Consider the following 60,948-nt stretch of genomic DNA (forward strand, 5'->3'; position numbering starts at 1 on the left):
TAGACTACATGCAAATTATCTCTTTAATAGTGATCTTTCCTTATAATCCTATTGATAAAATTAGAATAGGGATTTGTTTGTGTTTTTCTAAATCCAAGTTCTCCTTAGCCTACGCCCGTTGATTACGGTAAACGTAGAATAAACTGTGGACAGCCTTAACTAAAATTATGATTAATGGTTTCCATGAGTACTGGCCACCAGGGGGCGGACGGTAATATTGTACGATCCATTTAAGTAGCTGTGTGTCTCTACGGAGTTAATTTGAGCAATCAATTAAGAAATAAACAACAAATCAATGTGGCATTCATAAGGATGGTGTATGATATTGGTTTTTTCAAATATATTTACCACAGCTCCCCCCCCCCCCCCAAACAAATACACGTACAAGTGAATAAAAAAGACATTTTCAAGGACTCGCCAATGGCTGCGTTTAAACGCCAAAATAACTTAAGGATATATCAGTGAAAGCAATGTTGGATAACCCATTAATGGTGACTTCAAAACTTGTTCAGACGCCAGATCCCTTTTGTGCAAGCTCAGCACTAACACTGACAATCTTATTAGCTCCATTACGAGTATTACCTAAAAATATGGATAAAAAGTCTTGTCTGCGTTTACCTCATCGGTTGTAAGATTTATTCAAAACGATACATGTACGTTGAGGAAACTGGCGACATCTGTAGAATAATAAATCACAGTTCCACCATAAAGACTGAAAAGTTAAATGCGGGGGGCATCGCAGTCTCAGTGGGTACGGCAGTAGTGGCGCGAGAGGGGGGGGGGGGGGCAAGGAAAAGTTCTGGATGCAGAATCTCGCATATTAATAAGAGATTTTCTTGTCGCATCTTACAGTAAAATGAGGGTTACATGCATGTAAAAATGGCGACTGTGGATCTGAAAGTGAATTTTTTTTATGTTCATTGCCCTGAGGTCGGTTACTGTGATTTAAATAAAGTATGGGGCAAATAAAGGGACAACATCAGTAGTAAATTGTCTGAAAAATTTAATGGCGTTAATTGTTTAAATTGAATATTTTCTTCGATCTTTAATTCTTTGCTATCCTACTACTCTAAAAAAGGTTTTATATGTCTGTAAAATCCAGTTCATCATAGAACAGTTTTCAAGTTTAAGGTGAACGAGTTTCAAAGTACAGTAGCTTAATTTTGTAGCCATTTGGTAAAGATGGGGCACCATGAATGACCCAGCACCAATTTTATGATGTCTTTTCTTAGCCGATTGTTTTCGTACATTACCCATGCTATAAAATTTTAGTCACTGGAGATTAGAATGATACCTTATATAAGAGTTTACCTCATCGGGTAAGAGTTTTATGAAGTTTTAAAATACTAGTAGTATCAGAATTTATGGATAACCCTGAATATAAATAGGGTTAATAAGTTTAAATCTAGCGCAATTTTGTGCGCTGTAAATTGGATAAGAATGTAAACATTTCCTGAACTGGCTTGTTTCTGCCCGAAACTGGCCAAAAATGTTGCCAACAGATATAAAAGCAATAAATATGAAGTCCTACATGCCATTTTGTTTGAATAATATGCATACAAGGGCTATGCATTTTTAATCACCCAGAACAGCTGTCGAACTGCGCAGCTACAGACCTATTTTGAAGATTTAAAAATCTGAAAAAAATATGAAGGGGGTTCATTGGTGTCCTCTCTACAACCATTTGTTGAGAAAAGGTTTCAACTTTGCTAATTTAAGTTGTAACTTTGTCTCAAAGCAATCACTAATCACTGCGTATATAAATTTACATGTAATTTGCATAAGTAGTTCCCAAACATTGATTTGTATGTTATCGGTTAAAAATATGTTTCTCGAACGCTCATGAATGCAAGAAATGTACATGTATACTGTGCATGAATTTGAAAGGAAACTTTAGAAAAAGAATGTTCAGATTTAGTCATTGGCATGCGATTAGCAACGCACGTTGCTTGGTTTTTTTTTTAATTATTTGATTGCTATTACATTAGAGCTATAGTAACGTTGGTGAATCGACTCTGCCGTGTTCAATATTGAACATCCAATTATTTCAGACTGGCTATCATATTGAAGGAACCAATAATATACACGACCGTGGAAATACTATTGTTAAAAGTATTAATTTATAACACTTATTTGCTCTCTTTGTGATCCCAATGAAAACGACATGTATAGTCACTGTTTTGGAATCCTTGTGCCATTGTTTGGGGACAGCTCTGCTTTATAAACCCACTGAATATGATAAGGAATTTGATAGTGATAAAAAAATCAATTCTCGCGTTTGAATATCTTTAACAGGAAAAAGAAAATAATATCTATAATTTCGATATTCAATTTTTGAAGGAAAATATACATCATGATAGTGCACATAGTTTTGTCTTCATATTATCTGATATAATGGACATTTGGAAGCCTACAATCTAAATGTATTTATTTCATTTCCTTGCCCTATAATTTGTTATTATTAAAGTGTTATTTTCGCTTCTTTTACAGAAGAGAACCGAGAATTGGTAGTTAACTTGTGTATATTGTCTTCCCACAAATGTTTATTTAAAAATAAAATTTGGTTAACACTTAATTTTATTCTTAAATAAACATTTGTGGGAAGACAATATAAATATATATTATAAGTATTAATTCTGACTGCATTATAAAATTAAAGGTAATAAACATATATGTCACGTGATCTTTATTTGTCCATCGCAGTAGTAAAAATACCCAGACGCATCGATATCAATCTAATTTACGGAGTTTTAGCAACAAATAAAACCTTTAAATATAGCATCAGAAATATTTGTTTTGTATCAAAAGGTGAATTTTAAACAATGATCAGTCCGATTTGATTATCGAATTTTTCCTCCTTGCTATGGATGTCTTAACCGCTTTACTTCAAGCTAATTATTCAGTAGAAAACACCCCTCTTTTACTCATACAACCCCCCAAAATTAACAGAACAAATCATCAATGTTTCAAATAAGTTTAACTTGAAAATTTTTTTTTATTAATTGGCTTAGCTTTGAGTTACCAAAAAAAAAATAATTGTGAAATTGTGTTAAACATGAATGTATCATGGATCAATATGTATAAGAAAGAAGTGTTTAGATTTAATATTGTTCTGAAAAAAGTCTTTTATTGTTACTATGTATATATATTTCAATATTTACATTTTTCAGTGTTTTTGTCTGTGATAACACTAAGAATCGATTTTGCTTCGTACAGTCCAATAAATTCAAATGCCGTGTTGTTGGGACGCAAGGGGGGGGGGGGTGATCATAACTAAAAGAAATAAAAATCATTATGTTCCTTATTTTTTAGAGAAACAAAAGGTCCATGGGCCACATCGCTCACCTGAGCGCATCTATTTTCGCCCGTTAGGTGAGAACAGACTCGACAAACAGGACCAAAACGAGTCATTATCTTATGATAACTTTAAAGCGTCAAAGCTTATTCTTAACTTATATTTTTCATAATATCTACTCATTTCTGGTAAAATATTTATAAAGTAACTTGTTTCCGCCGAGACAGAGATTTAGGATTTTTTTTTTTTTTTGGGGGGGGGGGGGGGGGGGGCTATGGTAGTCTTTTTGCCATGGGTCACGGTTCATCTACCAAGTGTCTTATTGGTTTCCATTGTATTTATTTAACCGTATAACCATAAACAACATGGGTGCCAGATTAAATTTTTCAGATAAAATTGTCTGTAGCTTTCATTTATGAAAAATGAATAAGTGATGAAAAAGGATTTCACATGAACGCAAAATCAATACAATATGCCAACAGGCTTACAAATCGAGTGTCCAAATTGAATTAATTGTTTTAAGTATTTACCCGCTTTTATGTATACCTACACTGTGTATATATTTTCTTTGCATATGTTCCACGAAAGAAAATTGATCAACTGGTATTTGTCTGGAAACAAATGTTCCTTCAAACTCCAACCATTCCACTGCAAAACAGTTGGCACTCTGTGCACGTTAGTGAAGTTGTAAAAAATATTGGATATTTATTAGGGGAATAGGTACGTGTTTAGTTTAATTGAAAGGCTTTGATTGGATTCGATGGACCCTGCAGCAGTAAGTCCCGCGGGTCGCTTTCATTAGCTTGACATGTGAGCAAAAAAAAGAGGGAAAGGAACAGTGAGACAGAACAGTACGTTTGTGATATAGGAAAGAGAAGGACGAGAGGACCAAGATGAGGCTGTTCATCGCGGGATTTCTCACTTTGTTCCTCATGTCGTCTGTATGGATGATAAATTTGTCGCCCATTCTTGAAGGTAATTTTTGCGGAGTGTTTTTTTTTTTCTGGTTCCTTTTCCCTTAATAAATTCAAATCAATAGATATTCACTCATTTATTCTATCCCTGAAAATGTAAAACGATTAAGCTTTTGGAAACTTTTGACGTTTTTGTTCATATTGTAATGTTTTGGAGTTTACTTATCAACTTCATTCGTTAACTTAAATCGGTGAATATTATCCTTAAATTGCATATTGCCTATTAAAAACTCACCTGCCATATACATGTAGTTTTTAATCACTTTTGTAATAAGTATTTAAACATAATCATATTTAGGACATATATTTAAAGGGACGGAATGTATTGTATTGTTTATTAGTCAACACCTGTACAGCTCATAGACATATACAATTAATATACATATGGAGGGGGTGCTATAAGTGATTCCAGTTTGGCAAATTGAAAATCAGCCTGTGTAAGCACATAGCGCAATAGATAAACGAATAGAAATAATTTCTTTCTACTGCTCTGTCCGTTGTGTAATAAAACACCTGCAGAACATCTCATTTAAAATAGAACAAACTAGTTCATGCTGATTTGTTACTGTAAAGGGTAGTTAATTTGTATTCACCTGTCAACACCCAGCGCAATGAATCCAATAAAATAATTGAATTGCAATCGTGTCTTTAAGTAACAATTATTTTTTTAGAATTAAAATGTAGAGTAAGAACGCAATAATTGATCAAAATTAGCTTGAAAAAAATTGATTAAACAAGATAAATTAAACATGACCCATTCCGTGGCAAAATGCTGTTTGGGAAAACGGTCCGTTTGTTCAATGAACTTATCGAATTTTCAATGGGTTATAAATCATTTCCTAGTGGTAATTAAAACACCTAATATACTGATATTCTTGTTAATGAGTTATATGAATGCTAGTGTATATGGATATTTGAAACATTCTATATTTACAGAAAACAAACTCAATCCTCGATAATTGACCAAAGAGGAGCTAGGGGTGAAAGGAAAACTTGTTAAGTAATTAATGATTCGGAATTTAAATTGTATTTTGCAATCTTGCACAATTGCCTGTATCTCTTTATCACAAAAGACTCGAAATATTGATGAATAAGGTGGGATTTCTTTTAACTATATTCATTTTACAAACATAAAGTGTAATGTATCTTCTACAGAGCATTCAAAATATAATTACTAGCCCTAATGACACCCACCTGGCGCTAGTAATTTAATGTGGCTGTTTTGTAAGAAGGCGGTATACGTGTGACGTTTTATGTTTAGATAATGAATTAGAAACTCTGTTTTAATTATATTTATAAAAGAAAGACATGGTATAGGTGAAAAAAATGTAGAAAAAAAGCAACTGGTCAACTTTTTGCCCATCTTCACAAGCCAAGGGTTTATAATCCATTATATTTCTAAGTTTTAAAAAAATCTTACAAAATAGATAGACGTACTTCTCCTTAAAATATTTCTTTACTTTTGGAGAGAATTGATCAGTCTGTAAAATGTAAATTGTGTTTTTAATTTAATCAAATTTGTAACCGATATATATTGTTTTTCTTTTGTACCTTGTTGTTACATTGGTTTTTTTTTAATTTGTTTATTTTTACATGCTAAATACATACGTTGTATCCATGCCCCCGGAACCCACTTTGTAGGTGTGTAACTTCCCATTTAAAAATAAACAATATCTATATAGATTTTTTCACTGTTTATTTTTTCTCTTTTTATTTAGTTTATATTTGACGAGGCTGTATCTTTGCTAACAATTTTGCCAATAGCATTTTTCAATATCTTCCTTACAAATGCATATACTTACTGTATGCAAAGTTAGCATACGATTGGATCAATATGCCAATAAAGTATGGATCTTGGTTGCATAGATACATGTATATAATCCCTCTATCTAAACCAAAAGAAATTAAAAACTGGTCCTCTGATGCAGGTATCGCAGTTTATACGGAAATAGAGAGAACATACATTACAGATGTTTGATCCACTTCTAAATTTATACAGCGCGAGATCACTGTGACGTCATATATTAAAATCTATATTCATATGTTTACGTATATCAGCTCAACACGACCAAAGCTTGTATTGCGCGATACTCAAAACGTGTTCTCAAACCTCAAGGAACCGTAAAATACGAGTAAAATATCAGCCATTTTTGACATAGTACTACGGGAGAAAGCATTAGAGAGAATTAGGGATGCTGCCAAAAAAATTTCGTAATGAATCTGTAGGTTTGATCGTTCTTTTTCGCGCGCACTGGTTCTTAGAGCTTACGTCACTCGCTATATAAAATCTCAGGCTGATCTATGACTAACAAAACATTTGACGACGCTATAACCAGCTGTGCTTAGCCGATAATTATGCTGCTGCTCACATAGTCCGATATATCTGGCGTTTTCCTGGGTTTTAAAGTGTTTGAAATCGTTACAAATTTTCTCCACAAATGGTTGTTAAGTAGACACCAATGACCTTTCTTTATTTTGAAAGAATTGAAGTGTGCAGCGGGGCGGGTTTGGTCAGTTTTTGGCATAAATAAGTCAGACCAAGAAACGTTTACAGTTTCGTCCACATACATGTAATATACTTGTACAAGTTGACCGGGCACTCCTTAAATGACATCCTTCTAAAAGGCCAGTTAAAAGAGAACACATCTAATGGAAACAGCCAGAGAATAACCAATCGATCGTTCGTTAAGATCCATATCCAGCTTTGGTATGCAACTACATTCTTTGTATTAAATTGTCACATGTACAAGTATTATCAAATTATGACTAAACATGTTCATGTGTTAATGTTAGTGACAATTCGGAATAGAGCCAAAGAAAAATCTTCGAGGGTAACAACCCCTCCCTACTCCTAGAAAAGCGCAAAAGATGTTTGCATACTCTAGTATTGTACAATGGTATTTATACATGGCACATAAGCATATCGCACGAAAACCAAATTAGTTAAACTTTTCTCGTCCTTAGACACCGAAGCCCAACCTAATGGGTCTATCGTAATCGGCGCCATTTTTAAACCTCATACTATGGAAGTCTTTGGAATATGCGCTAGGAACATTTCATAAATCGATGAAAATTGTGATTTCAGATTGTTTCACATATTTAATTCAACAACATATCATGTCATGATGATTTGTAGCATTTCATTTCATTAAAACAGTATTTCGGATTTGTAAAAAATTCAAAATTCAAACGCAAGTTTAAATTTACAAGGGTCAATCTAATTAAAAGTTTAAGACTATTACATGACAAAAATGCTTAACTTAAGACTGAAAATTAGTAAAAGACACAAAATTGAATAATCGACGTTCTTTTGGAACAGCGCTGCCCACTGTTACGCATTTACCAAACTCTCTTGATTTTTTTTTTATCTCTTTTTGCGTGGACCCTGAGGTCCACGCAGAAAATATATAAGCGAGGTTAAACCGGATGCTATGGGGAAAATTCAGCCTGCGCATGAGCTAGTCTGGTTCTTGTGCGTAATGGGTAGCTCAGGGAACCAGGCTAGCACACGTTTATCTGAATCGGGATCGGGATTCCGTGTCATATGCACACATAAGTTCAAAGGCGCTGTAATTGTAAAGTTGTCGGTAAACAGGGCAGAAACAAAGTATTCCTTTTAAAGAAATGATTGGCATGTGATATGAATTATCAGTATTATGAAATAAGTTAATGTTATGCCGAAACTACAACATGCATAATTTGCAATGGTTTGTTGTTTTCCGAATACACATGTAACTTAACTTTACTTCTATAGTAGGCGAGGCTAGAGAACTTCCCGATTAAATCTTTAAGCATTTAAGTATGATTGAATAAATATTTCACTGTATAAAAGTTTAAATCTCAAGAAAAATGCACCAAAATATGAAATTTTTAATTTACACAAAGCTGTCACTACATAGTTAACAAAGTAGTGCAAATCGTAATGTGTGCGCAAATAGTAGAATTCACCGAGTGCCTGATACTATACATGCAAACTTCATTCATAGATAGATCATAATTATTTTAGAAGTATGAATCCTTTAAATTCTGAGGTGAAAAGTCAGGGCTATACATACATGTATACGTAATACAACGTACAAATTTAGTGGTTAAAAGCAGAAGGCTAGAGTCGGTGGAATTTCTGATAATCTTAAGGCTGTCACGTTTTCGTTGGAAACACATGCAAATGGTCCACGTATTGTAGTCCTTTTTTAAAGGACAGCAACTTGTTGCAGATATTGTAGCTTAATTTTCGAAAACCTTTGAGGTTTAAAGCTCCCATGGCTACCATGAAACAATTTATTATTAGGCTTTGTTGTGACTAGTATCAACAAAGAGGCTGGATTTTGTATTAACTTAGCTCGCGGGTTTGCTGACGTCACAATAGGAATCGACGTAAAGAGTTGACCGTCAAAGTAAATTCATACATTTTTTTAATGACTATTGGGATGTTTAGAGGCATCAAAGGAAATATTTCAAAAAACTTAAATGCAGTTTATTACTGTTTATACAAACATTTATAATTATCAAGTGCTGAAAATTCAAAGACGTCACAATCATTGTTACATTTTGTTCTATAAAGTATGTGTGTGCGTTGGAACTCTTCCATTTAAAATCATGTTTAAAAAAAGATAACTAGATTAATTGAGCCTTATGCATTAACTTCACTTTTTTTTTTACAATTACAGCTTCGGTAAATTTAACTACCAATCGAATTTTTAAAATTCTGTTCAGCTAATTATTTTATACGAATACAAAGTGATGATGTCAGTAGTTGCCTGGCAAATTTTTTTTGTATTGATTGATAAAAACAAAAATAGCAATTTTCTGTATATTTACAGCCTTACATTAATTGCATTTGTGCATTTGATAACATTCACAATAATGTCTAATTAGTATTTACATGTTCTAAAATGTGTTAATCAGGTAGTCTTGTAAATACATTATGCATTTCAATTTAATTTAGGGTTCTCAGACTAAGGAAATGCTGACGTCGAGCTAACGTTGTAATGAAAATATAAGGTTTTGAGAAATCTTTTCAATATTTAAAGTTGTTTTGCCAAAAACTAGCCGAGAACACATAATGATTATTTTTTATGAATTGATTCATAATTATCTCCTCCGTTATTGTATTGAGTATAATTAATTTCGTCTGAATCGTTTAAAAGTTTGGAGCATAGTTTTGTAGTGCGTTTCTCGGCTAAGATGTGCATTTTACTATATATTTCATTGAAATGGCGTTGCTTGATTTCATCAACGACACTATTTGAAACACGATAACATTATTACCGCGCAGACGAATCTCAAATAAATTTTAGAAATAAAACTCTGAAACCTATAATGGATCACGTGGACAAATTTTCAAGGTAGGTTTTCTCACAAGCAGGTAAACCCGCGAGCTACCTTAATTATAGCAACCTGTCATTAAAAAGCATTTAATTGTATTTTTTTTTATATAAAAAAGCCTACTTTGATTTAGGTTTTGACGCTCTAGGCTAGGACATGTACAATGCAACAGCAAATCTAAAAATCCACGAGATTTGGATGTGCGGCTTGGTGGGGTTGGTATTACAAGGATTTTTTTTTGTTTCATTGAAATTAAAACAAATAGTTTTCATTATTTTCATTAAAATTAAAACAAAAATAAACATAAAAAAATTACTACACAAAAAACAAGAAACTCGTCACACCCATTTTTTTTCTTCGAAAATTCTATTTGCAGTTGCGTAGTCACACCGAGCTCAAGAAAAGTAGTTGAATCATATATATATAAAACATCATTTGTGTCTTGACTGTGACGTAAGCGGTCGACAAAAGGAGAAAATATCCCATATATGCATAGATATATCTATTTTAAAGCATTTGGAAAGAATATCCGGGGATAAAGTGGGATGTGTACACCATCCAACCAAGGGGAAGGGCTCCCTCTTCCATGGTCTTCAACCATAAACTATAATGGAAAAATCTTTCGGGGAGAAAGGGTGGTAGAAAGGACATGCTTGCAGAAAAATCAATTATCTAATTTTTCATAATCTGTTTTTGCGACATGATCAACCCGTACATGCACAGGTAAAATCTAATTGTTATACCTCAATAAATATTTAAAAGTTAATTTGGCAAATCGTTTACTCGTACGTTATCCTTCCATCGCTAAAAATTAAAACAACAATTGTGTTAATAATTGTATTTATGTGTTGAATACTATAATTTTATTTGCTTATACATTGTATTTTTCATGTTTATGTTTGATTAGATATGTTGCATTTCTTTCCCAGGCCTTGTAGAGGTCGTTGGCCATATCATGTAATTTCCCTGCAGTGGTCACTGTCCATGTCTATTTTAAGCCCAAATTCCTAGTCTAAAAACCTCCCAGTGACCTATTATGTACTTGTTAAAAATTCCATGGTGTAATTCTCCCCAAATTAAATTTAATAGCCAATCAAATTAAACGATATGGTCACGTGGTTTGATGCGGTCAGTATCTGACCAGTGAGAGTAGGGTCATTCTGTCCTCATCTCTGAGAGTGTTAGCACGAGTAATGTTTTAATACACCCACCACCATCCCCTACTTTTGAGGTGCCATCTTTTTGCTGGTTTTGTATATATCGTATATAATTTTGAACAAAATATTGTTTTTCTGTAATTTAAGGGGATCAGCATATTGATAAGTTATTTAACATTTTGTGTGAACAGTTTTGGGTCTGATCCCCTACTATGTTGTTTATATTTTTCTTTACTTTCGTCATTTTTAATAAATGACATATTTCATCATGCACAAGTGTTGAGTTCATTTATCAGACAGCAAAAACGGAGCTGCGGTGAGGTTGTGCAGCATGAGAAAACATAAAAGAAAATAGTGTGTTTGTAATTTTTGTTTACATACATTTAAAATGATAACCCCCTTTTTTCTATATAATCCTATATAAAATGTCGGGGATGATTTGAACTAACGACCAAAATTTGAGCGCGATAAACAGATAAACTATCCGGTCAATTTACTTTATATTTTGCACATAGTTTACTCATAAGTTGACCTTTTTAGTGGAAAAAAATTAAAGGAAATCGTATGTTTGAAACATTCTTTTCGGTGACTACTTAATGTGTATAAATTTTTTGAATCATTAAAAGCACACTCTTGGTTGTGTCATGAAAGGTTTTGAAAATCAATTTTTTTCATAGATTAATAAAACAACCAGTTTGAAAACAATTTTATCATAGTAACCCAGAAAAGCTAAACACGAAAATATCAATTGATGTCTATATTTCGTTTTGTTTTTTTTTATATTGTAGACGATATGGATTATCATATGAAAATCATTTACATCAACGAGAAAAGACTTTCTTACAACGAGGCAACACATGCATGTGCCATTTTGAACGCAACACTGTTGACAATGAGGAGCTGGCAGAAATGGTTTATGGTGCAGCAGTTGTTTAACTCCAGCAGCGACTGGAACAAGGAAGCGTGCGTATCCATGAAAGTTTATAATGTAAAACAGTTAATCTGATTGGCTGCTAGCTTATTTACGTCACAGCCAGACTCGCTCAATCTTTGAGAATACCATAGCCGTTTTACATGGATATGGATTTATTCATATTTTACGACAGCATGGAAGGGCTTGATGAAAAAAAAAATCAGTTGATCTTGTTTGTTAAGACAAATTAGCAATTTATTCGGGCGTATTAGGATTTATTTGGAAGAATCAGGATTTGTTTAGACGAATTAGCTAATATATGTTCGGACGGATAAGTTATTTGTTCGGACGAGTAAGGATTTGTTCGGACGAGTAAGGATTTGTTCGGACGAACTAGACGAATTAGCAATTACATGTAGTTAATATTTGTTACGACGAATAAGTTATTTGCAGTTGTTCGGACGAAATGGGATTTTTTCGGACACATTAGTTATTTGTTCGGAAAAATAAGTTCTTCGTTAAACTAATCTGGCAATGAATTGATGTAGATGAAGTGGCGTCTGAATCAACGCACCCCTTTCCTGGAATGGTTTTCCTTCAATTAAAGCTGCTTGGTCCGATTTTATATCAAATTTTATGCCGGCTTTTAAACGATGGTTATGCTTAGTATATGTACAATAATAGACATTGCAGTAGTTTTTTCTAGTCAATGATGCCAAATTTCAATGAAGAAAAATACGTACAAAATTTGCTAACAAACAAACGACATAAAAGGGTACCGCGTTATTTCACCCCTGACGACGAGACGGGTATCATGGTTGTATTACGACTTTGACATCGTATTAAATAAAGGTCGAAATAATCAGACAAATTACAAATAAACATGTGTACGTTTTGTTCGCTAATATTTCTGAAGTTTGCTTTCTTTACAATCGATGCATAGCGCATGCTGGCTGAATACTAGTAACCCCAATTATTTGGGGGACGAAACCAAACGGTTTCCTTTTCTAAAAATTCCCGTGATGCACTTTGGTGTGTTTTTTCGTTTGCCCAAAAAGAAATTATTTTTATTTACTTTGAATATTTCTAACTTTGAAAGGAGACTGATTCTGCTGGTGTAAATAGGAGAAAGTCCATAACTTTCTAAGATAAATGGTTTGTATGGAAAAAAATTTGATACTGTAATAACAACAAAATCGGACCAAGCAGCTTTAATTAATTGCCATATACACGTAAATGAATCTAATATTTTGCTTCTAGAATATAAGCTCAATTCTCAAAATCTATCGCAAATTTGCATGTCGGTAAAGGGTGGGAGATATATTATTTGTTCTGGCGTGGCGCGAAAATTTTCTGTATCCGCGCATGATCTCGTAAACTGCTTATAGTTAGACTTTTCACATCTGCGTATCTATGATTATCTATATATCCCATCTTATGTCTATAATTGCAAATAAATAAACATGTACTGTATTCATTTTAAAAGAAGCATTACAAGGATCTGAATGTTTTGGGATATACAGTTTACTTAGAAAATGTATCTTGCAAAATAATGGTACCGGTGAAAGAGGTATAAACATTCTGCCTAGTTCTTTTTTTTTTAATTGTGTGATGTCTGTTAAGATCAATTTCACAGTGTGGGGTTCGTGAGACACCGTGTAAATCGAATAAAAAAGCTGTAGCTTGTGGTGACAGCAACCAATGGTTCCATGCAAAGTGCATGAGTATATCAGATGATTCATACCAACAATAAGGAAAAAATATCAACCACTTGGTATTGTACTTGCTAAAATAGTTGTAACCATTCAACAACATTGAACACCTATGATGTTTCACCAAGCAACAACACAAATTCTTGGTTATCAGAGTGTAGTAGCAACTCACTGGATAACACCACATCATCCTCGATTTGGAGTAAACTTCTGACATCATCACTTAAAACAAACAGACCGACAGATATAGTCAACAATCAGCGTAAAGGACTTTGCACCCTCATCACAAATTTAATCTAGTCAATTAAGGGGGAAAAGGACACGGATCACGTGACTGTCATTGCAATGATGCTTTGATTTGCTTACTCTATTATGACGTCATAATTAATTTGATTTTATGATGCTTTTTTAAAAAAAAATTAATGCCATTTATGCATTATGACGTCAGATTCGATAGATATGTTCCCATACTTTTCGGCTTTTTAATCTTTTTCACGAGTTGGGAAAATATAACATTTTCAAACATCTAGCCAGGGACAAGTATTCACAGGAAATGATCTGCGAGAACTCGAAGAGATTGTGGTCCTATACAGTAAACACCAAACACGGGACTTAACAGTGGCGTTTCTTCGCTCAAAGTCCCTGACGGACTTCATAGTGACACATTGTCAAAGGCAGAAATCTTGAATAACTAGTTTCACTTGGTTTATAATGTACAAAGAAAGAACTTTTTCAGATATGCCATCCAAAGGAGACAGCCCACATCCAACTTTCATGATGAAAACATCTTTGCTGTGGAAGTCGCATCAATCCTGACAAAACTATTCCAACTTTCGCTTGATACGGTATTGGAAAGGTACTAGACGACTGGAGGGAAGCACCTATTGTCTCAATATTTTAAAAAGGAATGAGACACCTAGCTTCCAACTACCATCCGGTCTCCTCAACTGACGTTTTATGCAAGTTATTGGAACACATAGTGCCCCGCCAAATTATGGATCATTATGACAGCAGCCATATACCGAGTAATGGAAGATCAACAACACAGTTTCAAATAAAGACGATCATGCGAGTCGCAGCTATTGATTACAGATGACGAGGTGGCCAAGTCACTGGTCCTTTGAGATCAGGTAGACATAGTACTGTTAGATTTTTCAAACTTTGACAAAGTGACACATCAACGACTCCTACACAAACTGCATTATTGCATCAGAGGAAAAATATGAAACTGGGTTAATTTTAAGGACTTTCTTGCAAAACGGACACTGCAAGTCACCCTACAGGTTCAATCATCTACCAGGGGTCATATCCAGGATCCACAGGGGACTATGATGGGACCATTACTCTTTCTTTATCCATGACTTGCCAGAGTATACTTCATAAGATGTGAGATTATTCGCTGATGACTGCCTGCTCTATCGCAAAATTATAATCGGAAAGTCAACTCCATATCAGATGCCGAGCAACTCCAGCTAAATTTGAAGCCACTAGAGAAATGGAAATTAGAATGGCAAATGAATTTCACCTCCAGAAATGTACAGTCATCCCTGTCTCCAGGAAACAGAGACCCATAAACAACAAATATCTCCTACAGGAACACACACTAGAGTCAGCTAGCAGCGGAAAGTATCTAGGTGGTACCTTAAACTGGACGGAACACATATGCAATAACCGAGTCAATTCATGCAAGACCCTAGTCCTTCTTCGTGGCAATCTTCAGGTTTGTAGAGCGGACGTCAAATCTACTGCGTACAGTACAATGCTCAGACCAACCTTGGAGTCTGCAGCGAGGGTTTGGGATCCTTATCAACAGACCCATTCCAAATTACGTTAAGGAAGCCAGTACCATCGAGGACTTCAAGAAGAAGCTAATTAACACCACATCAACATTAGGAACTTTGGCGAACATTTATTAGTTTTTAAACGGTTTTAACTTGTAAATAAGAAGCATTTATGTAACACTTACATTCTATGCCTAGGTCAGCACATAATAGGAAGAAGAAATAATTTCATCTTTTATTAATTTGGAACTCTCTCGGAACATCTCGCACTATTTTCAATGCTATCATCTTTTTACTTTCAACCCACTTGTAGTGCAAAATTCACGTAGTAGACTTTTTTTATATTTAGCTCAGTACTGAATTTGACAAGCTAGAGGGGGAGTCTCAAAATCTTATTATATTTCAAAGTATTGAATGAACAACGTTTTTTTTTATGAATATCGAATAATTTTAAAAAATATGCTTGGGACATAGTATAACAATTGTTCATTATTGTCAAATTTGCACAGTGATTAATGTTCGAAAGTTATCATAAATTGGCAGAGAGAATGGTTACATCAATAAATATGTTTAAATTAAGTTGTTGTCTGATGAATGGTTCTATTTGACTGACCATAAGCACAAAATTTGGATTTTTACATTGTAGCTCTTCTGAGCCAATCGGTATTTTACCAATAACAAAGATTTTCTGCTATCTTTAGGACTGTAGAAGCATGGATTGGCCTGACCAACACTATATATGGATATAACTGGATTGACTGTGTTTCTTTGGACTTTGCTAAGTTTTCCTTATTCAGAGGTGCAGGTGATTTGGATTTTAAATCAAGCGAACAATGCTACAGAGTTAAAGAAGGACATAACTTCCGATGGGAACGAAAGAAATGTGGCGAAGAAAATGGTGCCATTTGTGAGCAACGAATACATGGTATTGATCTATTTGCGTTTTTATTAAAGAGATTTCAATTCTCAAAACAAAACCACTGGACTGGTCGTGAGCAATTTTCTGTTAAAATTACATTATAATTAAGAGTTTAAAACTAACGCATGTTTCACTGACATATTGTCTAATTGCAATTTTGATAATCTATCTTAAAACATTCCATTCAATATAAAATTTGCTTTTCCATCTGTAGTTAATAGTACTATAACCGACTGTTAAGAGAGCCAGTCGGTTAGGCTATTTGGTAAAACAAATATGGCCGACGCCTGCATTGCATCAGTTTCAAAGTCGATGCAAGGATTGTGTTCGACAACAAGAAATTGAAAAATCAAACCGCTCTTCAATTATAATTTTTATACATTTTAGGCATATGACAGCGTTGAGCCTTCTAGAGTTGAAATTGGTGTACTTGCAAATATATATTATATCTTATTACAAGATTATAAATATTTATGCTATAAACAGTAAACATCTAGGGCTGCGTGCAAGTACACCAATTTCAACTTTAGAAAGCTCAATATATTATTTTTTCATGTTTAATGTCTAGAATGGTCAATATAGATGTTTTTATTACTTTGGAAAAATTTGGAAGTCATATATCGAGTTACAAGCGAGCTACAGAGGTTGGAATTCTCTGTTTTTTAAACAAAGCGTCGATTTCTGTTATTGTTTACAGATGTGTTGTATATTGGTATTAAATTTAATGTTGCTTTTTGTTGTTGATAACATTATTCATGAACATATTGAATCAGTTTATCTTGTTTGCCACAAGTTATTTTGTCAAAGAAATGGTAATTTCTGTACTTTACATTATTTGTAAACAAATATAAGACTCGAGCTTTGTTTACATAACGACGACTTCTTTTCCCTGTCTCTTTCTTGTAACTTGACTTCTAACATTCACCCATAAAGAAAATCTGCATCGTCGATAAATAAAGTTTTCTTCGGTGTTAATAAAATACATGTACCTCTTTACTGACTTTTCGGACGATAGTTTGTTTATTGTCCCCCTCAACAGCAACTATTTCCCTCGGCTTCGCCTCGTGAAATATAATTGCTTTCTTGGGGGACAATAAACTTGCTATCGTCTTCAATGCCAGTAAAAAGGTATATAAATTGATTCGTAACGCAATAACGCATTCTGGTTTCACGAAACATAACCAGCAATACTCCTAAGTAAGAATGCAATATTTTTTTTTTTTTCATATCGATTTAATTGAGTGCATACGTGTGTGTGTATTCTGCATTTGCACTTATAATAAATCTTTGTTCCACTAGGAGGAACTTGTGCTCCCGAGGAGTTAATGACGGGGGATATTATTGATATTACTGGATATGACGACACTGACTGTAAATCTTACTGTGCGGGCAAGGAGGAATGTTACGCTATGATCCATTATAACAACGGGACTCAGGACAACTGTATCCGTATGAAGAAGACTTCCGCTGGACCCACTGTCAATGTCAAGTTAAAACAGTGTATCACAGGTTAATATCTACATCCATCAAGTAGGAATCCCTCTATTTCTTAAACAAATTGTTGTATATAATTCATAGCTCTATAAAAACTGGCAAGACTGACATCTACACGCCCCCTTTATTGATTGGTCAAAACATTCAGCAACCTATGAAAAATCACGGACTGCCCAAAATAAATATGATGTCTTATTCAAATATCTCATTGATACTCAACGCTGTTGTTTTTTTTTATCTAACGTACTGATGTGATTATTAACAATAATTTAGTAATTTTACTTTCTTTTTACGAACAGTTCATTAATTTGTGAATAGAAAGGTGTTAATATATACATGTACAGTAACTGCTTTCTTTGATGATTCATGTACATGTTACATGTAGTCCCCTCCGCCAAAGATCAGTATCAAAGATAACCATCTTTCCTCCTCGGTAAAATGACTATACAACAGCCCCCCCCCCCCCTCCCCCACCTCTGGAAATGCTTATGTAAAAGAGTCTCCCCCACGGAAAGCTAACAATTAGTGACTTTTCCCCCTTTGAATAGCCAAGTTACCCCCACGGAGGTCCTACTTTAGAGTAACCCCCCCCCCCCTTTCTTCAATTCATGATTATGGCGGACCATTCGTGGCAATACATGTATTTCTGAGATACGCATGATTACTCATGATAAATGTTTAGCTGCTTTCAAAAAATCAATTGGCAAATATTGACAAAAAGTTTGTGTGTACCATTTGAAGGAAAGAGGTGGCGGTAAAAGATCGCAAATCTTATTACTCCCTATATCCCCAACATCCATACAATTAAGGTAAAAACTACGTTAACTTACTGTACTAAATGGTCATGTCATTTTTGGCAAGTTAAACACGAACAGTGATTCTCCAGAGAAGAGATATGGCGCGGACAAGTGTGACCGCGTAGATTTTACGGTGCTAGGGTATTTCTTCTGGATCTGCATCCGCCGTGTGCAGTACGAACGTGGTGAGGGAATGTTGGCGTAAAAGTAACAAGTTATAAGGTTGAGGCGCGCTGCGGGCCGTAAGTTAAAAACAAAGGTTATGTATGCCGTATTCCCAAGGGTCCACCAATATGCAATTCCAGAGAAGTAAAACGAAGTGATGAAGGATTCCGTATTTATTATCAATCGAATTTAAAAGATGAACAATAACAAACAAATAAGCGACACAGACGGAAGTGGCCGGTAATGCGTCAGGCCTCCGAACTGAAGATTGACAAATACGATTCAGTATATATAAGAATCTAAACAATGAGTAAATGTGACAATTTGATGACATCAAATGAATTGAGTGAAAGATTCACAGGTATTATGTAATTAGATTAACTCAATGAGTCTTTGATGGCCAAGACATGAAAGGCATATAATTACGCAATGTTGTTTCAAGAGATTAGCAGTTCTTGGGAGAAACATCTGTCTGATTTGTAATAACAACTAAATAAAGAGTCTGCCGAGTGTCAATGGCTAATTCACTTTGTAAACATTAAATTCTAAGAATATATGACAAAATAAATGTTGTATTTGAAAAGTAAAGTCCGAAATAAAGATAATTATAGAACAGTCAATTTTGCACTGTGATAATATCCCCCCGCTCCGGTAAAACACGTCCTCGTGTTTGAAAGGAACTGTCAGCGGTAGAAGTGTCCGTTCCCATAGTGTCCGTTGTAACCGTTGCTATGGTTGGGGTATAACTGGTTTCGCAAGTCACAGATTTCTTTGCGGTGTTGAGATATGACTTGTTTTAAATCAAAATTTGTTTGATGTAAATCTTCGATATCTTCCATCTGAAGTTGAATAGTTTGATCTTGGTGATAAATATCATCACGAAGGTCATCTATGATGTGTTGTTGCTCGGATAAAGAATATTCTAAATCGGAATTTCGAATGTTCAAGTCAGAGATGTCTTTTTCTTGGTCCTGAGAAATATGAAGTTGGTGATGATTTTTCTGGATTAGCGCTTGAATTTCTTCGGATGCCATTTTGTTTATTTCTTTGGATGCGTCCAGTTTTGTCTGTAGCTGTCTTATTTCTTCTCGGGAATTCTCTTGAATCGCGTGCATTCTGAGTCTTGTCGAATTTAACTCCTTTTTCATTTCATTGAACTGGGTAATCAATCCTAAAAAGTTGTCCTGTGAATCTTTAAGAGATTGTTTTGTTTGGGCAAGTTCGTGTTTAAGAACAGCCGAATAGTCCATCAAATTACGAAGGGCCGAATTTCTGATGTTGTAGAACGGAAGTTCCTTCAGATGTTGTTTTTGTTCGGAATACTCTTGGATCCTGTATTTACCACGTACCTGGTTCGATTTTGATTTCTCTGCTCTGTGAAATGTGCAGGTCCTGGCGAAGTGTCCAGGCATGCGACATCTGAAGCAAGTGTTGTTGAACCAGGGTCTATGTTGTTTGGAATTTGGGGGAAAGGTCCAAGACATCCAAGCTGGCCGAAATCGATAAGTTTCCATCGTCGTAGGGGAACTCGCTTGCTGTATAGGTACGGGATCTAGCTACTGCAAGGTATATGCAGCAGCCCCGGGCGTTGTTATTACCCTTAGGATTCATCCACCAATTGTGACCGCGTAGATTTTACGGTGCTAGGGTATTTCTTCTGGATCTGCATCCGCCGTGTGCAGTACGAACGTGGTGAGGGAATGTTGGCGTAAAAGTAACAAGTTATAAGGTTGAGGCGCGCTGCGGGCCGTAAGTTAAAAACAAAGGTTATGTATGCCGTATTCCCAAGGGTCCACCAATATGCAATTCCAGAGAAGTAAAACGAAGTGATGAAGGATTCCGTATTTATTATCAATCGAATTTAAAAGATGAACAATAACAAACAAATAAGCGACACAGACGGAAGTGGCCGGTAATGCGTCAGGCCTCCGAACTGAAGATTGACAAATACGATTCAGTATATATAAGAATCTAAACAATGAGTAAATGTGACAATTTGATGACATCAAATGAATTGAGTGAAAGATTCACAGGTATTATGTAATTAGATTAACTCAATGAGTCTTTGATGGCCAAGACATGAAAGGCATATAATTACGCAATGTTGTTTCAAGAGATTAGCAGTTCTTGGGAGAAACATCTGTCTGATTTGTAATAACAACTAAATAAAGAGTCTGCCGAGTGTCAATGGCTAATTCACTTTGTAAACATTAAATTCTAAGAATATATGACAAAATAAATGTTGTATTTGAAAAGTAAAGTCCGAAATAAAGATAATTATAGAACAGTCAATTTTGCACTGTGATACAAGCACGGACGGAAAAACAGACGACGTGATTAGTCGATTTTGTAAATTTGTATTTAGAATGTTTTAGACAGTTTTACTTTTAAAATCAGAGTAATTATTTGCATTTGACTGTATAACATGTCATTTATATCCTTAACATTCTGATCAAGTCAGTTAAGTTCTACAACGTTGCGAGTTTAACCCAGGTAGGGGATTGTTTTTAATCCGTTTTATGAAAATGAAGAGTTAAACTGATAAAATTTGTTTGTATCAAGATGCAGCTCATATTGCGTTCAATATCTTAGAAATAGCTTTGACGAAACTTTAAGTTGAGAGTAAAATTCCAAAAGTTCAAGCTATATATAGTACTCTGCTTTGACAAATGATATTAAAATGACACCATTTCAAAAAATGTACGTTTTGGTATCGTGAAATGTAGATGTAAGTATGTAAAAGATATAACCCAAGTAATACTGCAGTTCAACATTTGTAAATATTGGGTAAAACAGTTTGTGATTTAAACAATAAGTTGCTTTCTTTAATGATTCATATAAGGAGATGAAGGTGGCGAAATTGCAGGAAAATACATAGCCCGCGTTAGCGGGATGTAGATTTTTTCTGCATAACCCTCATAACCTGCATGGATCATCAAAGAAAGCATTTTTTGTTATATTTTCATCCTTCATTTGACAAATTATTGAATTGATCGTAAAAAGTAAAGAAAATAACTAAAATATTGTTAATGTACATTAGTACCTTAGGTAAAAGAAACCGTTAAGACCATCATTAAAAACATCTTTGTTTTCCCTAACCCGACCCTAAATTTTGAAGTTGGGTTGGTAGGTAAATATTTTTTTTCTGCCAGTGCATTATAAATTAAAAATGAAAAAAATCAATCAATTCTTTAATTAATTACAATACTAAAAAAATTGACCATTTGTAAAACAAATTGTTATACATGTACTTGTATGAATGGAATGCAAAACAAATTTAATAACGAATTCACAATTTTGATGTTTTTATCTTTAAAAATATGTTTGATTCAATGTGCATGAATAGATTCATTAACATTTGTAACTTTGTGACTTATTTAAATATCATTTTAATGATAATGTACATGCTTTAAAGTATCAATTAAATTTTCAAAATTAATTTTAGTCATGACTTTAATTAACGTGAAATTAGGTAAATTTGAAAAATCTTTATTATCTAAATATATTTTCTTCCCTTGCATTATGTTTCAAATCCGGGTTAATATTTCTTTGTATAGACACCTATTTCCTTGTCAAAGAAGGATATTATCAGCAAGTGTAGTGATTTTGTGTAAACATGACATTTTAAACCAACTCTTTTGTTTCGGTCTATTTGAACTTTGACGAATTAAAGAGAACTGTTTAAATTTTTCACAACATAAAGAGTACGTCTTTTATATCACATGTACCAACCTTATTTTTAGAATACTTATTTCTCCCTAGCTAACAGAAAAGCAGAGAGAAGTTTGAAAAATCAGGGAGACTGTCATTATTTGAAACAGCATAACCTACAGAAATGATGATATACATGTATTATACATGTTACATGATGATGGTTACTGAAGGTTTCAAACAATCTATAAAAGGGGTGTGTAGATTTCAGTCCTGTCAGATTATACAGAGCTATGAATGTAAAATCAATTTTCGGAAGAAATGGAGGGAATCACATTTGGTGGGTGTAAATATACTAGTAATATAATATTATGCAGTACTACTATTAACATTGTGGCACATAATATAAATGTCATGAATTTATCATCCACAGGAGAAATCAAATCCTTAGCAGACATCCCCACTACAGCGATACCTAACGATAATAGTGAAACGCCTTCGTCTACTTGTTCTAATACCATTGGTAACTATCTCTCTGTCTCTCTCTCTGTGTGTGTGTGTGTGTGTGTGTGTGTGTGTGTGTGTGTGTGTCTCTCTCTCTCTCTCTCTCTCTCTCTCTCTCTCTCTCTCTCTCTCTCTCTCTCTTTGGTCGACTTTACTCTGTCCCGAGTTTTTGCTTCCACCATATTTCTTCGCTTGATATTTCGATAATCATAAATACATTTGTGCTGAAACTACGTTCATCCACTAATAGGAAAAAAGTCCAGAATATCTATTTTGAAACGCCCCCTCTACTGCTTCAGGTTTCAATACACAATCTAAAATAGAAAGTCTGCGGCGATTTTGCATTGCATCAGCCATGAAATAGCCCGGATGGTAACGTTGAAAAATTGTGCAAGGTATTCCGAGTGACTTCCAAATGATTAAACATTTCCCATTATAAATCTCCGTAATAAATTTATTTACGTTCATGTGAACTTTTATGAGAGAAAAATGATAATGTGCCAATAAAGAAATCTTGAATATCCCTTATATATCGATTTCATCTATATTTCTTTCACAAGTATGTGTGTTTTTTTTAATAAAAAATCATCAAAAGGTGATGGAAGCAATAACTTGGGACAGACTACCAACCGACTACCAACCGCAGACACCTGACGATATAAATTTTTCTCATAATAAAAATAAATACCCTATACCTAAAAATACGTGAAAAGTATGTGTCGCCGCCATCTTGAATTTTTTTCAAACTGTCACATCGGGTGAAATATTTGCTTAAAACTCATCGGTAAATTAATTCAAATTTTAAAAAAGTAATTTTACAAATGAGTTTTAAGCAAAAATTTCAAAATACGATTTAGACGAGGGTATGCGGTTGAAATACATGTCATGAAACATTGAGGTTTTTGGAGGAAGTAATGTTGAACAGTGATTAGTGAATTTATGATTAGTGAACAGTTACTGCAAAATGCATTTTAAAAAATCCATGAAACCTAATTCTCATTGGAATTACAAATAGTTTACCGTAATTAACTTGATAAACTTACAAGTACATGTAAGAGCTAATGGAACGCCCCCTCTAACGTGAACGCTCTATACCATAAATTTATTATTGACAGGCAAATTGAAAAAAAAAATAACCTTTTTTGCAAATCTTCTCTATTCATTTTGATGTTACCATTCAAAATTCAATTTTCTATATGAAACTTTAAAAACAAAAGTGTTTATTGGAAGAAGAAGTGTCCCGCAATTAGTGGTACGTGTTTACAACCTGCTTGCAATCAAACTGTAAACTATCAACTTTTTAAAAAAGTTTTTTTCTTTCCAAATTTGTTTTTAAAAACGTTTTATATCAAAGTGCATGATATGATTGGTGGTTCGTTCAAGCTCATGAACGTTGTGTTTTAATTTCAGCGTTTTACACAAACGCGGTAAGTCCCGCCATTAGTACAAGTACTGTCACAGTGACCCCCAGCACCGTGGACACGACCTACATATATACCAGCTGTTTCAATATCACCGTCACAACGACAGAGACGTTTATGAATAACCTTACCACTTACATCCCCCAAACAACCATCTCCTATGTGCAGTCGCTGCTTACCACTACCATGACAACAATGGTTCCGACCACTGTAGTCTATACCACAATCTTGGCGCCATCTACTGTAACTGTCCAAGTGACGCCATCGCCTACCTCGTGTCAAGAAAGAACAACTTTTATTAACATAACGAACACCAAGTACATCGAGGAAGCCATGGAAAACATCACCAAAGCTCTGTACGTAGATAAAAAACAAATTAGTTCTTATGTGCGCTCCAAAACATGCGCAGAGGATAAACGACCATCCGCGGCTACCGTAGGGTATTTCGGGATCGTATTTATTGCTGTACCCTTCGGTCTGATTTTTCTTCTGGATTTGCGCTCAATTTTTGCACAGATGAGAGACACCGCAAAACACTGTCAGGTCTGCTATGATTCGGATGAATAGCAGTTTTCTTGAAAGTGAAAAAGTGTTCTATTGAAAGGAAGAATTCTAGAGATAAAACTGAACAATTTTTGAATCGATTGCCGGCAGATATTTTACCTTAATTAACGAATGGTTTGTCCTTATACAATCCAACACATAATTTAAGTTTTGTTGAGAAAAATTGCCTTAATTTTTCAAAAAACTAAGACTATCATATCTAATTTTGAAATAATGAAAATTATTTATCAAAACCTTCAAAGCTGGTAATCTTCGGAGAATCTTCGTAACTACCACATTCTATTTTTATCAACTGAGATTTCCCCCCTCCTTTATTGTGATTTAGCTAATGACATAGCCAAACCACGATAAATCCATTTTGAATCAATGTGACTGCGTGTTATATTAATTTACGCATCCTTTGAACCCTTTTCTAGTCCCGCTTTTTGCCGTGTTCATAAATTGACGTCAGTCAAAGACAACATTAAATACTGTTTACATTGTTAGATGTTGTCCTCTTTTTTTAATCATGTTTTTTACGGTCCAACCGTTAGGGCGATCGCATCATAAGTTTGAATTGAATATACAAAGCTATTTATGGCGTGATTTACCAAATGGACGAATAAACGTTATCAAATCAAAGTACTGCAAGTACTAATACGAGTTGATGGTTTTGATCAAATCCCCTTGCTTCAAATGAAATAGGGTCTTAAATCCAAATTTTGACTTTTGACAAGTGAATTATATAAGAAAGTATTATAAGATTAATAGATAGGATATTTTTTAAAGATATTTTGTGCAATGAAAAATGTTTCCTTGCTCTAGTTTAACACAATTATTTTGATTTAAAAGCAAAAGCAAATGTTTTCTGCCACTTTTGAAATCCAACTCTGAACTTTTAGTTAAATGGAAAATAAATGTTATATTTTCTTGATTTTTTCCGATTTAGACTTTCAACTCATGTCTATGACATGAAACTATTAATTATTTATTATACTATAGTTATCTAGCATGTATACATTTCGTAAATAAAAGAGCTAGGAATTTTTTTTCGCATAGACTTTGTATATACTTGTACTGTCATTAGTATTCTGCAAGGAATTTATCAGACAGGCATCTGCAAATAATGCACAGATGTAAGCCACAGCCCAATGCCACTTCTACGGCGCCCACAATTAATTACATAAGTACCGCTGTATTTGCAATGCTTGATGTGTAATTCAATATATATATATATACCTAAGTGAAACAGCTCTTATTGTGAAGTAGATCTTTAAGAACAGGGACTATAAAAATGGGCTTAATGTATATTAATATAAAGTCCCGTTAACAGTTGTTTGATAATTACATGTATTTAATAATAATTTCTCTTTATATTCAATATCTTTCCCAGTAAAATATTCAAACCACAGCAGTAACTGTGAAAGTCCTGCTGAAGAACTTTAATTTAAAAGCCTAACACAAACCTAGTTGATACATTTATTGATAAAATAGTAAATTTGAAATAGCCTTCAAAAACACGTTCATGTACACATTAAGCAGTATCGCTGATACCCATTCGATCAATAAGCATGGGTGAACTCACGTGCACTGTAAACAAACAATAGGAGCGACTTGTATATATACAAAGCCTATTTTAAAATAATAATAGTAAATATATAATCATTTTTTCAACTGACTCAGCTCCCTTTGCTTCAGATTCTTCGTTTGATATCCACGAAACTCCTCTGGTCTTCTTCCTCGAAACTTAAGCTTGTTTACAAACACGGACAACGAGCCGCGTATTGATATCTATATGTCCATAAATTTTTTTACGTCAATCATGTAAAAATAGTGTGGTTTTATATAATGTTCAAATACGTCAATTTTTAGAATAAATTTTACATTTTGTTTCTTACTATAATTATTACAATATGTTTTATATCTTAAAAATTTTTTTTTGAGAGATATATCACTTTTGTCGCTACATTTTCATAACACTATTTTCTTTCACGGATCGATAATATTTTTTTTAATAAATCATTACCAATAATCACGTGATTAAGCACTCCTAGACATGAAAACCTCAAGCCTTTATGTTCATATAATATGTAGTTTATCCAAGTTAAGAAGATCCCTAAAATTATAATCATATCGTAAAAGAGATCATCAAAAAAAATCATCTCCCTTGCGCCGAACAGTATTTCAACCAATGATTTTTCTACCAGTAACAAAGAATAGGAAGTGCACAGCCCGGACACTGTAAATTATTTCAACTCTTTCAAGGAAGACGGTAGTAAAAGGAGGCTATAGTTCAAATTTTCCTTTTGCCCAGACATTGTCGTTGAAGCTTGCAGTGCTATCCTGCACTTCATGTTTTGTTTTGTTTTTTTTAACAAAACGTCAATACCTCTTAACAATTAAAGGCAGATCATAATAAATCTTCTCGTCTTGTTAGTAATATGACAGAGAATTAATCAATATAATTTTAAAAAATAACCCACATTGAACCGCGAAACAGATTAATTAGTGAATTGAATAATTAGGTTTGAAACCTAGACCATTTTAATGCGCCTCCATGATATCGCCAGCACCTGAATAATTTAGTAGACAATATTGTTATGATCACTTCTTATCTAGTAATAGTAAGGTGAACTGTAGGCCTAGTAAGAATCGAAGTAATAACGCAAAGCTCCTGATCGACTTTTACAGATCAATTTATTATGAAGGTCAATGTAAATTTCAGGTTTCATTATGTAAATTTTCTGCGCACCTGTTAGGTACCCATAATATAAATAACTCAATTCAAAACCTCCTCGTGAAATCAGACCATTGACGTACCAAAGTTTTCAAATTGATATACAAATGTTGTTAAACACCAAGTATGTCAGGCCAAAGTTCGCAATGAATGGGTTTCAAACAAGAACTTATTTCTTGTTGGTTGTTAAATAATTGGAAGTAAATATATGAACTGTTAATATTTCATATGTATATCATATTCAAGAGCATTGAAGTGTACAAGCCAAATACTGTTACATGTATGTATTTCTATGTCATCAAACAATGCCGTCCGAGCTGATCAAGCCAAGTTAGTACACAAAGGTCACAGAAAAATATTTTCACGAGTTGACCTTGGCCTGTTAGGTACTAGCAGTAAGCCAGAAGTCAGAAATTAAGAGTATGAAATGCTGTAGATCTAATTTTAAGGATTTGTGCTGATAATATATCAGTCCTCTTTTGAACATGAATTAAATTATATGCATTGCAGTGTAAGCGAGCCTTCCGGGGGAAGTCTCAATATAGGGGAGTCTGGTATTGTGTACATGTCTCTGGGAGAAGTCTCAATATAGGGGAGTCTGGTAATGTGTACATGTCTCTGGGAGAGGTCTCAATATAGGGGAGTCTGGTAATGTGTACATGTCTCTGGGAGAAGTCTCGATATAGGGGAGTCTGGTAATGTGTACATGTCTCTGGGAGAGGTCTCGATATAGGGGAGTCTGGTAATGTGTACATGTCTCTGGGAGAGGTCTCAATATAGGGGAGTCTGGTAATGTGTACATGTCTCTGGGAGAAGTCTCAATATAGGGAGTCTGGTAATGTGAACATGTCTCTGGGAGAAGTCTCCATATAGAGGAGTCTGGTAATGTGTACATGTCTCTGGGAGAAGTCTCAATATAGGGGAGTCTGGTAATGTGTACATGTCTCTGGGAGATGTCTCAATATAGGGGAGTCTGGTAATGTGTACATGTCTCTGGGAGAAGTCTCGATATAGGGGAGTCTGGTTATGTGTACATATCTCTGGGAGAGGTCTCAATATAGGGAAGTCTGGTTATGTGTACATGTCTCTGGGAGAAGTCTCGATATAGGGGAGTCTGGTTATGTGTACATGTCTCTGGGAGAAGTCTCGATATAGGGGAGTCTGGTAATGTGTACATGGTCTGACAGTCATCATCGGTTCCGACAAAATAACATGATTTGTAAATTTTTGTAACGAGATCCAGGTTTACACATGTTTGAAGTTATAATAGTTTGTAATTTAATTATGTGTAAAACTTTGTTCATGCACATTGAATTTTGAGATATCAATTCATTCAAATTACTTTAACCACGTACAAGGTATATAATACTTAATTAGGACCCAAAAGAAACATAAATTTGGCACAATTTTTTATACACATTTAAGGGGTAAATGAAGACGATTTTTGCATATTTTTGCATGGAACATAGTTACAATTATACAATGCGTATGTGCTCATCATTTTAACCAGTGTACAAAATAAAGTGTATGGCACGAACTTTGCCATCACAGGCTCCTGTCCTAGATCTGAAGAGACTAAAGTTTTTAAATTACTCTTCTTTTATATGCGGCGGACTCACTGGCCATTTTAATTTTTATGATCAAGTAACATTCCTAAATCTCTAGATATTGTAAAATGTATGTGCATAAAGATCCAACCACCCTATGAATTCTAAACTATTGTCCATCGCAAGACTGTACATGTACGTCGCAATATTCAACATCAATATTCTGCAATATCTAAATATAGACACATTACGTAGACGACTATATTTACATAGCGGGTATGTTCTGTATGTAGGCAAAGTACACAAACATTTTACGGGAATTCTATCAAACACGGCAACCAACATTCGATTTCATAAATACAGTTAGGAAGATGATCAAATATTCAGTAATTTGATGTTAATCTATATCAATTTGATTTCTATTGTCCAGCGTGTTTGAAATATCATTCTTTTGACTTTATATATATCGCAATGTTGACCAACATCGAGTCGACATTGTGTCCACATCGTGTGTCTTGTTTCCTGTTTACATCGTCGACATCGCAATGTCGATCGATATCGGGTCGACATCGTGTCTACATCGTACCTCTTATATTCTGTTTACATCGTTGACATCGTCGATAGCGCAATGTTGATCGACATCGAGTCGATATAGTGTATACATCGTGTGCCTTCTTTTCTGTTTACACCGTCGACATTGCAGTGTTGATCAACATTGTGTAGACTTCGTGTCTACATCGTACCCACCTCCTATAACCTGTTTACACCGTCGACATCGTAATGTTGATTGACATCGTGTAGACATTGTGTCTACATCGTACCTCTTATATCCTGTTTACATCGTCGACATTGTAGATACGCAATGTTGACCAACATCGAGTCGACATCGTGTTCCTTCTTTCTGTTAACATTGTCGACATTGCAATGTTGATCGACATCGTGTAGACATTGTGCCTACATCGTACCTCTTACATCCTGTTTACATCGTCGACATTGTCGATATCGTAATATTGACTAACATCAAGTCGACATTATGTCTACATCGTGTGCATTCTTTCCTGTTTATATTGTCGACATCGTGTCTACATCGTACCTCTTATATCATGTTTACATCGTCGACATTGTCGATATGGCAATGTTGACCAACATCGAGTCGACATCGCATTGTTGATCGACATCGAGTTAACATCGTGTCTACATTGTATTTTTTGAACCTGTTTACATCGTCAACATCGTGTCTACATCGTGTGCCTTCTTTCCTGTTTACATCGTCGACATTGCAATGTTGATCGACATCGAGTCAACATCGCTTCTACATCGTACATCTTATATCCTGTTTACATCGTCGACATTGTCAATATCGCAATGATGATCAACATATTGATATTCTATATGTCTAACATTGTATATTTCTACTCGCAATGTAGACAATGTAAATTCAATATTGGTTCAACATCATCGACATTGCGATGTCGACAATGTCGACGATGTAAACGGCAAAGATATATTGGCAATGTTAACGATGTAAACTCGATATCGGTTCAACATCGTCATCGTTGCGATGTCGACAATGTCGACGATGTAAACGGCAAAGAAAAATTGGCAATGTTAACGATGTAAACTCGATATCGGTTCAACATCGTCAACGTTGCGATGTCGACGATGTAAACGGCAAAGAAATATTGGCAATGTTAACGATGTAAACTCGATATCGGTTCAACATTGTCGACGTTGCGATGTCAACAATGTCGACGATGTTAACAGCAAAGAAATATCGGCAATGTTGACAATGTAAAATCGATGTCGTATCAATAGTGTATACATCGCGATGTTGACGATATCGAACCAGAAATATGTATTGGACATGAATAAATCTTTCAGGATCAAATTCTACACAGCTTTATGTACAACTTTGTAAACAAATAAAGATTTACATCCAATTCTGTTACTTTGTTTTTTCCATTTTATCTGCAACTCACAGGAACTTGTTAAACTATATCCAACAACAGGAGTATACATGTTCAAGAGATTACAATGTAATAAACAGCACAATAAACGGTCATATTTGAATAAAACTTGAGTTTTTTATATTTGTTAAAAAACCCCATATAATTCTTTAGTAAGTGAATGTTTTTAAAAAAAATAGTTATACATATAAATGGTATAATTTTTGTGAAATTTTCCAAAAGTATAAGATTTTGTTTTTTTTTCAACTGTCGTACCCTCATTAGATTTTCATAAATTATTGATAAGCTAACGATGTATTTTGGTGCGTAATTTGATAAACTATGAGATCATGCTTCATTGTGTTAGAATGTGGTTGTTGAAGTTTTGGACCTTGTGATATTCATAAACGATTAACGTTTCAGGTGGATTTGCGCATGTACGCGGGAAAAGTAATTCAGAAAGCAACTTGCAGAACGAGGTAATACGACAGGTTTGTTTACAGTTGTTTGAATTCATATAAACAGGTTTGTGGGCTTTTAACGGGAAAAATATCAGATATTGTCTGCTGCATTCAATGAGGACAGTTGCCTATCGGTGTCGATGACAATCGATGAGAGCTCTTTTGCAATTGACCAATATTTTCATACATTTGACAACATAATTACTGTATATAATAATAAAAAAGAACGTCAAGATTATCACTTCTGGGGCCCCTTGACACAAAACATGCATAAAATTTATAGATTTTAAGTAATCGAGTAATAGCTAGTACACAATATTTTATCATTCAAACAAAGAATATAATACCAGAGACATAATTTTGTTTCCTTTATGAGTTAATATCTTACTTAACAAAGAAAACACACCGCTGTGTGACCCCCACCTGTCTATAGCAGAAAGCCATCAAGCTCATAGTTAAACATGAAATTTCTAACACGTGTCCACCGCTCAAAGTGGTCTTTAATATAGATATACAACGTTTTCTATCAAATTGGTTTTTTCATCTTTCTTTTCTCCCCGAGAGCGTTATTCCACTGCCAACCAAGTTTTTGTGTCGACATCTTATGTATGTTCTAAAATTAGCTTGTCACATCACGTGCTCATGATTATTTCAAAGTTGGGCGTTTACTACTGACCAACCCGGGGAGTAAATATAAATGAATTAGAATTTATATTTAATACTTTTAAATGCGTTTGATTTAAATTGTATAATTTGCAGAAAGTTTATAACTTTTGTACCATAATTGTAAAACGCAAACATTTCTTTATTTTGAAATTTTCATTTCAAACGGCATATATACCTTTAACGTTTGAGGTGGGTTTGCACATGACATGTGCCAATTTTGTTATTTTAAACTATTTCACGACCTTAATTAATGTTGCTTATTCAATAGAATGACATCTTAGAAAAAAAGATTTTAAAAAAAGGATATATTGACGTTTTTGGCCTTTTTTTAACGTTACCGAAATTTACAGACACCGTGCGCGACGTTTTACACATTTTCTTTTTACCATACGTTGTAAAAATTAAGACATATGGAAGTGTCTGAAGTGTCTACCTTTGCCAATCGAAGTGACATAAGGGTCAAGTTTATTAGAAAATCTGTGTATTGAACAGACGTTGACACGAATTGAGATTTTTTTTTGGGGGGGGGGGGTAGGTAAAAAATAGTTTGCATGTGCAATTTCATTGATCGAAATTTCAATGCTAGAATTTAAGGTATAAGAGAGACACAAAGATAAAAACATCGCATCTTTGCTCATACCGTCGCATCTTCGCAATTTCGCTCTTTCGCCTTTGCAACTTCGCATTCTCGCATGTTCGTAAAAGTGAGAGCGCAAAGAAACACCATTATAGTGTTTGCATTTTCATCAACAATCTAGTCACGGCAGTTTGTGAAGTTCTATGAAGGATAACTCTTCCTTCAGGGACTCCGACTTTATTTTCATTTTGTTTACAGCATTTTATTTAAAGCTATACACGCTATAATTTACGTCAATTTTGAATGACAGTGAAAACGCATGTGTTTGTCTACTTATAAAAGTTATCCTTAATCTGTAAATTACAATGGTGAATTCCATCTCGTTACAAAGATATAGATCGTTAATTGTTTATTTTCCTGCCAGGAAAATATACCTTTTCATGAATATTGATGAAGGAAGAGCGAAACCGACCTCATTGCGCATGTCCGCGGAGAACTAGGTGGTCGTTATTGTTTGCCTAATTAAATATCCAACTTGATTTTTAATATGCTTAACAGTTGTTAATTTGAAATACATACATGTATAATGAGTAAAATACGTTTGTTATTCACGATACCCTTACTTCTGCATTACCACTTATAGGATCTATAAATAGCACATAGGGGAAAAACACAGGTCTACGTCAATTTTTTAAAGGAAGTATTCATATCTACTCAGAGGCTTGTATTTTTTTCTTTTGTTTGTACTCGTATATCGGACAAATTTATGCTTTACTGAAAATATCCTTTCCTTTGTGAAACTATCACAATTATGAAGATGTTGACCCTTCACCAGTTTTGGTATGATAGACTAAATTTAGCTGTCGATATCACGTGATAGATTAATATTCACGAGGAGGCATTACTTTCATGGCAGGAAAATAAATATCTTTTATTGATTAATATTTGATATATTTGTTACGTGTTCGAATTGAGCATTATAATTAACAGCATAAAGGTAACTTTTATTAGTAATCAAACACATACATTTTCCCCTTTATTCAAAATTGACGCAAATTATAGCGTGTATAGCTTTAAGTTTGTTTTTTTCCGACTTGGCTAAAATACATGATTGACCTTAATTCAATTTAGACTTTCTGTATTTGTAATCCACAAATACATGATAATTAATCGATTTCTGGCCACATACAATCATAATTCAACGTAGCCTTCCAACATCTTAAATTAGCAGCTCGCGACAAGAATTTTACTAGCCATGTTCATTTCTTAGTCACCGCTACCCGGTTACATTTTTAGTCCAAAATATCTGATGTGTTCCTGGCTTTTTATCAGTTTTGATATTTTACTTGCCATGCAAATATCGTTTTTGGACTACTACATTGTTTGTATAAGCAGTATTTGTTTTTCTCAAATAAATAATATTGATGTCACCAGTCACCAATCGCCGATTCATTCATTGCGCATCTCAATGAGTTGGCATCAATGGCAGCGGCATCGTATCCGCTCCGCTCTCTATGAAATATTTAAGGAATAAGGAATCATTCTTTGAGTATTGTGAGGTGATAATTTTGGTCGGGGCGTGGTCAAATCCAGTAAAGCCTGAAGGACTTTATGATAGATTTGACAACGCATCAATAATTCCTTACTACTTATATTTTTATTATTTCCAATTTCTATACTTTAAATCATGTAGCACATGCTATGTATTACTACGCGGTGCAGCCAATTATGCTATAAGACACGCCCATTTTGTGTCACTCACGTTTTCTGAAATTATTGGGCTTTAGGCTTCAAAATTGATACGTACTGTAAATATTTCTATATATACATATGTATTTCATAGAAAGTAAAGCGAATACGATGCCCCTGTGCATTACTGTTCATATTTATAAACACGGCGAATTTAAACCTACGTCACCTTTATTCGATTAACAACCTACAGAATTTGAAGTCGCGCTTGATAAGAGTCGCCGTTGCCGAATTGCTAGTGTACAGGGTCGAAGGTTTGAAATCGGAATCCGGTATGGCCGTTTTTTGTTTTGTTTTTTAATTTCCTTTCATCTAAGGTCGAAAATCGATTTTTCTCTTAATTACCCATCAATTATCAATATTTTGGGAAATTTTAGTAAGACACGATAGAAGGTCTGTAATTGCCCAAAGAAGCTGTTAAGGTTCCTTTTTGCATATTATTCTCGAGTGACGGTATAACCCTACAAATATATGTCCCAAAAGGCAAAAGTGTAACAGATCGGTATACGTATTACCGAAATGTTATGCTAAAAAAGTTCAAGAAATATTATCACAAACGACACCCTGTGTCAGAATTTTGGCATGTTTGTCTAAACATGATAATGCTCCATCACATACGTCTAAGCGTGTGAAGCAATTTTTGAAGACGGAGAAGGTTACAGTGTTGCCACGTCCACCAAACTCTGCGACTTTATATAACCCAGTACAATATAAGTCTTCATAATTTAAAGTTTCATTTCAATTAAATTACATTAAGGAAGTTGAATGGTCAACAAGTTAACCATCAGATCTACCTTAAAATATCAGACCTGATTTCTTTAGCTATTAAGTATTACTAATATTTGGTAAATTTTATAATCAATCCTATTAATTCTAAAATTTAAATATTTCCCTTATCTTTTTACATGTATAGCTTTTCCTCTTTAAGAGATCAATATAGTCTAAAAACGACCAGAGCTAATTCATTTATCAATTTATAAACAGCACCGTGATTTATTTAGCATACAGCTCTGAATACAACAAACAATAAGTACAGTGAACAAAAAAGATACCGAGGTAGAGTACATAAAATTATCGATAAAGAAATGGTTTTAAGCATCAAGTCAAGCATGGGAAATGGGAAATTTGAAATATTCTTCCTCATTTTAACATTATAACGTTGTTTTTCGTTTAAATATCACTTGCCATGCAATTATTGTGTTAACTTTGTAAATGCAAAGTTAATCAAAATGAACACTAGGATATACACAATTTATGGAATTAATATATTTTATCTCATAAATTGTGTATATCCTAGTGTTCATTTTGATTCACTTTGCATTTACAAAGTTAACACAATAATTGGCAAGTGATATTTAAACGAAAAACAAGTACATGACTGTATGTGTAATATAATTAAGACATTAAACTTGTCACAGGTTACAGGAATTAATATCATGGTATATGTTCCCCATAAACTACTTTTAGTTTTATCTGATGCAGAGATATATATATATATATATATATATATATATATATATATATATATATATATATATATATATATATATATATATATATATATATATATATATATATATAAAAAACCACTACTAAAGTTATTATAAAAATCCTTCATTGATCATTAATATAAACACTAACTAAGTTAAAGGTTTGGTGCTGAGGGAGTGACGGTTGGAGCAGTGTCACTGCTTTCGAACAAGTTGAACACCTCGACGTACATGGAGCCGTGAGAGAGCGCTAATTTAGGCGGTCCGTCAGGGCGGACGTTGATTTCTTTCGGTCTGATGATTGGACAGCTGGACTTGACAGTGCCATACAGCATACCCTCCATTGTCAGAATATGGATCGTGTTCGATTTGGAATCCGCTACAAACAGGAAACCTCTTCCATCTGTGCACGTTCCAACTGGCTCCAGAAGCGGGTACTGCTCCGATCCACTGTACTGTCCGATACGCGCGCCCGTTTTGCTTAGGAAAGTAACAGTATTTTTTCTCCAGTCACAGATTATAATTGTGTCTTTGATTGACACATCGATGGAACGAACGAGAACTTGGGGTGGTAAGGGAAACTGCGCAAGGAGAATTCCACCAGTATTGATGACGTCAATGCCAGAGGTCCCGAATGGAGACGAGACGCCACATACAAGACAGCCATTCTTTTGGTCGTAAGCAATGCAAACGTATCCTTTCCTGGTAGCAATCCGGTGTCTTATCAACAGCATCCGTCCCTCCATTATCTGAATCAACATAACCAGTTTCTGTCGGGGAACAGTAGTGGCACACGTTAGTGGGTTATTCGTCGTTTCTATGACATTCACAGTACACACATCCCAAGGTTCTCCGTCCATGAATTTTAGACTGTGAAGAAATTCACCCGTTTCTGTAAACATCTTGATCTTACTATTGAAACGATCGACCAGTACAAGTTTATCTTGCAGCCATGCTATTCCTACTATTGGTCCACTGCGCGTGTCGTCAGGGAGCTGCGTTCGAATTGATCGCGCATGCGTTGCATATTGCAATGGACTTGAAGTGTGTATGACGTGTACACTGTCTTCTCTATACATTATTCTTTGTGGAACACGGTTTCTTTGTCCTGTTCTTCGTGGCGACGAAAGCCCGGTAGTATTAGATTCTAATGTTCGGGTTGAACTTAGCAAATGTTGTTCTCTACTTTGAGGTTCTTGGGACAAGTTGAACGAAAACTGAGGAGTTCTTGTGTTGTCTGTCTCGCTCTCTGCAACCGCCTCCCAGTAAGACGGGGGTTGTTCCTCGTCGTTTCTATCAATAAGCTGTAAATTCCTTGACATTTGGTCTGAAACTGCGCTCAAATCGCCTGAAGGACTTTGTGTTCTGGAAGATATCTGTCCAATACGAGATGTATGAGTTTCGTCAGTCAGCGAATCGTTTGGCATTCTGATGTTTGCAATTGGTGGTGTCTGAGTCACGTGTTGGTGGGATGGTACATTTTCCGCTGTGTGGTCGATACCATCTTGCCCTGCATGATGTACAGATACAACTTCTTCAGTATTGTCGTCTCTAAAATATTGATTTGTCGGCGTCATTTCTTGTCCACTTTCATCTGTCTCGTCGTACGTACTGGGTCTTAGCTCTGGATTTTGAGATTGATTTACTATAGCTCCAAAGTTTGAAGATAAAATGAGGTCTCTCTGTTCGTGACCCGCTAGGAATCTAACGTCACATCGCATGGATTTAATATCATCCATCATACGTCGACATCTTCCCAAGTATGTAATAATCCCCTGCCTAAAATCTTCCATAATAGGGTTAGCTCTATTTGTATAAATTTCGCTAAACAATTTAAAAACAGTTTCAACATCCTCTAACACTCTCTGCCTTCTTCCGTTTCCCTTTGAACTTTCGCGATCATATCCCTCAAATATCGTTTCTAATTCGTTAAGAATGTCAGAACATTGCTCTTCTAAGTAACTGGTCAAATCAGATATTAATGAATGGTAAAATTCGGTTATTCTCCCCCGAAGACATTCTTTGTGTCCACTAACTTCGTTCATAGAGTTTTCCATAGCTAACCTGACACCACGTTTTATATTGTCCACCAATGTTTCAACCTCATTTATACCATCTTCATCCTTTGGTAGGCTGGTCTGTCTGCAGGAGTTAGCCTGCAGGGCGAGTTTTCTGACCTGACTTTCACAAACCTTCAGTGGATCGGTCGGTTTTTGGCATATATGACAGAGAACACAATTTCTTTCCGTGTCCAACAACTCTCGCTTGATGCAGTTTGAGCAAAACACGTGCAGACATTCTAATTCTTGTGGTTCATCAAACAGGGTGCTACATACTGCACACTTTAAATATTCCATCTTGGCTTGTGTACATTACTGACATACCTGTCTCAGGTAAAAAGGTGGGTTCGATTTTCAATTAAGCACTTACGAAGCAACATATACCTTAGCTATCAAATTCGTTCAGTTAGCCACGAATGACTTATATCATTGATCGTTTATGAAACGGCATAAAATATGATGAAATTCTTCGTCAATCTTTAACACTTATCTTATCACTGTATATACTAATGGATTCGGATATATACAGTGTAATATGTAAAATGTAACTAAACGCACCTGCTTACAGGTCGTGTAAAAGTAGACACACAAGCCGCTGTAATGAATAATTGAATAGACTGTATACATGTAGTTACTGTATTATGACTTGATTCGTAGTTACTATTATTGCAAAGTTATTTGAATGTTGATTTTATGTTTCTGTTTTTGGTAATATTTTCTACTAATTAGTAAAATCCAAAATAAATACGTCATCATTATGAACCGTCCAATCCGATGCCTCGTAAGAACGGAGTAAAAATTTCTTTTCAATATGGCTTCCGGCGACACTGCGCTATGGCTTCACAATAAATTGGGATCTACGGACGACTTGTGGTCAGGAAAAACAATATGTTCACAACTCAGCCAGAACAAACTGCAAAGTATCCATGCATGTTTTCACACGCTGCAGCCGCACGTGAAGGTCAAACTCATGCTTTCTTTCCTTCATATTCCAAGACGAAATGTCGAACAGGTAAACAAAAATCATAAAGATGGAGGGAAATTTTCTATTTGAATGAGTTTGTCGAGTTTAAACCGAATTTCTGGTCACATCTCCATTCAAATTGTATGAGAATTTTACACATCTCAGAATTTGGTTATATCTTGTAGTAACTGACATTTTTACTGTTTAAAAGGATGTGGATATAATGTATTCTCTTTTGAGAAGTGGACAGGCATAGCCTATACATCCACTTCTCTTCGCAAACCCTCACATTTTGATTCTGGAAAATGTGTAAATGTCAGAACCAAAGACAGTTTAAGCTTCGACCCATATTTTGACTCTAGTTTCCCTGAATTTTCGTAACAGATCTAATATGTTTTACGGTGCGACCGTTGGGGCGAGCGCAGCAGGTGATCAAAATGAATTATGATAAATCAATAAAAATAAAAGTAGTGACGTAAAGTAAATGAATTTGAATGCAAAATAAAATAAATATAGGCTACCTATTTTTCCAGTACATTTTCATTATTCATAATTCATATGATTTTTTATTTATTTATATACCAATCTGATTAAAATCAGATCTTTGTAACGCTCCGAAATTCTGATAGCCGGTAACCAAAGTGTAGCGACATCAGAATTTGTCGGAACGGATCAAAGATTTGATTTTAATCAGATTGGTTATATACTGGTCGCACGCCAATATAGAATTTATCTCAGATAAAATGTTGTTGAATAATAAAGATTTTAACATAATGTACATTGCAGTTTATTTCCTCTTTTCTTGCACCAGACATTTTTATTAAACTTACAAATAAAAATTGACTCATCACAGATTCCCCGTTTAAAAAAAAATCAAATTTACGTATAAAAAAAATCTGTTGATCACATAAGGAAAATGGATCCCCCGGGAGCATGTATTATCGTAAATAGTAGTGAAAATAAAGACACTTTTGAGCAGCTAAAGAGATAAAGGCATACCACGCACTCCCCATTCCCCACCCTGATTAGAATTTTCCTGATTTTGAGAATTTTATTTTTCTTTTTGCTTATGAAGATTTTTTGAATGATGTTGCCACGCCCCATTTAAAAAACGTTCCTGGAAATTACCGTAAATATAGTGAATAAAATAATTGTGAGCATACATCCAAATGAGAGCATGTTACAGCTGTTTCCTATCTCTGAAGAAATGTCCCGATTCGTTAGCTCTGCAAGATTTTGAGAAGATTTTGGTATTTATATTTCAGCAGATTTACAATAACTACTTAGAGTAGTTTCGCCTTATTGTGACGTCAAAGTTCACGTCAGTCAAGTGTAGTCTGTCTCTTTAAAACCACACTAGAAAAATCTACGCGAAAAATACTGTTTGGTTTACTTAAAAAGCATGATGTTCTGGAAATTACAAAATTTATCTGTTTCTCAAAAGTTTTACTTTGATTCTCGCGAGATGGTTTCCAGTCTAGTGAGATCGGCCGACATTGAGGAATTGCATTGTGGGTCGAAATTTACTGACTCCGAAAAATTCTGTCGGATCAATGTGTAAGAAATCCATTGTGACGTCACTCGAAAGGACGATAACTCCGGAATTTGGCGTTGTTTCAATGCATGTACGTAGTCTTTTATCTTGTTCTCGTGAGAGTGTGAAATGGGAAACCATAATTACAGGGAACTACTGGGACGATTAAAACAAGGCATTACTGGTCCGATTTACTGACGCCAAAAAAATCCGTTGAATGAATGTGCAAATAGTCCGAAATTTCTATTCACACACGCCTTGCCGGTAGAGCTCGCTCCGCGCCGGCGCTGTGCGCCGGCGAGCTGCGCTCGCTATTATTTCATTAATGCATCCGTTCGGTTCTAACATTTACACATTTTCCAGAATCAAAATATGAGGGCTTTTGAAGAGAAGTGGATGTAGGCTATGCCTGTGCACTTCTCAAAGAAGAATAGATCGAATGATAGCATGTTATTGTACAGGTTGTGATGATCTGATCATAACAGATTAAACAATCATATTGTATCACTGTATTAGATTGATTTAATCTGCCTCTAGGAAGTGACACTGTGCATGTCACTTACGTTGCTAGTTTTACTTATTAAGTTTGTGCTTGACTGTTTAAATACTGAAATGTTTCTAATTCTATGATAAACTGATAAAGGTTTTGTTGAGTGCGCAGAGTTTTCGTATTACCCGTGATAATAAACCAAAGACAAAAATGAAAAAAAAATGTACCTGCAGCTTTGTTACTATAGCATTGAATGATTTATTTTTGACGTCGTCGTGTCAATAACTGCCGTCAGGTGAGCAGACAAATTGAATAACGCGCGTTAGCGCGTTATGATAATTTGTCTGCTCACCTGACGGCAGTTATTGACACGACGACGTCAAAAATAAATCATTTAATGCTTATATTTACATTCTCTTACTGAAGAAATCAATTGTTTACTTGAATAAATCGATATAAAGTGCAGATCACGGAGGGAGTGAATAAGTAACAGCAAGAACAGCTGATTGTAAAACCGGTTTAAACTGGTTTTCACATAGACTGTTGAGATAAGATCGACGAGCATGAAAATATAATCCATGATAAATAACTCTTGAAATGTTGCTTTTAACAATAAAGTCAACGTTTTTGTTGAATAATTATAAAACATCGTGTTTTGACAACATTCATGAAATGCTTTTTTTTAACCGATTACATAGAAATCACTTTTTGAGAACTACATATGTAAATTACTCGTAAATTCATACGTAGTGAATAGGTGTTGCATTTAGAGGCATTTAAACATCACGGAATTCAATGGAAAAACACAATAGAATGTAAATATAGTAAATTATATGCTACTTGCCATCTATGGAAACTTAGAGGGCAGTTACATGACACATTTTATCCAATGACATTGCAACATTGTGAGGCAAAACAATATTACATTAATTAATGTTTATCATATAACATGATGGCGCTTCGCACTTTGTAGTGGAAAGGTGACATGGAGGATATCCTAGCTCAGGCCACACATTTTGACACTGACCAGTGGGTGTCTGCAATAGCAGAAATCCTTCAGTCCTACCCAAGCACTGGCTGTCTGAATTTAGAAATCGATAACAGTAACTCCACCTTCATGGAGATCCTCACAGACCTTAGTAAAGTTGGTAAGTTTCTTTTTGTTTTCAAAAGATATATATATATATATATGGTAAGCCAACTAAACCCACTTGAAATGTTCTAGAGTATCTGAAATAAGATTCTTTCAAAGAGGTTAAATTCGTTCTTCTTCATATATGTTTTTTAAGGTAATTTTTAAACATCGAAACAAGTTGATGTTTTTATTTGATTCTGAGTTGTGTAATTCAATAAATAAAGAAGAAGAGGTTTGAATCTTATAAAAATTTAAAAGATATTTTTTTATAATTCATCATACTGGTATATTCTTTTTCTGATCTTCTCCAAATGCATGAAAATCAAAGTAAAAAATCCCTTAGAGTTTTACTTTGAATAGTAATTTACGTAATACCCAAAGAGTTTATTTAATAATCACTACCTATCAAAGTATGTATTATGCTACTTTACACAAGAAACACACACAGTGATGCTGATTAGATTAGAATAAGCAACTACATGTATACTCCATTTCTGTAATTACAGTTAAGAAGTGTGCCAGTGTAAGGATGCTTCCAATGGAATGTCAGTTTTTGAACAAGACAGCTCTTGTAGCTGCCACTGGACCCCTCCCCCAACCTGTCAAACATTTTGCCCTCAAACGCAAGCCAAAGTCAGCCATTCTCAGAGCTGAACTACTACAGAAATGTAGGTGCATTTGACATACATCTAAAGTTCTCTGAAATTCTGAAAACTTTCCATTTTAAAAAACAGGTTTTTTTTTTTAAACTTCGCCAAAGCTAACCAAAGGTTTGATGATAAAAAGTTGATAGCCATTACTCTTTTCATACACATATCTGTAATAGAATAAATACCTGCTGCAAAATATTATATTTTTAAAACAGTTTTCTTTATTAACTTGAGTTTAATTTTCTTTTCCTTTATATGTACATGATAATATACATGTGTAAAGTGATCATCATTTAGTCTTTTTTCTTGACTTTTGAAATCTTGATTAATTCCCTTTTCAGCCTCAGAGGTAGCCAGTAACAAGAAAAATAATGCTCCAAACAGTGTACCATACAAAGTTCGCAGTTTTGCCAAAAAGATGGACGACTCCAGTAAGAGTTTGAATTTAAGATTGAATAATATCATACATGTACCTGTCAACAGCCCCAATTTATTTGATAACTTTGGAATTTTAAATAACTGATCTGCATCCAAAATTTTTGAGATTTTGCTTAAAGTGACTCTTAATTGTCTCTTCGTACAATCATGAATGTAAGTCTATTAGAGTTAGCATTCATGTAAATGGTGAACTTAAAATTTTGATTATTCTTAAACAAATAATGATTGAAGTCAGATTAACGAATGTCATATATTTTATATAATAATGAGCTTTTTCCTTATATGTTTAGATTAATTTATTTATTGCATATATTTTTAGCCCCGTTAAAGGGCCTTCCTGGAAGGACCCCACCATCAGCCGGATTCCGGTCACCGGGAACTGTGATGGGACGATCTAACTCCCTGCAAGGAACCCCTCTAGGTGGCCATCGACAAAACTCCCTAAAGAAAGAAGGAGGAATTAAAGTAAGCCAAAAAGTTGATATAACTATGTGAGTGTTTTACCCCTTCCTTTCTTCTTGTTCTCTTTAACAATGAAATGCTTTCTGTAGTGATTCATGCAGGTACAATGTATAATGATAGCAAGCATTGCAGTAACTAATTTATTGTTAATGTACTGCAGTATGTTAGAAGAAGAGTCAAATTTTTTATGTAAGGTTGCTCAGAGTTGCTTTTTAGGACATTCATTTTTTATCTATCTCTAAAAAGGTTTGATGATTGGAAAAGGAGATGTTTAGATATGTTTCGAACACATTTTCAACACTCAAAACTTGGAAAAGCATTCAAAACATCAAGACTGTAATGGTACAATTTATTTTTGACATGATGAATGTCAGATCAATAAAATCATGAATGTATTGAATACAACCACCTTTTAATAGTTAAAAAATGTTATTTATTTCTACTAAGCTGCCGGGTATGTTTTGTATTTGAAAGTGAAATATATAACCTTACTTCTTATTGAATAACATGTACCGCGTATATGCTGAAAATCATCTAAATATATATATATAAAGGGGCTAAATATTTTTTTTTTTAACTTTCAGCTCTTGGACATTGAGGCTTTGCCCTTAGGGCCAAAAGAAGCAAAACGACGAAAGAAAATACAAGGTGAGTGCTAATGTTGTCACTTGATGTTAAGTTGATATGGCCAAATTGGATTGATTTTGTACAAGGATGCCTTTAAAAAATTGATGTTGGTCTTCTCCAGATGAGGGATGTCACTCAGGTTTGTTTGTAGGGATGTTGATTTTTTTTTTCAAAGTTGTCTGAAACAACCGCACTGGTATTTGAACATTATGATGATGCTCAGAATTTTGAAAAGAATATCTGTGTCAATGACTTTTACTCAGTCCATCAGGAAAGGGAAAATGGGAACAGTTCTTTAAAGGGGGACTAAAGCTCAGTCCAAGAGTTTTGCACAACATCAGAATTTTATATGATGGAGAACCCCAGAGTTTTATGCACTATATATGTATTGAGATATACATGCAATGCATTTACAAGTTGAAGTTCAAGTATATACATGGCTCTCCGAAAGAAAAATAAACATTTTATTCTTTAATTATTTAGCATCTCAAATGTTGGTTTCAGAAATGGAAGAGATGGAACAAAGAAAAAAGGAGAAGGAGGCAGCTGCTGCAGCAGGGACCAATCCAACCACTGCTTCCTATACTCCAGATTATGCTGCAGGTCTGGTGTCCCCAGCCCCTTCAGTAAGTATACAGGTATTATAAGTACCACTGCTTCTGATATTTTTCGTTATGCTGTGGATCTGATGTCTCCTGTCCCCTTAGTAAGTATGCAGAAACACCAAGAATCACTGCCTCTTATGCTGCAGGTCTGGTGTTCCCTACCACATTAGTAAGCATAAAGAAATCAATACTCCAGGCTATGCTTCTGGCCATGTTTCCCCTGTCCCCCTCAGTAAATATATGGAATCATTATGCTCTGTCCAGATTACAGTGGGAATAAGGTGATATTGTTTTTAGTGTGCACAACTACAGGTAGATACAGACTGATGTGCTCACTTTACTGGGGTTGGTTTTTTTCCCACATGCATTAAAGCAAGGAAACGGTTTACCCTTTTGATGTGTCTCGAACAACATCAATGTTAATGTTAATTGAGTGTTAATGTTTTTGTAGAAGCTGTCGGCACCCACTACAGTTTTACCTGGAGGAACAACAATTTCATTAGCAGCCCCAACCCCCACAGTGACATATGTACCACCAGCAGCCTCCAGACTAACGGCCCCAACACCCCCGTCTTCATTTGGTGGGTATTTTGCTCATCCATACATTAGTCTGCTCAACTGTCAACAATGGTCGACCTTTTTTGCTGTGATATTTGTTATTTTGAAACCGATTTTTAAAATTTGAATTTAAATTTCAAATGTGTGTCATTTTGAAAAGAATGGATACCTGGAATGAAAATTTATAAAATTATATAAAAATATCAAAAGTACAGTTTGGTGTTGATAATTTTAGGTTAGAGTCAGATAAGTATTAAAGTTAGTTAAGGTTGAAACCAATTCTTGAAGGTCCCTTTTTTGACCTGTTTCATTTTGTAGTCTCACCTGTGACTGCAACACAACAACAAGCCAGGGACAATCTCCAACAACAGTTAGAACAACAGCTTGGCCAATCACAAATCAGAACACAGACTGCCATACAATCCAATCAACCACAGACAACCTTACAAACAAATGTACAGAAACCATCCAATCAGAATACACTTCCTCAGTCCCAGGCTACTGCTGCAGCAGCTCCTCCACAGCAAAAGAAGGGTTTATCACTTACAGTAAGTTCTATATCCTAACCACATAATTATTGGTATACAAGTAAACATTAGTACATGTATCTCGAACTTGGTGGATATCCAAGAGTTGAGATATCCGAAGTGGCTTTCCAGTTTAAATTCTTTGAACCTCTTATATTTACCTGTATTTAAGTACCGGTATAAAACAAATTCTTCTACTACTCATAAAGGATATTCAACTTAATAGATGAAATATTTTTTGTGTTGTTTTTCCATATGAAATACATATTAATACTTTTATTAATATAGTTTGTATTGTACTAGTAAAAACAATGTAACTATAAAATCTTTGTATCTCATATGATACAATGACAATAACAAACCGTCAACCATCTAAAAAATCCATAAAACAAAATACAAATTCAAAGCAGAGCAACACGGATCTCCAAAAACATAGAGGTAGAATTAGGTGCCTAGGAGGAGTGAGCATTCTCTGCTGACCGGTCACACCGGCCGTGTGCTCTTCGTCATAATCAGGAAAAAAAATGGAAAAGTCTGTAGGCAATTAGGTGATTTATTATAATCTAACAATTAGTATGAAAGACGTCAGTCAGCATGAGACCCAGCAGAAGATTGTATTTGCTGACAAGGTGGTTATATCGACCATAGAACTTACGAAAAGATGACTTCAAACGAGACTGTTGATAGTCCTGTTTTATCAACTTGTTTGTCTCGTATCTTTGGCCCTTCAATTTACTTCAACATAAGCTGGGTATTCAAGATTACCGTATTCGAGATATCAAGAGTTTTTTTTTAATCATTGTCATAGAGAAAACAGTTGGGACCTGTGATCGACTTCGACATAAGCACGGTATTCGAGATACATGTATCCCTTGTTTGAGATCAAATATTTACCTGTATACTATTTATTTATAACTCATGTATCAGTGTAGCCATCCAGACTTATGCTGTAAATATAAATTTGACTTCTTTATTTTTCAGAAAGAACAAATGTTGGAAGCACAGGAAATGTTCCGTACATCCAACAAAGTCACACGTCCCGAAAAAGCTCTCATTCTTGGATTCATGGCAGGGTCAAGAGGTCAGTAGCGATTCCAGGAAGGGCGGGACTTAAGGGACCTATTCAGAATTGTTGCAAAAGTATTATAGATGCATGTTATGTTTTTCTATTGAAAATTATCTAAATTTCTTTCTCTGATACTTTGTATTAAGAATTTGCCTAATATACCCTAGGAATGTGTCCACACACCTTTAATTATTAAGCAACCTGTATACAACTTTTTGAATATTTTTGTGTGGATCAAGTATAAATCCATTTGTTACATGTATGTAGATCTTGCATTCATGGTTGTAGGTTTAAAGTCTGGTTGTCAATCTCTATCTCTTTAAAGGATTTGGCTTATTGGTAATATTGGTGTATTTTCAGACAACCCTTGCCCACAGCAGGGTAATGTACTGAGTATACGACTGAGTGAAAATAAGGAGATCCTCCAGCAGGCAGACGGCTCCACTAAGACCATGCTGGCAGACATTTTCTTCCAGATGAACTACGAGACTGGCGAGTGGAAGAGGATCAAGAAATACCGCGAGTGTCCAGAGACCTGAATCTTTATTTGATGGTTATACCTCGGTAAGTCTGTCATCATTTAACGGAGAATTTCTTGTCACAAGGCAAAAATATTATAGATATTGGTAATCTTTTATAGATATAAATACTGGGTATCTTTGAAATAGATTTAATAGTGACTGAATTCTAAGATTATACATTGGCAGACATTGTCATAGATACTGAATTGATTTGTTTTATCTTTGTTAGCACATGTATAGGCATAGATATATCCAGGCTGTATATAAAGCTTTACACAAGGGTTTTCTTTTTTTTTCCTGATCAAGAGTGCAACTTGCTACAGCACTGGTTAATCTGGATTAAGAGCTTTGTCTGATCAGCTTCCTCACTCTTGTGTTGGATCCAAGAGTTACAGTTCATGCCTCACCCATCAGCTACCCAAGGCTGCGGCGTAGAGGATACAGGAAAAGCGTGACGCCCATCATACAGAAGATCAAGTCCACATTCTCACCGCAAACAAAGAGTGCTTATATAATGACACAGCTTCCTAGTTCTGCAACACAGCAGTCCAGTTGACCATACATTTTGTGCCATTCTTTAACATGAAAACTGACTATGTGATTATCTGATATTATTTCTCATTTGTTTTCATTGTGGTATCCTTGTTGTATGGAAATTTGAAGATGTTGTTATAATATTAAAAATTGTTATTTTGTTGTTGGTTAGTAGATTATTTACTTAAAGGAGAATTATTGACCAGGGAATAAGTTTTATTAGGTCACCTTATTCAGTCAGATGACCTACATGTATCTCTCTGTTTTTGTCCGTGATATCACATCAATTGTAAACATTTAACATTTTCTGCATTTTCTTCTAAATTTCTTTGCCAATCTTTACCAAATTTAGTATGCATTGATTGCAAAACTATTAATTCCCATACACACGGTGCCTCTACATGTATGCTGGATGAAAACTTTTTTAGATATATGTATAATGATTAAAATATTTTGCACTTTGTGTCCTTAGCAGCCTAGTAAACGGTTAGGCATCGTCTCAAGACATGGTCTGGGGTTCGCAAAGCTTTCATCGTTGCAAACTAAGGCCAAAACGTATGCTCCTCTAACCATCTGGAGAGAGTTTTGCAGACTTCAGGCTGTGGTTTGTGAGGATCCTACTTGCTATGGTTTGCGGCAGTGATGATCAGTGTATTCAAAGTATTTTTTTAAAAAGCTGAACACCGCTCGTTAATAGGCACCGTCATACCGGCACCTGGTATATAAACCCTTTGATTTCGGTACACCCGATGGCACACCTGAAACTTGTGAGCGACGTGTAGTATTCCTTTCATGGTCTTTGGAATTTATGCATTTATTTCTTATTTTATGTGCATATTCTGTTTGTAAATTATATTTTAACTAGTTTATTTGATTTAAGTATTGTCCTGGATTGAAAAAATTGCATAAAACTTGATATTTCATCGCGACCATCACGGCGAAGCAAGATGTACGTCCACACAGATACAGGGATTGTAGGGAAAGCGGTGCTGAAAGAGAAATATGGCGGACAGTGCCTATATTTACGAGCCGGGTGTTCAGCTTTAATGTACATGTACATGTCCATTGAATACACTTTTTTAACATGATTGAAAAATGGGTTTTCAGTGAATATACAGAAATACACGTAATATTACCAATTTTCATCATTTTTTCCATTGGAATAAATAAGGAACACCACTATCTGATAACCAAGCCCCGCCCACTGTAAACACACCCCTCCCGAAAATTGTTTTAAGTCCATGCATGACATATACTTATAAACCAGGGTTGGGGGTGTCTGGGACCCTATTTAGAAAATTCAGTACATATATTATACCGTAAATAGGCCTTAGACCCCCCCCCCCCCCCCCTCTGTGGAAAAGTGTTATGGGTCCGCGCGTGGATTATCCTTATTAGTCAACAGAGTTGCTGTTGGAGCAATGAACTGCACGGCTTCCCAATTAGAGTTTTGTTAAAATTTAGCGCCATTCCTCACGCGAGCGTAGGTGCTTATCTAGACTGGTAGTCGGCTGAGGTTTTATCAACCAATCAGCGCGTCTGTTGTAGCTTGTATGCATGAATGAAGAATAAACAAAGTACCCCGAAGGCAGCAGACGAGAAAATCCAAACAAACCGAGCCTAACTCGGAGTTCATCGGGACAGACATGTGACACACGGTACATGAGATAGTAAGTAGACTATATTAAACTTACTTGTTAACCTTCATTAATTAAGAATTTTAAAAGACAGTCACTTTTGAACACAAGGGGAAGATCGATATGGCAAGTAAGAAATGCGGTGTGTACCCGATCAGCGTGATATAGTACTTTATGTAAACACGTAGGGTAAGACAGAGTTGTAACAGTACATGTACGTCCTCTTTTGTTTTTTGTTTTTTTTTCGAATTTATTCTGGCAATCAAGTAAATGTATAAATTGTTTAAAACCATTTTGCAATTTAGAACATGTTGAAAATATACTGAAATAAAGGAGTGTTGAGGTACACAAGTCAACACATGGCTCTAAATTTACCTGTGTGTCGTGTTTACCTGAGAAACCTTTACAATAAGGATAATAGAACAATAATCCAACAGAGCGTTATTGCATGGTTTTGTAGTACAAATGATTTCCCCAGAGTTCAACGTTAACATCGGCTGATGGCTCATTTGATCAAGTTATTCTACGAAAGTTATAAATGCCCTCGTTGAACTCCCAATTGACCCCCCGGGTAAGGGTCAGATCTGGATTATTTTTTCTCTATTTTATGACGGGTCTTCCCTCTACATAGAAGGTGGGGGATTAAATGGAGCAAGGTCAATATATTTTGTAAGTTACTGAGATAATCATCCATCATTCACTTCCCATTATGTACTTGAATTGTACAGTCATGTATGTACACATTATGGTGCATTTTTACATCCGGATATGAAGCTTTTCAAGTCAGTGTTTTACAGAATTTTATTATATAATACCATTTCTTGGGCTTTCGACAACAAAAGGTTTCGACTTCTTTCAGTGCAAATTCACTAAGCCAATCGATCCTTGCTCAGAACTCCCTTATTAAGCTGTTATTCCATAGGAAATTGCAGTTCGTCATCTTTTCTTGTTTCAAAGCAGCTGCTATTTGCTAAAACAAATAGATATCCGGGGAATTCCCTATTTACACTCCTTCGTACCGGTCTGATCTCTGAAGGGGTCGTGGTGGGGTCGAGATGCATGGGTTTTTTTCAGCAGATGCTGATGTTTTGTCTGGGATAAAGTTGCTGTACTATTATATGTAAACCCGAAACTTCACTGCAAGTTTAACAGGGTTAGTGACCCTTAAATTCATGATGAGCATTATGTACTACACATACATATTCAGAGAGAGAGAGAGAGAGAGAGAGAGAGAGAGAGAGAGAGAGAGAGAGAGAGAGGGGGGGTACAACATATACAAAGCGACAGGGGGGAAGTAAAGAGATCTTCATCGCCTTATCTTAATTAGTGAAGGGTTTGTTCCATTGAAATGCGCGCTTTACTGTTTCTCAGAAGCCCTTTATAATCTCTTATTCAAAGTCTTAGAAGTCTCTCAGAACCTACAAACGCCGTAATAAAGAGCGCCATTAAGCGCGGATCGTGAGGGGTTTGGACCCACTCCTCCAGGAAAACTCAATTGCAAACCTGTGAATTTACATATAGTACCTACATGTAAAAAACCCATCTGGGAAACGAATTCTAAATCCTCGTATGATATTTTTTGAAATTTGTGAATTAATTGCGTTTTTTATATACACATAATAAGTATTTATCTTCCGCAAATTTAGTACATATGGTTGTTGTTTTTTTAACCTACTTTTATAATAAATCAACAAAAATGAGAGATAAATATTTAATGGAGGAGAGGACATAGTTAACCCCCCATCCCCCCTACACATCCCCTCATGCGGGACTTATTATATGTGGAGGCATGAGTGGATGATGAGTTGCTTTCAAGGCTCACTCTCTCTCTCTCTCTGACATCCGGTGCACTTAGTGGCCACTCTGCGCTGTTGTTTTTACACTCTGCTATGGAATGGGTTTATATCTGCAGGTTAGTATATTTTCATTTCAAGTTCATTTGAGTCTAAAACTATTGTGTTTGTCAGATTGTTTGGAGGTTTCTAACAAGTGTTTTGGTGGATAGATGAGTAAAGGGTTTACGTACATGTATATAAATGAGATTAAGTATTATCAACAGGCGATGGCAAGTTATTATCTGTCATATTTTTACCAGGAAGATTGTGTTTACACTAGGGTATATTTTATTCAGAGAGAGAGAGAGAGGGGGGGAGAGAGAGAAGTGGATTTCGAAAATTTTCCATCGGCTAGTAATTTAGGTCAAACGACCAGTGGTCAGAGGTTTTCAAACTTCTTCACATATCCAATATAGAACTGTGAGGTTCATCGGTAAATCAGCCCCCGACAAAACGTGTGGAGGGAGTTAGACTAATTGGGTTCAGAACTCTGTCCCAAACACTGCCGTTCATGATTGTGTAATTTAGTTTTTTTTAAACATGTTTAAGGTAATCGTATACTTTATATCAATTTCATGCACTTTGTCCTTTTCGAACAAGCGAGACTCGTTGTTTACACACATACAAATAGATGTAGAAGAAGTGCATACATCATGATACATGTTTAATTTAATCACAACCAATTCGAGGCTTAACAAGTATTTCTACTCATAAGTGCAGTAATTTTGTGGTGGCTCGACACACCAGCTAGCGCATTATTTAATATTAATTGGATTGATAAAGAATTATTTATAAAAAAAAATATAAAATATTAAGCTCTAAAATACCCGGATTGCAGTCAAAACAATTTTTCTATTTTACTGGGGAAAAAATACAAAATTTATATAAAATAATTGAAAGTTAATGACGGTATCTGTTTTGTAAAATCATATTTAAAACAATTCTTCATTAATCCAACAAATAAAATATTTGTGTGTCGAGGAATCTTAAGGCTAAAAATGTGCAATATGGTTGAATAATTTTGGACTCATTGGTGCGTTATCACGTTATATAACATACTGTATAGACCTGGTGGATGTTTTCATTCATTACGCGGTCATTGACTTTATACACTGTTGTAGGATTTCATCGGTCTGGTAATGTGTGACTTCTGGTGGAGAATGAGAAAGAGGAGAAAACATACAGTAGCATGACAGATTGTGTGACGTCACAACTTGGTCTGTATGTTAAATCATGGATTGGTCGGACCAAAATGAGGCGAATTTTTACTATATTTATTTCATTCGTGGTCCTGGGTTTTCTATCCATGGCCTATTCACTTTTCCGGGCCCGGGGCGGATGGAACAGTTACTCTGTTAAATCGTCTCCCAGCGGGCACATGTCCATGATCCATCTACTGAATGCTGACGGATTCTACGAGGATACGATTGTCAACGTTACGGAACGAAACAACACTCTATTTAATAAAACAGGCCATAGAGAGATCTGGACACATCCCCAGCTAGACATTTTACACTCAGTACGTTCGTAAGATTCTAAAGTTATAATTTAGTATAAACGCAATTCTTAAAGAACTTTACGTATACATGTATTTCCTTGTGAATATTTGATATTATTGCATTCACTTTTTTAAGGAAAAAATAAATTTTCTACCAAATTTCAAAAACCCATGTTGGTACGAGGACCTTCACGAACCCAATGTGTATCAGTTTAACAAATACACCGTCATCTCGCGCAACATACGTACCACCATGACGGAACTCATGAAGGAATGGGCCTATCGGATCGCCAAGGAGAAGCCCGCACGGCGCCTGCGCTGTTTGCCGTACTTCCTGATCATCGGACAGCCCAAGTGTGGAACAACAGACGTGTACCGAAAAATAGTCAAGCACCCTGACGTCATCAATCCACCAATCAAAGAACTCCACTGGTGGTCCCGGAATCGACAGGGTATGTCCATTGAAGATTTAAAATGTAGATACATACTTTTGAATACATCCGATAACCGGTTAGCTATATGTTTCAATATTACTTTCATTGAGGTGTCATTATTAAAAGTTTTGCACTAATAAAACAAAGCAACTTATTTATAAATTTCTTATCATTGCGTTCACATGTGTGAAAAGTATATAACATATTTATGAGATTCAAAGCTCTAATTTTCTGCATCATTTAAAAATTTGTTCATACCTTGCTCTATTTTTAATTCAATGATCTTAGTTCATAGTTAACTGTACTGTTCTTGAACTCTTGGTTTAATAAATGTCAACTTTTTTTTGTGGAGTAGTATTATTGTGCTCATTACACCCGCATTCTTTTTCTAACTTGAAAATAACATTACATGATAAATGCCTTAATTATGATACATGCTTCTGAGAAATCATTAAGTTAAGTATACGTGGATCACTCTGCATTTGAAGCCACTGATATAATTTCAGGTCGGCGACTTAACTATACAGATATCATTCCTCTCTCGGACTATGTTGATATGTTTGACATGGCCGCCTATCACATTGAAAGGAGATATGCGCATGATCCGGAAGTAAAGAACCCGGATACAGTCTACCATCACACAGTAACAGGTAAGACAAAGAGATATAGAGGCGGAGATAATTATATGTATGCATATCTTTTAATTTTTTAAGATGTCGACCAATCTTGTAAATAAGAACCATTGGCAAATTTTACCATGGACGTTATAATTTATAAATTATATAGATTATTTTAGAATACATGAAATGTACCGGTATTTATATAACTTACACAAACATGTTTGAGGACAGGGGTCTCCAAATTGATTTTTTTTATTCTTATGTATGTAACTTATGCATGTACATGTACATTTACAAGCCCAGCAATTAAATCATACTGAACTTCGTAAGATTTACGGCTTTGCCGAACTAAATTAATTCATTTGTATTACGTTCCCACAACCTACAAGACTAGCCTACACGTGTGGTCACTATTGTCGCTTGGTGCTTAAGTCAACATAAATAAACCACAAAACAAAAAACCGGAAGTCGCAGAAAACGTCAAGGACACTTGACTGTCAGAGCTTAGTGAAAGAATTCGGAAACAGCTCTTTGAACACGTGTTTAGTTTACTATTTATCACGTTTTTCGATTCAATACAATGTTAGTTATTTATCTGGATCTACCTCTTGAAATTATGAAACATACCATGGCTTCTTTTTGCCTGGGTATAAAATATGGTACAGTTACATGTAGGAGTCTAGCCATCACCCTTTGAGACATGGGAACTTTGTCCTTGTCTGTCTGAACCTCGAACACGAAATAAGGATTTAATATCGGCTATTAACTTATTATCGCGGTGGTTGTCTGACAAAAGGTCGTCACCCAACATTGTTTTATGCATATGTCCCTGTTATTTAGGTAACACCATGGGACAATGGTCTTAAATGTTAATTTTCAAATAGGTTATTAACCAAACAACTGAATTTTCAAAGGAATATAATTTCTATATAATTATTGTTAACATTATCATATATACATGTATATACCTCCAACATGAATGAAATTTCCCTAAAAGCTTGGTTAGATTTCTAACGACAAAATATTTTTGCCAGAAACAATCGATGTCAAAAAATAGATGGCCCTTTGTTTTAAAAGTTTTTTTTCTTTTTGCAGGAGAAGCAAGTGCATCGATTCTTTGGGAAAACGACGACTGGTTTCACTTCAAGGAAAACGAAGCATTCATGGAACCAAAATACACCAGTGCCGATTACATTAGGCACGTCATTCCTAATGTCAAGGTCATAATCTGCGTCCGAAACCCAACAGACAGGTATGGGGAGCGGGATAGTCACCTCTTGTATAATCTCTTTTTCATATCAGGGAGCGTTACAAATTCAAACTCAAGAAAAAGTATACAAATATTGATTTGGATTAAACGATGCGTTTAAATTCAACAAGAGAATCTGTCCAATCAAACACTAAGGTCATTATTAACCAATACGGTTCCTGCGTAATTTTGAATTAACCAATCAAATTGTTCTGATTTAAGGTTATACTCGGACTATCTGTACTTTACAAAAACCAACAAATCAGCGGAAGACTTCCATAATGCTGTATCATACGCCCTGGAAGTGTACAATAACTGTACAGCTAGTCACTCCGTCAGGTTCTGTGTATATAACAGAACTGTAGCGTACCTGTCGAGGGTAGGTACAGTAGACAGAAACTCTTAATATACGTCAATGGGGTCACAACACTTTCTACGCCTACAGACAATCTGAAAATTATTTTTGAGAGTTTGTGGTTGATATTTTCTCGTATAAGCGTTGAGACATTTGTAAGTTGCAAATCATTGAGAGATATATAAAAGCTTTTACGTTATTCTACATCTTTCTATACATCTTTATTCACCAATCAAGTGCCCCGGGGGGAATATGCATTATAACAATTTGTTATACTTTAATGTTTAATACTGAAATCTGATTGGTTTAGACGCAGTTTATAATCCGTTCTATTACCCTCAGCGTTAGCAACACACTTTGCAACGGGTAACACTATATAAATAGTGCCTGTTTGGGAGGGTAACAGTTGAAATTGACACCCCGAGAAAACCATTGTCAACCGACGCGAAGCGGAGGTTGACAATGGTTTTCGAGGGGTGTCAATTTCAACTGTTATCCTCCCAAACAGGCACTATTTATTTTGTTATTCTGAATGTCTTTTTTAAAAATTTTAAGAAAATTTTACTGCTTTTATATAGGAATAACGTGAATTCTACAGCGAACCGTACGCGCATAATTTTCGCGCATGTAACATTTTTTAATGTTACCCGTTGCCAAGTTTGTTGCTAACGCTGAGGGTAATAGTAAATATTATTAACTGCGTCTTAACCAATCAGATTTCAGTATTTAACATGAAAGTATAACAAAACGAATTGTTACATGCGCGTAAATTATGCGCGTACGGTTCGCAGTAGAATTCATGTCAATTCTATATAAAAGCAGTAAAAATTTCTCTAAAAGTAAGACATTCAGTATAATAAAATAAATAGTGCCTATTTGGAAGGGTAACAGTTGAAATTGACACCCCTTGAAAACCATTGTCTACCTCCGCTTTGCGTCGGTTGACAACGGTTTTCTCGGGGTGTCAATTTCAACTGTTACCCTCCCAAACAGGCACTATTTATATAAAAACAACATGATCATAACAAATAATGGATGAAATATATAAATACTGTACTGTTAAGTAAGCATAGTAGGTTACAATGGGAGGTACATTTGATATAACACACATCAAGTTGTCATACACATATGAAAACACATATGAAAGGGTGTATAAATGTAAAACTTTCACGTCTTTCTAACAATTACCAATAGATGTAAACCCTTCTAATGATTTTTACTAGTATTCTGCATAGTAACGGTAGATGTTAACCTTTCACGTATAGATTTATTCGATTTACTTCTACAGGTTCGTTTACGTTTAGGAATGTACTCTGTTTACATCAAGGATTGGATTAAGGTTTTCCCCAGGAGTCAAATCTTGATTATCTCCCTTGAAGATTATGCGCAACACACTAGGAAGATTCTGAATCAAGTTTATAGTTTCTTGGATGTCCGTAAGTTATTTCTAGACTTGTCTTTATATTTCTTTGCTTTATTGTGAGTCTGAGGTTAAAGCACGTTTTGAAAGCAGTTAAAACATTGGGTTAGAAGTACTATTTGGAAAATTAGAAAGTCATCTAATTTTTTAAAAATAATTTGTTTGTCTTTCCCCCCGAGAGAGAGAGAGAGAGAGAGAGAGAGAGAGAGAGAGAGAGAGAGAGAGAGAGAGAGAGAGAATGTTGTTTCCTGGGTATATATCCTAAAACATATTTTCAGGAATTCTTGGTGGGGAAGACATGAGATCCATTGCAAAACTAAAAGTGGCAAACAAACGAAAGAAGTGGGACCGAAATGTTGGACCAATGCTAAATGTGACACGTAAAATGTTGAATGACTTCTATAAGCCATACAATGAAGAGTTGGCGGAAATAATGAACGACGATCAATTCTTGTGGGAACCAGAAGACTACGATTACGAAAGTGTGGAAGACAAATGAATCTCGATCTCGATATTATAGTAACTGTTGATAAATTTTATTGACTATATATTATTATTTATTTAACTCAGATTTATTTTTATACTCGTGTATGTTTGCTGACAATGTTGCGAGATCCAGAGGAAGCTTTTCGCATTGGTTTTGTTGTAACTTTTCGAGACTTATCACCATGAACAAATGAGTGAAATTAATATTTATCAATGTTCGTAGATATTAACTAGCCCCAAGGATGTCCAATGACTACCAATAAGAATTTGTGATATAGTTTTACAGAAACTGAAACGTGTTTATTTTAACCAAATTTATTTTTGTTAGGTCCATTTTTAGCCTAATATATTACTGTTATAATAGACAGTTGCTGTGCTTAAAAATAATGTTGCAAGCATGTATTTTAACCAGTCGTCATAAAATTGTTTGAAGTTTTATGCATATAAGTCTTACGATTTTAACTCGTATACATGTATGAATTCAAAAAGTGTTTCTCACATTGAGATTTGTAAAATATGTACACTGTGTGTACAATGTTGTACGAAAATAGAATGTACATATTAAAATATATATAATAATATATGATGTAAATATTTTATGTATAGATATTTTTTTATATCTGCCATTTTTTTTTATTTGAGAAAAGACATAATCATACGCCCAATGTTCTTTTTTGTCGCACAGTTAGCTAAGTTAAGATATTCCATTTATGTCTACAAGAGAATGCAAAGACTAACCACAGCAGCTACTACAGTTATCGAACAATCATCTTCAGATTTTTTTTCTTCAAACAATGCAGTTCCAATAAAACCCATGGTTGAAACCCCCGACCATTTTCTCTTACGCGCAATTACCTTGGGCATTTCATGCCAACTCATCGAACTTTTCTCTTTTTCGTGAATATAAGTCACTAGTATTTCTAATCCGCAAAAGAAACAATTAAAACGGTCTAATTTTTATAGGAACAAAGAGCACAGCTTATGTGATAAACACATTGTTTGTTAGATTCTTGGGTAATTAGCATTAACGCAATTACATGTAGATTTTCCCCCAAAAGTCGCTTCAGGACCGGAATTACCTCTAAAATCAACTTTTATAAGTTAATATACGTAGTAAACGTGTGATTAAACATTTACATACATTATAAAGCATAAATTAGTCCCTTTAAATGATATAGTTCCAGAGTTTTCTAGAGTTCTGTGTTTAGTAAGAAATATTTAAAGAGTTGGCCTATGGTAACCCGTTGTATATGTTGAGGAGGAACTGGTCGTGGTGTTCTGACGATGATGAAAACTCAATTTAGTTCAAGAAACACAATTCAATTACGTAAAATTATACAATTGTGCGCTTGTGGATGCGTGCGTGTATGTAATGTGGAACTACTTGAATACCCTATGTTTTATCTTTCATTGTATTTTACAGTGTATTTTTTGAAAATTTATTTGTGTAATAAACCATGACAAGTCATGTTTGTGTTTTGATTTCATTGTAGCTTAGCGGAACATTCCGGTGTTTCTCTCTCTCTCTCTCTCTCTCTCTCTCTCTCTCTCTCTTAGATTGCTTGAAATGTTAACTTTTACATAAGGTACTACTGGTCTTGTAGCATAATTGTCCCTGTTGCGTAGTCTTTCCCAAAATTAAAACGGGCTCAGGTTCTCTAACCCAGAAATATTGGCCTCACATAAACCCCCCAACCCCCCCCCCCCAAAAAAAATAATAATAATAAAGCAAACTGGTACCAAATTATCTTTCATAGTATATATCATAGTATATAGACCTCCCCCCGCATTTTAAATTTTAAGCTTAAGCTCCTATCCGGTTCTATTTATAGAATTTTCTTTATACATCACGAGAAAGACCTCATTAATTTCTATACTGAAAATGATATTCTAAATCACTATCATGACTATTATAATTATTTGACGAGGCTGAGTCTAATTATTTCTACCCTAGATATTTTGATGAAATTTCTTGCATGATGTTTCACTACTGTATCAATTATTTCAAGATCAAAAAATAATTTATTTACCACCCCTATTTCCTAGGGGATCGTCTAGAAAGGTAACACTTTTTCCTATGAACCACCACAAATTCTAATGATTTCACAGAATTAAGTGAAAGAAAGAAGTACAAACCGCATGCAAATTTGATCTTCTATCAGATTTTGGGGAAAACGGAGTTGAATTCATCTCGCTCTTTCATTCGACTTGTTACGAAAAAGCCTTCTTGATTTTCTGAAGCGCATTCACAACTTCACTTATGTATGTTTCTATGTTCTTCAGAAGGTATCCAACGGGTTTCAGCAACTTAAATATTTGTAATAAGAAAAATTCGTGTTTTCATTATATATAACCAGTATTTCAATATATTTTTTATAGTATAAAATCTTTATTACTGAGGAACCATTTAATTCCGTGGGAGCCAATTTTCGCAGATTGTTGGTTTTTTGCTTATTCGCGAAAATGTAACTGGATGCGTCGGTTTTTGGTTTCAGAAGAAGGATAACTCTTTCTAACTTTGTTTTCGTTGAAGATTGAAATCCGTGGGGGAGAATACCCACGAATACCCCCACGAATTCTAATGATTCCCAAAAATTAAAAACTGTAAAACGAAATTAAGAGTTCGTATTTATTTCACATTTGCTCACAAAAACAAATTCATTGTGCTATTTTGACTTGTAACATTTAAACTAGGAACTTTAACTGTAATTTAATAACATGTTAATCATAAATCATTAATTTTGTTTAACAATGATAAAATTCAAAATCATGCCATAAATCGAAATAACTATTTCACTTATATCCGATTTCAGATAAATATTTACTCTTCCTCCTGCATTATGCAATTTTATTGGTTTTGTACATATTTTCCTCATAGCTAACAATTTTGAAACAACGGGATTTACCATGAGAACGTAAGACGACCGCAACATTGTCCAATCCCTGGCTGTGGTACATGACATCACGTGAGAGTTTTACGACTGCGCGAGATGTCGAGACGACACCGTCCCAATGTCTGTGTTTGTCCCGGTAAAAGGGACTCCTTTATGGCTTTTGGTCATCCACCGCGGTCGCGAGAAATTCGTGAAATTTTGATTTTTAATTTCAAGGTCTTGTTTTTACTTCGATATACAATCATTTCATCGTTCTGAATAACCTGAGCTGGGATTTGTCAATTATTTGATTTCCTGTAGGGAGTAAAAACAACGGGTTTTTTTGTGAATAAAAAATGATTCAAAATCAGCATGCTTCATTTTTTAGAATTGTTATTTCATTTAATCGTCTTTGGAACAAAGTAAGTTTAATTTTTTTCTTTACATCCTCAATTATTTTGAATTCTTCTGACTTAGATTATGGCGATTTACACGTTAAAGTTACAGGAATATGAAAATTGCGTCATTTTGCTTCCGTTTAAAATA

The 60,948-nt window shown here is 34.9% G+C and overlaps 3 protein-coding genes across 4 annotated transcripts; all 3 read left to right on the forward strand.

Annotated features, from left to right (window-relative positions):
* Positions 1-3,725: 3,725 nt before the first annotated feature.
* Positions 3,726-30,912, forward strand: LOC105341886 (uncharacterized). Its single transcript, XM_034471633.2, has 6 exons — positions 3,726-4,270; positions 11,540-11,714; positions 15,859-16,082; positions 17,376-17,585; positions 22,617-22,706; positions 24,098-30,912. The coding sequence occupies exons 1-6, from the start codon at positions 4,189-4,191 to the stop codon at positions 24,673-24,675; spliced, it is 1,359 nt and encodes a 452-aa protein (XP_034327524.2). The 5' UTR covers positions 3,726-4,188; the 3' UTR covers positions 24,676-30,912.
* A 7,763-nt stretch (positions 30,913-38,675) lies between these two features.
* On the forward strand, positions 38,676-48,158 carry LOC105341883 (negative elongation factor A). Its single transcript, XM_034471632.2, has 12 exons — positions 38,676-38,896; positions 41,846-42,020; positions 42,514-42,675; positions 42,999-43,088; positions 43,415-43,560; positions 44,142-44,205; positions 44,689-44,810; positions 45,241-45,370; positions 45,666-45,895; positions 46,856-46,955; positions 47,301-47,504; positions 47,768-48,158. The coding sequence occupies exons 1-11, from the start codon at positions 38,696-38,698 to the stop codon at positions 47,477-47,479; spliced, it is 1,599 nt and encodes a 532-aa protein (XP_034327523.1). The 5' UTR covers positions 38,676-38,695; the 3' UTR covers positions 47,480-47,504; positions 47,768-48,158.
* Positions 48,159-49,508: 1,350 nt separating this feature from the next.
* LOC105322577 (carbohydrate sulfotransferase 15) lies at positions 49,509-58,997 on the forward strand. 2 transcript variants are annotated; one of them, XM_011421385.4, is made up of 8 exons: positions 49,509-49,665; positions 52,589-52,986; positions 53,102-53,417; positions 53,906-54,049; positions 55,115-55,271; positions 55,491-55,647; positions 56,912-57,059; positions 57,322-58,997. In XM_011421385.4, exons 2-8 carry the CDS (start codon positions 52,657-52,659, stop codon positions 57,540-57,542), a joined length of 1,473 nt encoding a protein of 490 aa, XP_011419687.3. In that variant the 5' UTR covers positions 49,509-49,665; positions 52,589-52,656; the 3' UTR covers positions 57,543-58,997. The 2 variants fall into 2 exon arrangements, with proteins under 2 accessions (XP_011419687.3, XP_011419688.3); XM_011421386.4 differs by lacking the exon at positions 49,509-49,665 and adding an exon at positions 51,404-51,544.
* The last annotated feature ends 1,951 nt before the right edge of the window (positions 58,998-60,948 follow it).

The sequence above is a fragment of the Magallana gigas genome, chromosome 8 (assembly GCF_963853765.1).
Source record: "Magallana gigas chromosome 8, xbMagGiga1.1, whole genome shotgun sequence".
NCBI classification, from domain to species: domain Eukaryota; kingdom Metazoa; phylum Mollusca; class Bivalvia; order Ostreida; family Ostreidae; genus Magallana; species Magallana gigas.

Bases quoted from the DNA above. Each gene is read 5' to 3' on its own strand.
- LOC105341886 (XM_034471633.2), top strand. From the start codon at position 4,189: ATGAGGCTGTTCATCGCGGGATTTCTCACTTTGTTCCTCATGTCGTCT. The intron at 11,715-15,858 runs GTGCGTATCCAT...TGCTATCTTTAG, and splicing joins AGCGACTGGAACAAGGAAGC to GACTGTAGAAGCATGGATTG. The intron at 16,083-17,375 runs GTATTGATCTAT...TTGTTCCACTAG, and splicing joins TTGTGAGCAACGAATACATG to GAGGAACTTGTGCTCCCGAG.
- LOC105341883 (XM_034471632.2), top strand. From the start codon at position 38,696: ATGGCTTCCGGCGACACTGCGCTATGGCTTCACAATAAATTGGGATCT. The intron at 42,021-42,513 runs GTAAGTTTCTTT...CTGTAATTACAG, and splicing joins CACAGACCTTAGTAAAGTTG to TTAAGAAGTGTGCCAGTGTA. The intron at 45,896-46,855 runs GTAAGTTCTATA...TTTATTTTTCAG, and splicing joins AGAAGGGTTTATCACTTACA to AAAGAACAAATGTTGGAAGC.
- LOC105322577 (XM_011421385.4), top strand. From the start codon at position 52,657: ATGACAGATTGTGTGACGTCACAACTTGGTCTGTATGTTAAATCATGG. The intron at 55,648-56,911 runs GTAGGTACAGTA...TTACTTCTACAG, and splicing joins CTGTAGCGTACCTGTCGAGG to GTTCGTTTACGTTTAGGAAT. The intron at 57,060-57,321 runs GTAAGTTATTTC...ACATATTTTCAG, and splicing joins TTATAGTTTCTTGGATGTCC to GAATTCTTGGTGGGGAAGAC.